Consider the following 72089-nt stretch of genomic DNA (forward strand, 5'->3'; position numbering starts at 1 on the left):
GCACTCCACGTCGCCTAAGCTCCGTCTTGGCCCATGATTGGAGACCATCCATGAAATTGAAGAGAGCATCCTTGTCGGATAGGTCGGGAATCTCAAGCACCAAGTTAGTGAATTCTCTAACATAGTCACAAATTGGCCCAGTGTGCTTGAGCCTTCGCAAGCGAGCTCTAGCCTCATCCTCGGCATTCTCGGGATAAAATTGCTTCTTGAGCTATTTAACAAAGTCATCAAAGGTAGAGATGGTGCACATACCTCTTTCGACATCTCCTCGCCTTCTCCTCCACCACAACATGGCGGTGTCGGTGAGATAAAGAGTCGCGGTCTTTATCTTGGCATCCTCCTCCATGATGCCTACGGCCCCAAAGTATTGATCTAGCCCCCATAAGAAGTTGTCTACTTCTCGAGCGTTGCGCATGCCTCCGAAGCTCTTTGGCTTTAGCACCTCGATCCGCTTGGCCTCTACGCTGCTGCTGGTGCTAGCCCCCGCGGCTAGTGCGCGCTTGCATAGGGCAAGGTCTGCCTGCATTGCCTCCATGCGTGCAGAATCTGCATGCATCTCCTCCATGCGTGCAAGCATGCTATTGTGCTCCCTTTCTTGCACTTCACGCATCCGGGCGAGTTCCCCCATGAACTCCTCGCGAACCTTGTCAATCTCGCCCCGCAAGGACTCCTCTAGCTTGAGCATCATGCCCTTAATCGCAGTGTGGATTGCGGCGTCCTCCGCCTCCAAGTCTTCCACCTGGGCTCCCATGCCACTCACGCTCTCTTCCACTTGAGCTAGTCGTGAGTCGATTGCAGCTAACATGTCCTTCACTCGTTCCTTCTTTGGAACCATCGGGTTGACAAGTTCTTCATGACCCTTCTCTTGCGTGTCGTCGGAAACACTACCAACAGGATTGCCATTCTTTGCCATGGTGTCGAGCTAGCCTCTTGATCGAACTTCGGCTCTGATACCAACTGTCACGAGCTTACTCTTTTGCTATCCAACTCGTGCGGCCTTAGCAACTCCCTTATGCTAAGTCAGCCTTAAACTCGCAAACGCCCTGCTAGAACAATTGAAAGGCAAAGAAGAATATCTTGAAAGAGAACTTATATTGAACAAGAAAGAACTTACAAGTATGCTTGATAGCTTGCTTCTTGCTTGATGGAACAAATGAGAGGGGTGCCTTGCTATTTATAGGCCTCCTCATCCTACTTTACAAGTTCTAGATATTTCTAGGACTAAGTACATTGTAGAGAATTCTAGAGAACTCTACATAAGTCTATACAACTCTACATGTTTCTAAGATGATCCTTGAGTGTTCTAGAGAACTCTAGAGTGGTCTAGTTCCACTAGCCTCTCCAAGGTTGTAGAGAAATCCGGAAATGTCTTAAGGCTTCTTGAGACTTCCACCATCTTGTAGGATCTTCTATGACCTTCCAAGGAGTTCCGCCATATTCCGGATCCGTCTAGAATGCTCAAGGTAAAATTTGGCTTAACTTTGGCGGGATGTGACATTATGCTAGGAAACAGATTTCATTCTCCATTTTCTATTTTTGTTTCAACAAGGTGGAAGTTGTACTTGAGGTTTCGATTTTTCTCACTTCTATTGTCTACTTGGATAACTTGCTTCTTTGAAATCAAGCTGGTAAATTATGCATTAGATATGTAAGTGATCTGATATATCTTTTCTGTTTTTTTTTTAAAGTTGCTTGTTACTGATTGGCTTTGGTATTGGATTTGGAATGGTAGGTTGGATTGATGCAAATGGTAAAAGCTTGATTACGAGAGTAAAAGTGCTTAATGATTTCTGGTATAAATCAATATTAAGTTGGACAATAGATCTAAATGGAATGCATGCCTGATTTTTGAGAAATGAATCGATTGTGGTGTTTTGGAAATCTAGATTTTGCATTGGTATAATTTGTTGCTGGTTATGGCATGTAAGACTAGTTGTTTTGCCTGATGTGGATCCTTTATTTTTTTGGTTCTCAGATGGATCAACTTGATGCATGAGTATGAGATTAAAAAGCTTGGGATAAATGAGTCGGTCGTAATGGTAATGACATAGACCAAATCATCATCCCCAAGTGCAGTAGCTTGATTAATATCTTTCCCAGCAATGAATATCATTTGAAAAGTGTGATAAGCTTGCACTTATGATCATTGTTGTGAAAAAACTTGAGTCTGCTGCTTGGTAAGATTTAGTAGAAGGGTATAAAATACTTAAAAGTGGGACAACAATAAGATTATGTTGAGTTGATGTTGAAATGGTTACAAGGTAGGGGTATTAATAAACTGGTCTCAACAGTGATTGCCACTAGAATCAAATAATAACCTTCAGATTAAAACATTCAAATATAATTTGAGTAAAGCGATATAAGTTTTAGGAAATAGAAAGTCTCAAAGTATGAGTGGAAGTGGGAAAATGTGGCTTCTTTAATTTTCAATGGCTAGATTTTTGGCTTATGAGGAGAAAAACAAAGCATCATTTCACATATATGCTTGTCTAGAGCGAATAAGTGGCTCACAAGAAAATAAAGAACATGAAATTGAATCTCAGTCTCAAAAGTGAAGAACACTAAGCATGTTTGCATCTTTTTGAGCTAGACTTGTTGTTGTTTTGCTTCACTGCATGCATTTATTAATTAATCTAATGAAAACAGAAGCATGGATGGTATAAGAAAATTCTTCCATGAAGCAAGAGCATGTTTTTTTTTCTAAAGCGCATATCAATGTTGTAAAATTGAATTGCATTATAATAAATCCCCCAAATATTGTTACATGTGTTTGAAATCACTTTTACAGAAGAGTGACGTTTTGAGATTTAGTATATGAGCTTATTTAGGCCTGTTATAAGCACAAATAAAAACTGATATTATGTGTTCCATATTGCTGGTAAGGTTAATGAAAAATGGCTGAAATGCCTGAAAAAAGGCTGAGCAAAACAAGATAATTTTGTGATGCTAATAGTTGTTGTGCTTGCAAGTGGGTTTAAGATGGTCCTAATAGTGATTGCAAAGATATGAGATCACCTTGATATATGTGCAAAGAAGAGGCTAGCTACTAGAATCATGGTTTAAATCAAAGTATGAGGTTCAAACCTTAACAAATTTGGAAAATATTGTTGGTGATGAGGCTATTCTTTGTGGCCTGATTGGTTCAGTTGAAGTCTCTTAGTGAGATAACTTTCATAGATAGAATGATAGAGTTCTTAATTTCTTCACTCAATATTGAAGCTTGAATATTGGATGAATAAATTTGATATTCATGGCTTTCTTAAATACTTTTTACAGGAACTTAAGGCTCGAAGTCTCATAAACAACATTATTGAGCAATAAGCTTGAGATGCAGTGAGTATTAGCATGTTTCTCAAGAGGAATTGCATCCGATGCCTGAATATAAGTGGCAAAGAATGAGTAGTGAAGCATGAGTAGTCTAAAGTTGAGTATGGAAATCTTTTGGAGAAAACAGTGTTGCTGGTACTATAGTTGCTAGTATTTTGCAGCAGTACTCATACTTCAGTATGAGATTCATTTAGCACAACTTATGCATGGGACACAATATTTAATTTTCCTGAACACATCGAATATAATAAATTTAAGAAGATCATCTCCTTAATCACATATAGCATGAGTGCTAGGCATGTCTATATCTTATTGAAAATTGTCTATTGTAGGACAATATTACTAGTAGGGTTAAATACTTGTGACATCCTATACTTTAGGTGTAAAAACAGTTTTGTCCTTTTACTTTCAAATTTAATCTGTATATCCTTTAACTTTTATTTTTAACAGTTTTGTCCATTCCGTTAGTTGACCGTTAAAAAATTCCGTTAAGCCGTTAAAATGTCTAAAATACCCCAAATTCAAATCATATAATTTTTCTTTTTTTCTTATGCCTTTTTATTTTCTCTTTTGGTCTTTCTTTTTGTTTTTATTGTTTTTAAATTTCATTCATCATATGTGCTATCAAATATATATAATTATAATCAACACAAATTATCAAATTAATTGTAAACATCTTATAATCAATTGGATAATGCCTAAAATGACATGTGAGTGCCAGTACTCAAATCCAATTATAAACTTCTTTTATATTATGATGCTCTACAAACATATTTTGATTAATTTCTATAATGCTAAGACAAAAAAGACTTCTACTATCATATCCATACTTTGATGCAAAAATAGTTTCAAATTATTTATTTCCAACTTGATGTTAAGCAATTGTCATTAATTCTCCTCTTGTTTACAATTAATTTGATAATTTGTGTTGATTACAATTATATATATTTGATAGCACATATGATGAATTAAATTTAAAACCAAGAAAACAAAAAGAGAAAATAAAAAAGGCATGAGAAAAGAAAAAAAAATCTTATTTGAATTGGGGGTATTCTAGGCATTTTAACGGCTTAACATAATTTTTTGATGGTCAACTAATGGAATTGACTAAACTGTTAAAAAAGAAGGACTAAACTGTTAAAAATAAGAGTTAAAGGATATACAAGTTTAATTTGAAAGTAAAAGGACAAAACTGTTAAAAAATAAGAGTTAAAAAATATACAGATTAAATTTGAAAATAGAAGGACAAAACTGTTTTTACACCTAAAATATAGGGTGTCAGAAGTATTTAATCCGACTTAGAAACATGTTTATACTGTAGTAGAAATTTGGCTAAGAGAAAGCATTAACCAAACTAAAAGTTCCAATTCTATAAAATGCTTGCAGCAGAGACATTTGGCATGCGCCAAATCTGACTACGGTAGTCACGAAGTTTGGTACTTCTATAAAGACATGCTTTTAAAGGGAAAGGTACGACTTGAAAAGGAAACATGCATCAGTAACTACTTTTGACATCAGGACATAACTTCATCTGTAAGGCCAGGTCTTAACTGCACTGAAGTATAGCAATTGCAATAGAAGTTTCAGAATTGCTTGTCGTGGACTTTTTTGTTAACAACCATATATAAAGGCTTGAATGAGTGTGCTTAGATGATTACTTTGGCTCTGACTATGATTGCAAATGCGTCTTAGAAGAGGGTCTGAATATAGTGACCATAACTAGAAGAAAAAATAGCTTGAACTTAACTTGATGGATGTGCTGATAAGAAATTGAAAGCTCTATCTGGTCTTTTTTTAAAATGTATTCATAGACCACAATAATTTTTGCTTGTCTAACATAGTAGTAAATTAACAAGAGGCCTTGTTATGATTGCATATAATATGATGTATGCATGGCGGCATCAATTTAACTCTAGCAACAAAAGTCATCTTGTTGCAAAGCTTTGCTGTCATTTATAGATTCTTGTCTCCAAATAGCATGGCTGAAACCTATACTCTCCATTTGAATATGAAACTGTATAAAATGAACAAAACGAACAAGGAAGCCGCAGCTAGTTACATCCAACATAACATAAGCTCCTCAAGTTGGATTGCATGACTACATATATGAACTGATTTGTAAATCACAACCTAGTCTCCCCAGTGAAATCACCAAATGTAGAGGGTGTTTTTGCGGTTCGACTAGGCTCAAAATCGACTAAGGAAAAGATCTAAGAATGATTTTGTTGTGATTGGTTTGACTATAACAACAGTGATTCACTTGTAACATCATCTATTTTCTATTTTTAACAAGAGTAACAAAACTTACAAAAGAAGTGTGGTGAGAGAGCTGGATGCCGGGGAGTTTAGTAGAGAGAGTATTGCATGGTTTTAGGTAACAACTAAAGCAAATTGGATAAAGTTGGGTTTGAAGAGATGTAGCATGATTTCTTCCTTGAGGTTTCTGGGTTTCTGTCCCTTCTGTCTGTTGGTCATGCAAAAAGAGTGAACATCCCTTTTTATATTGAAGCTGGGGGGGGGGGGAGAAGAGAACCCTTAAGGAATGATGGTTTTGGGGTGTACCTTTTCATTATTGAGGGAAGAGACTTCAAAAGGTGGAATCAGATTCGTTAAAGGCTATGAAGGTTAGGGGTGGTGACACAGGGATAGCTAGGATGGTGATATTGCAGGGCTTAGGCTGTTGTGTCTATGAAGGAATCTGATTCCTTAAACGTGCTCAGAGGAGGTCACAAAAGATTGGGAATTGAAGAGATTTTAGAAGATATGTGATAGTTTACCTTTTCATGAATTCAAGAATGTTTACTGGAATTGGCTGAACACCAATCCCAGCAGCAATCTGACCAAAAATGTGGTATCTGTTTAGGGGAAGGACTGGCTTGGTGGATTTTAGGCTGTTTCTAATGGGTATTGGGCCTTGGAATAGCTTAGTGGGATTTGAGCTTGATTTGTCTCGTTTCTCATTTCTCTACTAACCCATGTAGAGACTTAGGTTTCGTAAAGAGTGAATTTTGGCTCCCAAGCCCAAAATTATTGACGAACCTTGTCTAAATAATGGTCCTCATAGGCACCGTTACCTTTCACACTAAATCCCTTCGTGTAAGCCCCAAAACGTAACTTGGGTCTACAAGAATTGCATAACATGCTTAAACTACGCTTGTCGCTTGGCTTGATATTAAGCTTGGCGTGATTTTAACACCACGGACTCAGATCTTTGCATTTGGGGCCTTGTGAAAAAAAGAGGCATCAACAAACAATAAATTAATTTCTAATATTATAGAAAAACAATATGATATAAAATGAGCTCAATAAACATTGTTGAATGACATAGAATAAACAACACAAACACTTCAATAACTAACATGATAAACAATAACTAGTAGTATAGCTAACTACAAATGATGCGCATCAGCTTTCAGTTAATCCATCATACACTTGATGATCTCTCCAATCACACTCATCAAATATGTGGAATTAAAAACATATGTATCTACATTTTTCATTGAGCGGCGCATCCCAAAGTTGAAGGACTTTGCGCTCTCTCTCTAAGCTTCATCCTAGTCTAGCCCCAAAATCCACAACACTGATTTTTCACTTATCTAGTTTCAATCAGTATCTAGCTCCAAATCAAACTCATCTATAATATTATATGCCCTTGTTGTCTCACACAAAAATAAAAGCTCAAACAAATTCTCAAATCTCATTCAACCTACTTGAACGAGGCTTCAACTGTATGTTTTATAGGTTTTCATTCAATTATAGATTTTGATTTATCTTCATGAATTATCGAGTCCTTAGAATATGAAGATTTTAAGAGAGATTTATATTAGAGCTAGAAAAGAGAGAAGAAAACTATAAAAGCCCAACAACTCTCGCGCTTCCATGATGCTTCCACGACGCTTTCGATCCGGAAACTTGCACTTCCAAAACCATCTTTTTCGGGAGCGCGCTTTCGCCGCGCTAATGAGCGCTTCCACTTCCGATTCCGATTCCGATTCTTATTCCAAAGCGGGAATCAGACCTCCGGTGAAGCTTCCATGCATCGTAGCCTCCACTATATGCCCATATTCCCATCCAACATCACCCGACATTGCATTAGATGCAGATGAAGAATTAGTGTCAGTTATTATTGCCCTGCCATAATCAAAAGAAAAGAAAAATAGAAGCATGACCAAAACATAAATATTAAGAACTAGTCCAATATATATGCAATAATATTATGCATACCACATTAGACATATATTCATTCATTTCCAAAACAAGATGCAACAAAGTCACAAAACTAATTATAGAATTCCAAAACAAAATCAAAATTAAATTCATAAGAATACTGAATACATCAATTTGATAATTAAATAAGTACAAACAAAAGTGAAAAAATCAATTGAAGCTTGGCGGCTTGCCTACAAAGTACATAAAATTTGAAAACCCAATTGAAGATTTGGCGTCTTACCCAGAAACCTCAAGATGTTGGGCTGAGATTGGGAGAATTTGAGAGAGCAAAGACTGCTGCGGGGAAAGGGAGATGTTGGGAGATGCGAGAGAGAGAGAGAGAGAGAGAGAGAGAGAGAGAGAGAGAGAGAGAGAGAGAGAGAGAGAGAGAGAGAGAGAGAGAGAGAGAGAGAGAGAGAGAGAGAGAGAGCCAAATTGGAGTTGCGGGGAGCTGGATTTCCGGGTTTTGATACTTTCGAACGATAGAGAGTCATGGACTGAGGAGAAGGAACTTATAGCGAGGTCGTGAACTTCAACTTGGTAGAGGTTGGGTTCTGGGTTATGGGTTCGTGCTTTGCTGAATCTCCGATCGAGATTGAGGGAGGAGGCCGAGGCACTACAGTGAGTTTTTTTTGTTTTAGACTTTTAGTAAGGACTGAGGAGCAGATGAGGCGTAGAAAGAAGTGAGAGGCCAAGGGGATTTTTTAAAAAAATATAAGAGTAGTACCGAGGCATTGTTCCGCTTAGCCTTGACTAAACCGCCCAGGATCCGCCTAGGCGGCTGTTTTTTACTGCAACGCACATACCACCTGATTATGCTAAAGTCGTAACGGCAGGTTAGTGCACAGCGCCTAGGCGGCCGCCTAGAACTTTTTTTAGAACCTTGTATATGGGTCAGAAAGATACTCGGTGTCAACAAACTCGATCAAAACATCATTCGGGTTTCGTCGGAAGGATGACAAATGTTGGACAACATTTTTGACCGATACGGAAGTGCTAGAGCCACTTATAGGATATGATGAGTCCGACTTCATCAAATCATCATTTGTTTTTTCTTTATAGGGATAGAATACACATGTTGACACCCAAAATTCCACAAATTCATTTATTTCGTGTGACGTATGTTTATGGTGTCGTTAGGTTTTTGAGTAAGCTCATTATAGTCTAAGAGGGACCTTCGGAAAGTAAGGCAAGTCCAAATTCTTGAGTGACTACCATGTAAGCATATTATGTCGTATCACTACACATTAGACGTAGACCAAACTACGTTCTTATTGGGGCTTACAAATGGGGTTGTGATGTGGAAGGTAACGATTCCCGTGAGGCCTATCACTAAGATGAGGTTTGTCGATAATTTCGGGCTTCGGACCGAAATTCATGCATGATAGACCAAAGTCTTAACATCAGCTAGTGAGAGAAATACAAGCAAGCCCGACTAACCCTCATAGCCCACTATAGTCATTTCCTCTAAAGCCCATTAAAATTAGCCTTTTATTGAAAAAAACTAATATCTTCATCATCCTCATCCCAACCAACGCATGATATCTTTTGCTGCTGAGATTAATGTCGCTCCATTCTTTGTAAAAATCCAAAATCCTTACAAACCCTTCAAAGATACTCTTTGCTCATTGTTCAATGAATCCTAATCACATTTCCCCATACTAGATTTTAAGGAGCCAAACTTCCCAAATTCATAGCACCATAAATCAGGAAAAGCCACCGTCCTATATCTTTGCATCGCCGTTCTACAACCTATAGCCCAGACAATGGTTCATGGTATTTTCACCAATTTGGTATCATAGAAGAAATCAATCTTAAAAGTATAGTAACTATCTACCTCAAATTAAAGTCTTTACTAGTAATCTTCTTCCTCTATCTCGGCTATAAAAGCTGACTCCATTGTCGCTGGTGATCAATCAAGAAACCACCAGAAATCCTCAAGCAAGAGATCAAGTTTCATATATGAATAATATACTGCTGATACTCAATCAGTCCCAATTCATAACTTGTAATCATGCATTCTCTCACTAAACTCACTTGCTTCTAGCTCCCCACCACACTCATTTGCAAGTTTCATTGTTCTTATGGAAGAAAGATGGATGTTGTTATGATCAAGCAAATCAATGTGTTACTAATGAATTGATCACAATAATTTCGTTCTTGGGACTCACCCTCGATCGATTTTGGGCCTGGTTTCACTTAATCAAGAGAGGTTTGTTGCTTAAAATCCACAAGCACAAAATACCCCCAACAAAGCCCATATATATTGTATCCATTAGATAGCGAAAGATAGTTTTTACACTAATCCAATGACGTTGCGTTAGTGCAGAGCTATACCTATACCTAGCTAACAAGTTCACTGCAAATGAGATATTTGATCTTGTGCATTGTGCTTAGTAGAATAATGCCCCTATTGCACTTAGGTAGGGCACTTTTGCCCCTAACATGTCTTCGTCTTCATCCTTAGGACGAAACATATATTTTTTAGGGTCAAGACTCTAGGAGACCATAGGAGTGCTAACAGGTTTGACTTTATCTCTATTCAAGCTCTTGAGCATTTTTTTTGTATATAAGCCGATTGGTGAATTAATATTCCATCGGCATGGTGCTCAAGTTCTAAACCAAGACAAAACCATGTTTTCCCAAGATCTTTCATCTCGAATTCATATTTGAGTTGCTTTGTGGTTTCCTCTAATTCATTTAGAGTTCCAATCAGGTTCATATCATCAACATAAACCACCATAATAGCAAACCCTGAACTTGTCTTTTTACTAAAGACGCAAGGGCACAACTCGTTGTTCACATACGTCCAGATTGTTTCAATCCATATAGTGAGCAGCTCAGCCTAATTAAATACGCACTCCATTGTCTAAAGCTACTTGATTCAAGTATTTGAAGCCCAGCATGAACCTTCATATATTATTATGTATCTAGATCCCCATAAATATACACAGTGACCACATCCATTAGCTGCATATTTAGTTTTTTGGAAACACCAAACAAATGAAGTAGCGGAACGTTAACACGTCTATTACGGGAGAATAAGTCTCTTTATAATCAATTCCAGGGCGTTGTGAGAAGCCTTGTGCTACAAGGTAAGCTTTATACCTTACAATCTCATTTTTCTCATTACGCTTTCTAACGAAGACCCATTTATATCCAACAGGTTTTATGTTACGAGGTATTGGCGCAACGGGCCCAAAGACCTTCCTCTTCGCTAGTGAATCTAATTCAGCTTATATCACATCTTTCTATTTAGGCCAATTTGCTCTACGTTGTCATTCTTCAATAGAGTGAGGTTCGATATCATCTAAATTAATAATCTCACATGCAACAGAGTACGCGAATATATCATCAATTATGATGAAATTTCTATCCCACGTCCCATGTATACTAGTGTAGTTAAAAGAGATCTCTATATTCTCAGGAATTGGTTTTGGCGTTAAGGCGTCCTCCAATGATGTCTCTTGGACATAACCATAATCCGGAATATTTTCATGAGAGAGATTTTGCATGTAGATGATTAATGGATCATGTTGTGACAAACTCATTTTTTTCCTTGGGCGAGAATCTGTCGAACCTATAGGTCTCCCACACTTTCTAGCAGGACTTGTGGCCTATGTTGCCACATTGGTGCCTACTCCGGCGACCTCATATCCTTCGTTAGGAACATCAATCATTGTAGACACATTTGCAATAGGTATATATGATCTCGTCACTTTAGCAATGTCAACGAATGCATCAGACATAGAATCTACTACATTTTGTAGATTTATAATCCTTTGTACTTCAAGTTCGGATTGTGCGGTACGGGGATCAAGATGAGACAAAGTGAGAATAGACCATGACAATTCCTGTCATTTCTGTTGAACATTAACGTTCTTATGTTCCCCTAACGACGGAAAGACTGTCTCATTAAAGTGACAATCCACAAATCTAGCAATAAAGAGATCGCTTGTCAAGAGTTCTATATAGCAAATTATTGTCGTTGATTTATATCCAACATAAATACCAATTCATCGTAGAGGGCCCATTTGTGTGCGCTATCACACCCAAGTATGTGTAAGTGCAAGACATTAAGCTCATACCCAGTCACCAACTATAATGCAAAAAAAGATTGAGTAGCAGTAGGCCTCAAGCGAATGGGTACATATGCATGCAATATTGCATATCCCCAAGCAAAAATCGAAAGATTGGTGTGTATTACCAATATTCTAGCAACCATTTGAGGTCTCTTGATTGCAGTTTTCGCGAGACCATTTTAGGTGTGTACATGACGAACAGGGTGCTCAACGTCTATTTCAATGGACATGCAATAATCATCGAAAGTTTTTGATGTAAACTCTCCAAAATTGTTGAGGTGTATTGACTTAATAGGATAATCTAGATGGTGAGACCGTAAATGAATAATTTGGACCAGGATTTTAGCGTCAGCAACATTTCATGTAGATAATAGTGTGACATGTGACCAGTGTGTCGACGCGTTAACCAGCACCATAAAATATCTAAATGGTCTGCAAGTTCACAAATATCCCCTTGGATTTTGTGTAAAAATGGGATAGGTGCTTTTGTATCCTTTCCATAGGACGGTCTCGAGCCTAATTTCCCTAAGGACCAGGCCTTGCAGAATGAGCGAGGGCCCTTAGAAACAACCGAGGACGATTCTGGTTGGGCCAAACACCACAATAGGCTTTAGAAGCATAAGAATGGTTATGTATGACACTTTTGGGGTCTAAACATACTGAGACCATGTAGGAGCAGTGGCGCTACTTGCACTAGATGTATAATGATTGGCTTTTGTGCGTATTGGCATTACAGTAACCCCAGGGGCTCTTTTAATTACTTTCTGATTCATGCTTCTTTTAGCTCGAAAGAAAGGATGTATGTGTGAAGTTTTTAGTATTTGGATCATCATATCATGACCAGGATGACCTAACTGGTCGTGCCAAAGCAAATGTGTTTGAATCTCATAAGGCATCTCTTATGATATTATTAGATCCAATAGCTCGAATAGTGATCATATAGAGTCCATTAGATAGTCCCGGGAGTTTCTCTAAGATGCCCTTACGTCCGCAATCATAAGAGGTGATCAAAAGGAATTCAGTCTCATTTTCATAATGCGTTTGCGCATGATACTCATTGGCTCAAATGTCTCTAAAGCTCAAGAGGGTTCTACAAGCTCTAGGAGCATAAAGAGCATCTGGGATAGTAAACAAGGTGCCATTAGGAAAAAGGAATTGTGTTAATCCATGACCTTGAACCTTATTTGAAGGGCCATCAATTGTTTTTATAGTGGCATGTGTGGGAAAAATTTCTAAAAATAATTGCATGCTCGAAGTATAGTGTGTGTGGTTGCACAATTCGCGAGACAACCAAGTTCTCAAAGTCCATTCCTATAAATAGAAGCTTCGACATTAACATAATTCAATATAGAATAAAAAAACTGAAATTTTATTCATTATTAAAACCAACGAAATACATCAAAGTTTCTTGCCAAATAAAAATGAAAGAGTTCTACTCCAAAACTAACCAACAAAGGTAAGAGAAAGTTGTGGCAAATGTCATTACAATTGTTCTTGGAAAATAGTAAAATTAAGCAAACTTTGAAGCATCCATCTATCAAAGCGCCCATTGCTTATTTTGGCATATTTGTCTTTGTGTTCCACAATTTTTAAGCTAGAGGTTGGTCCCAAAAACTATCATGGAGCCAACACCAAATAGCATGAGCATCATTCTCGAATGCAAACTCATCCTGGAGATGTTTGTCTAGGTATCGCTTAATCATTATAGCCGCCCTTGCGTTGTTGACATCACTAAGCATACTTTATGGATATTATAGCTACATGGAATCGTATTGACAACTTATTTATTAACCGACACATTTCTAAGTTATAGAGTTCTAAAAAATTAGGCGAAATCGTAACTAACACTTGTCGTAACTAAACGTTACGTTAGATCGTCGCCAATTAGTTAAAATTGGGTTTTCACTAAATTACCTTAAGTAAATGTAAAACCATTAACATTATTTGATAAATAGTAAAAAAGTAACTTATGATAAAACCGTAAAACAATAAAGTCAAATGGTAAAACCATAAAAGTCAAATAGTGAAATTGTTATTTTCTGCTAGGGGCAAAAACATAATTTCTCATTGACTATAAAAAACTCTAAAAGGATAAATTTCTCATGGTAAAAATCAGGGAATTACTCCCACATCTCCGATCAACATTCAGGCCTAAAATCTAACATCTATAATCATCAAATTCGACATGCTATCACCCAACATTCCCAACAAGTTCCACAACAACACAAGACAACCGAAATTACAAACTCTGAAGAAAAAGAAGCCAATTTGTACCTCGTCGATCCTAGGGATATAATTGGGTAGGGTATTAGCGGGTATTCGACCCTAATGGGGTTGTGCAATGTGTAAAAACAGGAAAGGGTATGGAGATATCTTATATTCGAATTATAGAATCGGGTAACGGGTGTGAATGATATTTTGATCCACATCCCCATCCCCACCCAATAAAAATAAAATATATATTATATATATATATATTTAATATTAATAAATAAATAAATATTTATGTAAATAAAAACTTTTCTTATTGTTATTATTCTATTTTGAATTAGACTTATATTTGTTTAAGTTGGATTAATGTAAAAAACTAATTTTATCTTGATATTATGTTTTCATTTTAGATTTTACATTTTTCTATAATTCATATGAATTATCATATAATATAATAAAATTTCGTTAACGGATATTGGGACGGGTATCCCCAACGGGAATGGGCGCGGGGAATACCCATTAACTTTATAACAGAGATTGGGGCAGGTACGGGGACGTAATTGAAAATGAGTATGGGTATGATATTTTGATCCCCTTACCCTTACCTTTTAAAAAAATCTCAATTGGCAGGAATCTCATCAACGAACTCCTAACAACAAAGTCGTCTTCTAACTTTTTCTCTTAATCATCCCTCTCTGGAATTCAACCTCTAATTCACTTGAAGTTCAGCTACAATGAAAGCTCATGTAGCTCGAACAGTCGCTAGAAAAGGGGCTGCGAAGTTCACCCGAAAACCCATGGATGTCTGAGCTTTGTATCTTCCATTTCTTCTCTTTTGTCAACGATAACACACGCCACCACCACATAGAGGAGCACAACGACGAGAAGGCTTAGGCGACGAGCACCAAGTTCGGCGGCGGCGACGGGGTAGGTGGTTGCAGCAACGGGGGCTTATAGGTGGCGGCAGACTTTCTGGGATGAAAGACAGAGATGAGAGGAGGAGATAGAGCGGTCATTTTAATTGATAAGAAACAGAAGGTCGAAGAGTTTGGGCATGAGAGAGAGAGAGAGAGAGAGAGGAAACGTTCGGTCTGGTTATTGCTGCAGACTTCAAAACTCCGGACAACGGTTGACAAGGCATGAAATGCAAAGCGAGTGAGCACTGAAGATAAACTCTTTGGCTCTATCTACCTTCTTGGTCCTATGAAAAACCATTATACCTCTTTGCATATGGTTAGAGAGTGCAACAATTCGAATCTTACTTCAACAACGGTGCATGGATACACAAACAAGTCTATTCATATAAACGAACCAGAATCTAAAACAGAACATCTGATAGCATACATCAAAATTTATAGAGACATCAGGGTTGCATATGGTTGTACTTGCAGATGCCATTAAAGTTAGTTTGGTTCAGACTAAGCTCTGTGAAACCACAACCGCCTGAAACCAACACAATACTAGGATAAACAAATGTTCTGAGGATATATCAGTATATATTAATTAAAAGAATAAGGCTTATGGTACTGCTTTCTACCTTGATTACTAAATTACCCCTCCCTGATGTTAATCTTACAGAAAATAATTAAATAAAAGTATGTCAAAATGGTATTTAAGAAAAACTTCTCACGTTTGTTGAAAACCCAATCTCATAGTCATAGGCAGTTATTACATATCCTCCCACATTCTCCTATGTTTCAGGTTCCTTCTCTATCCCAAATTCCCACAACAAGAGTTTGAGAACAATCACTGAAACTTGACAATGAGAGGGCCAGACAATGAGTTTGATTCACTGATGCCCAGATTGTTTAATTTAATCAAGTTATGTACTTTCTATTTTCTTATTTCTTCCATTGAGAGTGGGGAGCAAGACATTTTTTTTCCAGTTCTTCTTACATTAAATTGGAGTTCATTTTCATACGCACAACTACTTTAAATTCTTTCATGTTGTTTAGTTTGATTGTTGTCTAAATTTGATTAATTTACACTCATGAGCTGGCAACAACTAAAACATATCATAAAAGAAGAGGGAAAACTATGCATATATATATATATATATACATATTTTCTCAAGTTCGGACCGTCTGGATTTGGCCATTTCGGCCACCGGCGACGCGCTACGACGGTTCGGATGGTGCCAACCATGCTCCCCCTCCCGGCGATTCCGTATATGCCAGCCGGAGTTCCATCGGCGACCGGAATGGCGAAATCACCGAAATCTGTCCATAAACTTGTTTTTTGCAGATTTTGTCCGCCGTGAGTCGCCGATGGAGCTTTGGCCGGCACAGAAGGGATCGGCGGGAGGTGAGTAATGTGGCTGTCGTGGTCCGCCCCGCAGTTGCGGCCTGCCATCGCCGGAAACGGTGAATCCGGACTATCCGGACCTCCGTAGCCAAGAACGTCAATATATAGTATATGTATATATTTCCTAAAAGAAAAGACAACCCAGGTGCAGGGTTATTTACTATCTCTAATTCACTTTATTTTTTTTTCAGTGTGGTGTTGAAGAGTTGATTTTATATGATTGCTTAACGATTTACCCAACGAGCGATGGATAAAATAAATTGAACGACGCACGTGTAGGCGTACACACACGCGCATAGAGCGTGTAGAAAGGCTAGTAGCCATTACTCCATTAGTAAAAAAAAATACTAATGTAACATTTTCTACTATATCATTAGTAAGTAATCTACCACAGAACATATAATACTTTGCGCAAATGTTAGCATTTTTAAATTAAATAATACATTTGAAAGATTTCAATGAATAAAATTGATCTTAAATGGTAGTAGGTATGGAAGCATTCTACACCAAGTTTCACGAGATGTCAAGAATAACAAAAGTTTCAAGCTTAACAAGTATCAGGACAATGGCTGACTGAAACTAGTAGTTTACAAATGCCTAATTGCTTGCTTACAAATTTTTTTTTTATTGAATCAAGGTCAAAATCTCAAACCTGAACAACAAGGGCCTGCAGAACAAGACCTCAAGCCGTCACTGTGGTATGTCCTTGCAATCTCATTGCCTTGTTACGCTGTGAATGCTGGATTTACTCTTAATCTCTCCTTGACATACGAAACTCCAGCATCCTCAGCCAGTTTGTTAGCTTTCTGAGATTCCTCAACGAGGGAAAGAAGAGTCCTAAGGCAACCCATTCTATTTTCCTCTTTCTGTTAAAAACCCTTCACCAGAGAAACGGAGATAACTTATTATCCTTTAACTATACGAAAGTTCCGTAAGGAAAAATAACAGTAATTGCATGAAATACAATAGATGTTATAATGGAAGAACATATGAGCAGTAAAACCATCTATAAATGCACTTGCATATGCTTTATTGCCATACAGAAGTAAGTAATCATTGTAATGACTAACCAGGTAATTCAAGCACTCTCAGACTATATATCCAGAAGAAGTAATATTTTAAGGATCAGGACAAAAGAATCTTGACATATATTCTGCAGGCACTAGAATCACTAGACAATAGTAATATTAATCATGCTTGCAATCTCACTAAAAGGACTAGGCGAGTAAAAGAGGAAGTAAAATTTCAGTACAAACTATATTTCCACGATATGAAAAGAGAAAGCACATGCTAATTCTGTCTCTGAGAAGTGCACATTCATCATGGCCAATTGGCCATGTTGACACCCGATAATAAAAGAAACACTGCATGGTGTTACTTGTTTACCTCTCACTAGTAATAGTGCGCTCATCTTTCCCTGGATTGTATCACTTGCAACCAATTATGTGAGCTGGTGGAATTGATGCTTTGAAAGCCCAAATAACTTTAGAGTTTAGACCGTAACGGACAGCTTCAATTTGCTATTCTTTGGTTGCCAAGCATCACCATCACAAGCAAAAACCACTCCTGTTTGCCACCTAGGGATTGGCCCCTTCACCTGGTGGCCATCTATGTCTGTTTTCATGTTTGAGCAGCTAGCTCATCAAAATTTTTTTAATCCTTTGAATCCGGTACCAACGGGTATCATCCCTCTTAGAACAACGTTCGCAGCTGGGGGGGGGGGGGCGTCCTGAGCTTCTACCTTCTCTGTATATTCCATGAAAATCTCATCTTCAAACTCCTTGAAGAACTTGTAGGCGCCTTCAGGTTCAAGCTCCCCTGTTTCGCACCTATCCCTATGTCATTGAACTTCTCTTCTACTTTCTTCTAAATGTGATAAAAAAAGACAAACTTCAGTGTGAAAATTTCAGAAAACACCAGTTTGAAGTTTGAACCAAAGGAACACGTGGATACTGAACCTGTTTATGATAGAAACTTTCAAACAAAGGATATTCGGAAACTAGAAACGCAAACGCCCTGCAATATTGCCTTCTAAGTATTGTCTAGTCTGGCCATGTAGTACTACTGACCATTTATCTTTCAAAAGGAACAAACTTGATTTGTTATAAGCTTATAACAGTGCAAAAGCGCAAAAACATGCAAAAATTTTTATACAGAAACATCCTACATTACATATCAATCCCATATGAACATCCACCAAATTATACATAAATATTGGCTACACCAGACTGAAGATGCAGAAATATAGAGCTTCATATAAAAACAGAGCAAAACACAAAATATGGCATACCTGGCAAAAGCTGGTCCTCATTCATCATCTGTCTCCTTCATGCTTCCCAGCTACCATCCTGAAGTATTCCCCCCATTCTTGTTTTCATTTCTATTCAACCCAACAAAAAAATTATAAAATAAAAAATGCAAGCAATATAAAATCACTGAGACTAATATGAACAATTTCCCCAATCATCTAAAATTTTCTTGACCTTAATTAGTGATGTCCGCTCATGGTTCTTCTCTCAACTTGAGTTTCTCCTACTCTGTTGCTCAGGGAGTCAGGGTTCATGAAGAACTGGAAGACTGGAACAGTCAAATTGAGAAGAGGGCGTGGTATTTATGTGGGCGCGTGAGCAACGCTACAATTCTGTTTTCTTTATTTTTCTTTGTTTTTCCGAAGGTACAAAACCAAACAACAACAAACTAAAGTCTCTGTAACTCCCCTCGGTCTTTACCAGAAATTTGCTTAAAACCCTGAAACCCAAATTCTCTAGTCTCTTGGAAGTATGCTCCTACCTGTTAGGAACCCGTGCCCTGAAAATCATCTGCAAATCCATTGCCTCAGGTTCATGCAGTTCATCACTTCATCATCGACATTGCCCAGGTTTTTCCTCTTTTGCCCAAGTCTCTAATTTTGTATTCATTTCTTGATTGGGTCTCTCTTTGCTTGAATTGGGTGTTTTACATGTTTGTGTTAGTTTATATGTTCAAGTGTGATCATTGAATAATGAATATGCTGCGAGTTTTATCAACATGATATACTGAAACTGGTGATTTTGGTTGTGAATTATGGTGCTTGATAGTTTAGTAGCATTGCTGACACCACAAATATTATATTTTACATTACATGCCTTTGTGTGTAATTTAGACGACATCAGCATCAGTAAGCTCCTAATGAAAACTATGCTGCATTTCATCATCGCCATTGAATTCACTGACTTTATTTTTCCCTCGGACGACACATGGCAATTCCCTCATGTTCAGTTCATGTCATTGTTTAGTACTTTAGTTGCTCTGAATCAATCTGCAGCAAGTGCCTAGTTTCATGTTTTATCCATGGATGTCTTAGCTTTGTTGTCTCCATGAGCATGAACTATCCTATGAATTATCCCAATGGTGTTCTGTTTCTTGATATGGTCGGTAAGGGGTCACCGTTTAGGGCTGGCATAATGCTTATATTTTGTTTTGCCATTTGGATATTTAATCAGGCGGGATAATCAATTTAAAATTAATGTGCAAAGACGGATTTAATCATTACTGATGTTGATATTTGTCCACTGAATAAAGGGGTAGCTCTTTGTTTTCTTAGTACTAAAAACCCCCAGCTTCATTTCTGGTTTAAAAATACTATGTGAATGTAAGTGGCATACAAGATTATAAGGGAATTGAGTATATTCTGTTGCAACTTGTTAGGTTAGATAATTGCTGTCAAAAGACAAACATGCATACCTTGGCACATAAAAGAGAGAAGGTTTTTATATTGGAAACTGTTAAAAGTAGGCATTTCTGCTTCATCAAGTCTACACCTCTTCCTCCTATCTAAATACACCACCACAAAGAAGAAACTTGTTTAGGGCATTATCTTGGTCTTCCTTGCATTACTCTGAAGAAAACCTTTTGATACTGTGAGGATGGCAACACCCAACATATGTCTAAAAGTCTAAGTGCAAAGCCAGGTGACTGGGAGGTTGCCAATCCTGCCGTCGCAACAACAAAAACCACAATGGAAGGTTCACAGATTCACCTATTGTTTTAACATGGCTAATCCTTTTAAGTGGCTAATGTTAGAATTTGATTCCTCTATCTTGTTATGTAACATGATATGATTGAGCAAATTGAACAATCAATCTTGCAGTAGATGATAACCATGCTCAATAAGATGACCTACACTTAACAGATTTGAGTCTAGGTCAGGAACCAGCATCACCTCTCTGATGAACATTTTCCCATTTTTAGTTTCAATAGCTATGCTCCCTTTTCCTCTTGTATCCACTAACATTCCATTTCCCATCTTCACTTTTGTAATGTTGTTGTAATCTACATCATACATGAGATTTGCATTTGCAGTCATATGGTTGCTACAAGCACTATCAACAAGCCACACATTTTTGTTTTCTGCAAGAGCTTCAGCTTGTGTCATACTGAACACATTTGTATCACACTCCTCTGTGCAGTTTGCTTGTTGATTTCCTTTGTTACAATCTTTTGCTGCATGTCCAAACCTATTACAATGTGGACATCTTGACTAACCTTTAAACCAGCATTCACCTAAGTGAGCTTTCTCACAGGTTGCCATTTGGTATAGTTTAGATTGATTGAACTGCTTCCTTTCTCATAAGTTGACTTTCCTCCTTGCTGGTTTGATTTTCCTCCCCACTTCTTGCCTTTTCCTTTCCACTTTTTCTGTTTGGTATTTGAACCAGATGGTTCACTAGTTTTAGGGGTAAGGCTAAGTGTTTGGAAGGCTTTTTCTGTTGGTTCATCATGACTAGCTAACCTCTGATCAAAGGCTTTCAAAGTCCCTACTAAATCCTGAACTCCTAGTTTTGAAATATCCCTAGTTTCTTCTATAATACTTACTATAGCATCATATTTTCTGCTCAAACTCATTAGGATTTTCTCAACTACTCTTTCATCAGTTAAGGGTGCATTGTAAGTTTTTAACATATTAACAATGCTAGTTATTTTAGTTCAATGAATATCTAGCAAGTCAGTATCACTCATTCTTGCATATTCAAACTCTCTCCTTAAGGACTGAATTTTAACAGCTCTAACCTTATCAGAACCTTTGTGCTCCAGCTTCAGAACCTCCCATGCTCCTTTAGCTGTCCTCTCATTTGAGATCAAAGGAAAGATGTCGTCTGAAACTGAATTTTGCAGAATACCAAGGGCTTTTGCATCTTTCTTGACTTGACTTTTCAGTTCAAGTCTTTGTGCTATTGTCATAGCTTCCAATTCTTCAGCTGTTGGAACTGTGTAACCTTCATGCACATAGCTCAACAGATCTCTACCAAGAAACATTGTTTCCATCTTGATCATCCAATAATCAAAGTTCACTCCTGTAAAGATAGGAACTTTGATTATTTCATCTGATTGACCCATCTCAGTAGCAGTAAGAATAAACTTGTGTTTGTTTGTTTTTAATCTCTTCTAACAGATGATACACCCCAGTTGATATTTGATCAAAGAGGCTCTGATTCCATGTTAGAATTTGATTCCTCTATCTTGTTATGTAACAGGATATGATTGAGCAAATTGAACAATCAATCTTGCAGTAGCAAGATGAGTATGAAGAACAAAATATAGATTTGAAAAACAAACTGAACTTTGCAACTGTTCTTGATATTTTCAGATCGTATAATTTTCCTTTGTCCTTACATATTGATCAAACATCTCTCACTTTATATAGTGAAGCAAAATGAAAGATTAACCTACAAAATATGCAAGGAGAAGAACTCAAACTGAAATTGAATTACACAAAATATCTATGATTTTTTTTTAGTAGAGAAAACAGTAAACTGCAGCTGGAAAATCTTATTAGATTTTTCTGCAGCAGTTTCCTAGTTGCAGCAGGAAGTCATTAACATCAACAGCTAATTAGTCTTGAGTCTTGACTGAGTGTGTTAAAATGGTCAGTATCTTCAGATAGCATATGTGTTGACAGTCAGTTGTTCTGAGCTCTTTCCAGTTTCATATGAATTACAACGTTATAATACATGGTATTTTTACGATTGTATCCCACTTGTATGACCCCTCTAGACACACTGTCATGGTGCTTTGAGCATTGGATACATGCTGAAGAGTCGGACAATGAGATGCTATTCCATGAGGGAATGTTAGGCAGAACAGATTGTAGCAAACCTGATAAATATCATTACAATACTAAATAGATGACCAACCTCAAAACCGTTGTGCACTGTAGTCCGACATGATGCAGAAGTTGTTATCAAGAATGTTGTGACATAACATACGTCGCCTTTCCCTGGAATTGATTTGGACCAATCTTGTAAGGATGAAGTATATCCCTGGAATGTTGTGGGATCAACACTTTGTCCTCAACTCAAAAGTGATGGAATGCGAAATGTCTCTATTAATGAAGCGTTTTTTTTTCCTTGCTTCTTAATTTATAAAAGATTTTTCATTTTATGTGGCTGATGCAGTATACCAGCCTGCAAAGTTGAAATATCGATCTTACTTGCATATTTAGTTATATATCCCACTTATGCTTTAAGTTGTCGTGTTTAGTAATATAGTTATAGCATTTACTGGGAATATTTTGATTATTGGAAGATGTTGACAAGTTATTTTATCAGCCTAGCAGTATTTGTCATTCGGAAGAAACTGTAAGTTCGAATCCTCTCTGTTTTAGAAAGCAGCATGTGATTTGATATTGTGTCAGAGTTTTATCCAAAGATGGGTGTAAGCTAGAACCGTAATATATATGTTGCTTTTGCTTGGTGGGTATACTATAATGGTAATACTGTTAAGAATTCCTCTAAATTGGGACACTAAGGAGTAACTTTGGTTGTTAGTAGCAACAATTCATTTCATCTGCAAGGGCATTGCATATCAGCCTTGAACACTACCAATTTTCAGAACATTTAAATGTGAGAACTGGGAAGTGGGAAGTAATTTTGCCTGACAGTGAAATGATATTATTAGTTTCACTGTACATTCTCAGTTCATTTTAGTAAAGTTGGATATTGGTAAATGCACCCAATTTTAGATGAAAGAATGTACAATTTTCGGTTTTCTCCGGGTTTGCTTTGTTCATTCACAGCCAAATAATTGAAATAAATCAAATAATTGAAAACTAAAGGGAACATACCAATAATGCAACTTTCAATCATGCAACATGTTCAAACTGTAATGTGCAGCGATATACTAGAAGTTGTTTTGTAGCTATAATATTATTAAAGTTTACTAATACAGATTTACAGCTTTTGAATTGAGATTACATTTTTACAGAATGTATGCAAATTTATTGTGTTTGAAATCAAAATGTTAGTTTGCAGGAGGCAATAGGGGGTCTGCTGAAGCAAGAGACTTGTTCTGTTTTCCTTTCGTAGATAACAGAAGCCAATAGAGAAAACCAGCAGAGAAAAAGCTAACAAACCAGGCATTGTTATAGATGATCACGAATATACTTGACACCGAAGAAAGAGCCCCAACTTTCTGCAAGAAACCTGGAACCACCGGCAGAATCCCAACCACAAGAGCTGCCATGGCTGCCAAATTGTAGCCTCCTGAATAGTAGTACGCGCCATAAGGACTTACTGTGTACAAGTCCTTCATGCTTAAGTTTGTGCGCCGGACAAGATAGTAATCTGCGAGAATTATGCCTCCAATAGGACCCAACAGAGCAGAATATCCAACAAGCCAAGTGTACACAAAGCTCTCACTTGATCTAAGAAGCCTCCATGGCTGAAACGCAATGCCAAGCAAAGCTGTAACAATAGCTCCACGTCTAAATGTGAACTTTGAAGGACTAAGATTCACTAGCGCATTTGCTGGTGCCACAACATTAGCTGCAATGTTGGTTGTAAGGGTAGCAAGGCTAACACCAAAAATGGCTAGGACTATTGTTGTTAGCCCTCCAATCTCACCTAAAAGTTGGATTGGATTAGAAATGACACGCCCGAATATCACCTCAGTGGAGCATGTTACAGCTAGGCCAACAAATGTGAATGCCCCCATGAAGATAGGGAGCCCCGCCTGGCCAATGACCTGATCGGTCTGGCTCTTGGCGTATCTGGTAAAATCAGGTATGTTGAGAGCAAGAGTAGCCCAGAAGCTTATGTTTGCAGTGAGGCTAGGAAAGAAGAGTGACCAAAATTGTTGAGAGGTGAGTTTGGAGGTTATGGAAAGCATGTGACTAAAACCACCAGCCTTGACATAAGCCCAAGTCACAAGGCAGGAAGTGAGAGTGATTAGAATTGGAGCAGAGTACTTCTCAAGCTCTCTGATTCCATCCATGCCTTTCCAAACAATAGCCAACTGAGCAACCCAAAAGACAATAAAACAAGCAAACTCTAGTGGGGATGTGCCTAGCCAAGGCAGGAAATGTGACAGAGAGGAACTTTTGATTGAACTTGGGAGTAGAAGAAAGATTGCTTCACCACCAATCCACGTCTCAATTCCATACCAACCACAACCCACCAAGGCTCTAAGAAGAGTTGGGATATGAGCACCATGAATCCCAAATGAGGATCTGGCCAAAACCGGGAAAGAGATGCCGTATTTAGTCCCCGGATGACCAGTGAGGACTAGTGGTACTAGTAGTACTATGTTGGCTGCTACAACTGTAGCAATGCCTTGCCACCAAGCCATTCCAAGGTCAACTAGACTACCAGCCAAGTAATAAGTTGGCACTCCCACAACTAGGCCAATCCAAAGACTAGCCAATTCCCACCGGGAAAAACTGCGCTGCTCCGGCGTTGTAGGCTTGAGATCGTCGTTGGTGAGAGTGGGATCGGATTCAAAGTCGTCGAATTTGGGACTAGGAGTGGACTGGATTGAAGCCATGGGGGTGAAAATGGGGCTTCTAAGAGTAGGATGGTGAGCTTGTACATGGGGGGCTTGCAACTTGGTTGTCAAGTTAGTTGGAAACAAGGGAGAGGTCAGAAAGGTGGAGCAGGGTCTTGGGTTTCTGGTTAATGCCGGAAAAGGGGGATGGAGATGGAAGCTGAGACATCTGGGCACCATGATTCACTGGGATTCCTAAAGAGAGTTGAATCAATGGTATCAAATTGAGATAGATGATGTGTGGCTGCTATATGCCAATGAGAATGCTTGTTTTTGTGTGAATGAATGGGGTACCATGGAAGTCCCACAAGTTGACCATTCTATATTCTGGAGTTTAGAATCTTGGATCATGGGTTAATTAGATGGCAGATCAAGTACGCAAATCATAAGAATATATTACTTTCACAATCAAACATTTGGAAATTTCCAGGTAAACCAACACAGCTTTCTTTGTTTATTATGTTAATTACATTCAAGTCTAAAAGTTGAGCTGTATGGTTGTAGACTTGTAGTCCCGCACCAATTTCTCTTGTTGATTGCGGTCTAATGAATTCTTTCAATGTAACAAGAATCCCTCAATCAAGAAAAAATGTAACAACAATCCCCTCTTACGTTGCTACTAGTTAAGAATTACTTGTTGGGGAATTATTCACTATGCCACGATTTTATTAAGGCGCCACTGAGCAAATTATATGAAGATGTATTATTGCTACGTGACACCGTCATATCTTTGGCTGTAACAACTAAATCTTTAGATTAGATTGAGTTGTTCCCCAAAGCTAATAATGCAGCAGTGTTGTCCAATTATTATGGGTCCATAAATTCTGTGTTTTGTCTAGCTAGTTTGATTACCTACTAAATAATTAGGGTTAAATATTGTTTACACCCACACACATATACATATTGAAGTAATTGAACCAACTTGGGTGTTTTAACCTTAAAACATTGAAGGAACATGTTCCTCTGAGGCAATTATGCATTTGTAGTAGTAGGCTATTAGCAACAGATTAAAAACCTTAAGATGGGTGTCCATATAGAATGATGCAATTACTCAAGTCGTGGGAATATTGAGGCCTACGTGCATCTCCTTACTCTATCGTTCCTTCCACCTTGGGACAGAAGCTTCACTTGACTTGTATCAGGGTTACAGACACAATCAGACAATGTTTCAAAGAGGACTCACCTGTTGAACGATAGTTCCATAGTGCTCCGGTTACAATGAGCATCTGCTTCGCCGTTTGACATGGATTTCAAACATGACCGGCAGCAACAGTAGAAACCATGAATCTTTATCCAAACGAATGAGGACACAGTCCACACCGACAGCCAAAGTTATACGTAACAATCTTGTGTGCTTAACGGTCAGCATCCACCATTTCCAACTCACAGACCACAAAAGGCCACAGAAGACATAACCATAAGAGGGCACCAAGTCAAAGATTATTGGATAATCTCAACGTAAAATACACCTACTTATCACCTGTGTATTTTTCACTATGCCCTTAAGCAATCCATCTGTCCAGAATAAATATATTCAAACCAAAATTTTGTGGGTGCTTGGATATCTCCAACGACCAAATCTATGGTTGTCTCCATCACCAACAATAATATTCATGTAAATTGTTATAGTTACACTTGTCCAAGCTGTAACCATAAAACTAGAGCATTCTCAGTGTCCACCCCAGCATTGGGTACGTGTAAGCCACTTGAAGCACTCAAATCGGATCAAAACCCAGAATTATTGGAACAATCTACGAAATCAAAGTGCTATCTTTGGAAAATTCTAGTATACATCAATGTATGTTATACATCCCACATTCAACGGTCGATATTGTTTTGTAAGTGGGGTCAGAAAAATAACATTCGTTGTCAATCATTGAATGAAGGATGTATAACATATATTGATGTATAATAGATTAACCCTACCCTTTACTCCTATCTATAATTTGAACCAAGTGTCATAGCGCATATATAGTACTCCACAACTCTCTCTCTCTCTCTCTCTCTCTCTCTCTCTCTCTCTCTCTCTCTATACTCAGTCGTTTTATCTAACACATCTAACACACTTCCAGCAACGAGCTCGGATTGGCGAAACTCAGAAGTGAAATGAGCGATGGAGGACATTGCATCAAACTTCCGACCTTCTTCAGGATCCTACTTCACTCCCCTGTTGATTTCCCTGGCCGGAATAGTCTCCACTACTCTAGCAGTAATAGCATATCATTTCATAGTGGTGAAGTTCTGCATGAGGCATAGGCAAAGGCAGAGACAGAGAATACTCGAAGTGTTTTCTAATCTCTCGCCGCAAGCAAACCTCAACATCAACAACCTAAATGGGGTGGATGAGAAAGTTTTGAGCTCTATCCCAATTCTCTCTTACTCCACCAAAGACGGACAAATCGGTCTGCATCAAAGTGAATGTGTGATTTGCTTGGGTGAACTGGAAGATGGTGACATGGTAAGGCTTCTTCCCAACTGCAAACATGTGTTTCACAATCCATGCATAGACAAATGGTTCCTGCAACATACAAACTGTCCCGTTTGTAGGGCACCTATAGCCGCGCCCGTTAAATATGTAGAACCTTTGCCTGCAGATCAAGAAACCCAAGATCAAGAAGTTCGAGATCCATTTAGCAGCATCGAGTGTCCTAATTCGACTTCGAATTTGATTTTGTCTCCTAACAGTCACGAGGAATTAAGAGGTCTACTTAGCGTCCAGTTGCCAAAACCAAATCATTTGCTAAGGAATTGTGTCTCGCTTGTGCTGTTACCTATAGAAGGGAGTAATAAGCAGCAGAGGTTTGTGAATGGGTTGGAGAGGTCTTTGTCTTTGGATCTCTCACACATCCTCATAAACGTACAAAGAGAATGTGATGATCAGAAGCCCTCTTCATCATCTTCTTCTCCTCCTCCTCCTCACAATTCTAAAGCGGTTCTTGTAGAGTGTGGATCATTCAGGGAACGATCTCTCAGACAGTTCGATCGGATGTCGACAGTGTTAATACGATCTCTCTCGCAGTTGCGGGTGGGGCAAAGTAGCAGCATGGCTAATGGTCGTGAAATTCTTCCTTGTTAGGATTTTCATTTTTCTTCTTTCTTATCCAAATAATATTCTACTGGGACATTTTTTTGTTTTTGTTTTCTTTGTGAAAGTAATAAGCTAGCTAGCTAGATTCACATTATGCATTCCTTCAATCAAAAACAAGAACGACATTAGGCATTTTCTTCTACTTCAACAAAAGCTAGAATGAGTGCCTGTTGTCAATCTTCTTTAACGAAGTCATAAATTAAAGCTGAAGTACGTCCAGAGACCAGAATATTACATTAACATGATAAACATAAAAAAACCCTAAAGTCAGACGGACTCATAACCTGCAAAAACTACTCATCATTATATCAAGGACACATTGAAGGAATCACTTCGCAATCGAGGCTATAGACCACGGAACACCTTGCTTCCTGAGGCAAAGACATTGTTCAATTACTAGCCTGCATTATCACTCACTTTATTATTGTTGATACTTTTTGACAAAACTAAACGAACCCAAGAAAGCATAAACCCGTAAAATATCTCAATTAGCTAGCTAGAAAGAGAAGCTCTTTGTGTGTGTGTGTGTGTGTGTGTGTGTGAATGTAATGAAATATATTCCATTGTTAAGTCGCCCACAAAATTTATTTACAATTTTACGGGTCAACATAGAAAGAGTTCCCAACGAAGCAAAAAACAAATAATAAAAAAAATAAAGGGTCCAACAAAAAAGTTTTTTTTTAACCCTAACTAACACCAAAGAGAAAACCAATGTTCCACGAACTGATTCAGCAACCAGAAAGCAATAACCTACAAATTAATTAATCTTCATGGAAAGAACATCAAAGTCAATATTTGAGGCCTAGAGACCCAACAGTGTACCTTTTCACGAAAGTAAAGGTTTTACCTTCCATTAGATTTTCCTACTCGCACTAGGAAAGCTATTATGTACCAGTCTCCGAGTTCAAACCTGTTGCCTCCATCGCAAGACCATCTGCTACCTTGCTTGGTGCCATGGATGTGGAGGCTTCTATCGTCGCTCCACCTCTGGAATTGCCGCCTGGATAACTAAATTATTTTTCCTCCTCCTCCTCCTCCTTAATGAGGTAGTCTTTTGTCCTTCGGGATTTAAGCTCTTCAATTTTTAATGCCATTAAGGACTCGGCTAGCATTGCTTTTTCCTTATGTTAGTCCCTCTTTCAGTAATCCTCCCATCTTTAGTATGCCTGGTAGCTCGCATGAGGGATGAGGCTCCTAAATTTGGTTTTGCTTCTTGGCTTGCTCCTGAGCCTCCTTGGTTGAAGATCGATGTATAATGTCCGGTCATTTTGTAGTCCATCCTAGGCCGATGCCGGTGGTATTTTTAGGATCACTCACCATTATAATTAGGGAATTTCTTTAAGAGGGTGGCGGCTTCTTGAGGCGGATATATAAATATATTCGCCTTTTTGAAAGCCTTGAAAATTACAAACCCATCCATTTTCTTAACAATCCTTGTCATGAATGTGGCGCCTTCGTTTAGTTTGAAACAGAGGTAACTGTAGCTGCATGTATCTGCATGTATCTCTTATTCTTCGTGAAGGTAACACAATGGATCCTCTTGCTAACCAAGATTGATGGCAATGCTTGGTGGGATGCGTTACCTTACTTCTTTAGGTGTTTTACGATTTTTTATGGTTCTTCCTGGTTTTGTTACAAAGAGACTTAATTGTTTTAACTTTTCTGATTTTGTTTCTTGTATGTTTTTAATTTTCTTCATATAATGTATTTCTCGATTATTCCAGCCTCAGTTTTTAGTATTTATTATTTCTTGGTTGGACTTGGCATAGTTTTACAGCCTGCTCATACCTTTTTCCAGTTATAAATTTTTTTCCAAGACTGCTACATATGAGAAAAATAAAAACAAATTAAAAAAAAAGTCTGAGAGAGAGCAGAAGTTGGGGAGTTGAAGTCATCTTTATGTGGTGTAACTGATCATGTGCAATAATAGGAAAGTAGTGAAGCAAATAAGAGAGACAGCACCATAATTTTGGAGAATGACATAGAAAAGCAGCACATTTGTAGACAAGTTCCTCAGTCTCTGCTCTCTTGCATCGAGACTTCACATTTCTTGCATCGACATTTTTAGCATGTCAGTAACATTTATTGTACCCAGAATTCATGGCATTCAATACTTGGAAAGAAGTATGTAGACATAACCTGAAAGATTGTGTGTACGGAATTGCAGAGCATTTAATCATAGCTCAGAGGATAAACAACCAATTCAAATTCAGTCTTTTAAGTTTAATGGAGCATATGCAAAATCTTTATAAATAAATATATATATATATATATAGAGCTATTCTTGGCTGCGGAGGTCCGCACTAATGTTTTGGTCTAGATTTTCATTTTTTTACTATTTTTCGATCGAATTTTCTCATCTTCACCGTCTAATATCTAGATAATATTATGTAGATCATATATGCAAAATTTCAGCAACTTTATAATCGTTAAGGCATCAAAATTGCATGTTTCTGTTAAAAATATGAACGGTTTATGTTTGACAGATTTCAGTTCATCCATTTAGTTTTCGATTTTGAAAGTCTTACCAATTACCAAATTGGTTGAAATTTTACAGATTATCTAGATACTATATGGTGAAGATGAGGAAATGCGATCGAAAAATGGTGAAAAAATAGAAATCTCCTCCAAAACTATTGATGAGGACCTCCTTGGCTGAGAAAAATCAGTATATATATATATATATATATATATATATATATATATATATATATATATACATACATACAACAGCTTAAGCTATAATTCCATCTCCCACATTGTTCAGAGAGATTGATCGAAGTTCGCCTAATTAGCGAATACAAACTAAATAAGCTTACAGATCACCCCGGACATGCATTGCATTATATATATATATATATATATATATATATATATATATATATATACACATACATACAACAGCTTAAGCTAGTAATTCCATCTCCCACATTGTTCAGAGAGATTGATCGAAGTTCGCCTAATTAGCGAATACAAACTAAATAAGCTTACAGATCACCCCGGACATGCATTGCATTACTAATAGATATTTCCTCGGTACAAATAGTTCAAGGAAGAAATGATGTAACTATGTAAGACTTGAAAAATATTATCATAAAGGTAAACTGGTACAAAAAGATAAGGACATTAAGCTGAGGTTAGAGCCCTGAAATGAGTGTGCAATCAGTGCAATGTGAATTATGCATCAAGGACAAGAAGAGTCATAGCAGTACAGTATAGAAGGACAGAGTACAAGAGTTAGTGTAAACACATAGGTACGGGTAGAATGTGTGACTTGATGAAGAAGAAGAAAAAACTTAATGTTCGAGCGGTTGAGCAAACTCCAATCATGGATATTTAGAAAAAAAATGTCACAAATCGGTCTAATTAAATCTTGAACAGCAATAGTATACCTACCTTCTTACTTGTTAAATCGTGGTAGAGGCACCATGTGATACCAAGTATCCATCAATCCCCATCCACCCCACCTACATGCTGCGCTTCCCTTCCTTGGCAAAATCTTAGAAGGTGTCATGGATTGAGAACTACAATGGTCACTCTTTTAATTTGTTCTTTAGCTATCAAAATGGGTCAATATAGTTTTAAATCTTGAGAAAATTACACGTTTTCGCTTTGGATCAATTTTCAAAATACACATATTCATTCATAAATACATAATAGTTTGCTCATAAGATGTCTCAACTTACAGATTGTCCATGATAAATTGTCTTTTTGTTATTTGTGCCACATAATTAGTGCAATTTATCCAATACCATTGTGTAAATTTTGGTGTATGCATAATCTAAATCATAAATGAAAAGACAACCAATTGCCTCATTTTTACCCTACTAAATTGATCTCATGCCACTCTAGTAGAATCCAAATTTTGAGGGGTAATCCACGTAATATCTTAAGAGAAAGTTTTGAATAATATTTGTGAAGCAATTGGAAAGTAAAACTCACAACCTGCATAGTACATCTTAAGACGAAATTTCTACACATGTATTCACTTGTAATGTGATAATCCAGAAATCCTGAATTTACGAGTTTTTTTTAAGACAAGACAACATCTTTCATAAGCTAACCGTGTCACATGTTAACGGCGCAACATCCTGACCACATTGTGACATTGTGCTACATTCAGATGGAGTCTATGTCATTGGTGAAAAAGCATCATCACTAATTTGGTGTTCTAGAGTTACTATTGAGTATTCAAATTTTTTTTACCGGAGCTCCACAAACTCGGCAAGGGATGATAGTAAAGTTAATTAGCCCCATTAGCTTAATATTAAACAAATGAAAAGGTGTTGCATCTTTATGTAAACGGCCCATGTGGTGCGTGGGCCCATGAAAATTATAAATCGGATTCTACAAAGACTTGCTTTAAATTTCTTAATTGACATATACACCTTGCAACTATCAATAACAACTATGCATTATTGGCATTCTTCTTCTTCTCACATTCGCAAATGGAGAGAAGTTTGTTGTTTTTGGGACCCCAAAACCTAAAAGGAACAACTTTTTTTTTCCTATACCCCAATTCCAATACACACCCATTTGTTTTCTTCTTGGTCTCCAAAGCCTCTCATGTAGACTTGTACCCTCTTCTCTTCTTTCTCTTCACATTCTTGACCAAGTACATGACCAAGAAAAATGAAAAAGAGAAAGAAAGAAAAACCCAGTGGGTTTTCTGCATAAACAAGAGTTGAAAATAAATTAATAAACTTTTTGTTTGAATTTTGAAAGAGGGTAAATTTGCTCCCTAATTTTGGTGTTTTTAGGTATTTAGGTCCCAAATGGTGCTCTATGAGGAATGCCTTTCCTTCTCCTTGTTGTTGAAGAAGGAGGTGGCGGAGGCGTGTCCGGGTACATGTCTTGTTGTGAGCCTTCACGCAACTCTGCTTCTCCCACTGTCACTCTCCTTGTTGTTGATGATGTTATCATTCCTTCTCTTCTTCCATTTCCATTTCCATTTCCCTCTTCATTCCTTGCCCCCAATGTAAAGTTGGCATCCCCATTCCTCTTTATTCCCACAAGCTTTTCCACCCCACAAACAGAAAATAAATAAATAAAAGAAAATAAGAAAATTTGCAAAAACTAACCAATTTTCAAAATGAGAACGCTTTGGATCTACAATGTCAGTGCCTCAGAGGCTCAAATGTTGGTTGCAGAATGAGGTGTTTTTAGAGAAATGTGTGGTATGGCCTTAAAGAACACAATGTGAAGCAAATTGGGTGTTTGAGATTAGAGAAATGCTCACCTTACAACCCAGAGAGCAGAATCGAAATGGGTCCAAGAGTCCTCTGCTACAGATTTCACAAATGTGGGGGACTCCTTTGATTCCAGCTTTGGGTTGTGGCCTCTCATTCAAGAACATAACTCTAGCACTGTTTATCACATAGGTCTGAACTCCACCGATGTCAAGAACCTTCTGTATCTCCGAAACCCTCACCACATCATGGTAAGAAGACCTCCTTATCTGTAATTACAAAAACCCCATGACAAAAAAACTTGGTTGAGAAAATGAACCACAATGCCGGAGAAAACAAGACTCAAAAAGCTTTGAAATTGGGGGAAATTTAGTTGACCAGAGGACCTGGATCACTTGGTGGTCTTTGTGCCGAGACGAGCGGCAGTAGAAGCAAAATGCATCTCCGCTGCAGTCCAAGCAGAACATGTTGCATTCACTCCTGGCTGCGTCGCCGTGGGTTCGGCAGATAGTGAAGAACGACGAGGTCAGCAGCTCCTCTAGCCATGGGGGTACCAACATTGTTGTGTCCTGCATAGAATTCTTGGTCAGAACCCAAAATTGCAAAATGGGGTTGGAAATGAACAAAGAGAAGAGAAGGAAAAAAAAAAGATGCAAACTTTACCATTGTGTTTCTCAAAGCTAAAAAAAATGTTGCAGAGGTGGGTTTGTCTGGAGAAATGTGGTAGAGGGTAATGTACAGCTATGGTAGGCACCCCAATGGGAGCCAGAAATTCACAGAAGGGAGGTACTTTTGTCTCGGATGAAATTGCAGAGAGAGAGAGAGAGAGAGAGAGAGAGAGAGAGGCAGAGGCAGAGGGCCTCAACGACCCTGCAAACTTAGACTTCAACAACACAACAACGCTTTCGACTAGGGGACAAAGGCTCATAAACTAATGTGGCGAGGCTTAGGGAATGGAGGGCTGAGATTGGGCGTAGTGGCTGAAGTGAGGGCTGGGCCGTCAGATGGGGGTTTAGACAGGGATGGGTAGGTTTGGCGCTTACGCCACTTTGGATCTTCTTTGCGTCTCTACGTAGGCTCGAGGTCGCCCACTTGGCTACGCTTAAGCCAATTAGTCGTTCATCAGGAAATTGTTATGGACTCTTTGCCCTACACGTGGTGGATTTTACACGTGGCTTACTGTTGACGGTCCAATTGGAGAAAAATCTGAAATTTAAATTCATCCAATCTCGAGAAAACTGAAAATTGCTTACTGAATTAGTACGTAAATATGAAGAAAAAAGAATTTTATTTATTGGTTTTTAGTAAAAAAATCCGATAAAAATTATAAAATTATTAAAACAACAGACATAATATTAAATTCTGTTAAACAACTCATAAATATACTATCAGACTCTGATGTAATTTATTAACGGAAAATGACATATTTCCAACTATATTATATGATACATTTCCTTATATCATGGAAGTGCAAGTAAAGCCTTGTTATAACTTATAAGTTTGTACTATTTTAAGAGTCAATTTGCGATGATTCAAAATACATGTGTAAAATTGAGTCAAAAGAGAGAAAAAAAACAGATTGTCTCAGAGTTATAGAGTTTAGAATCAGATTGTCACAGAGTTAGAGTTTAAAACTAGATTAATTCCATGTTGTTTGGGTGACAATGTTGCAAACAAGACATTGCCCGGCCGTGTGATTAAGGATTTCATGTGTATATGGAGCGTATATGATATTGAGACTCCAATGCAGTCTAGAGAAAGAGTACGTTCTCGTCTTCCACACATTTAAGTAGGAATAAGGTGAATCTAAGGCCAATTACTAGTCACTCCAAGTTCTTTACTTGTTATTATTACGCAAAAACTTGTTGCAAATATAACGATGTTCTATCGTTTTGTTCGCACCTAGCATGTTTTGAAAGATCGAATACTTTCTTGATGAAGTCAGCTAGTGTTGCTAAACAACAAAAGATGGCGATGATATTTTGGCTAATATGATTACAGATTACCAGCTGGGCGGTGGCGTTGGCTCGGTGATTCGAGCTAGGCTCTTTATGCACAACTTTAGGCACCATATCTTGTCTGAAGGGATTTAATATTCGATGAATTAAACTAAAGAATGTGCTTAATTAGCTTAACCAAAATGGTGTTTGTGTTTTTCTTTTAATTTAACGTACTATAACTCAAAAACAAAATACAATGACAGCATACTGTGCCGGCCTATGGTGGCATCCAGCATTGCTGAAAATTGCTAAGCATATATGTCACTTGTGGTCGCACCACATCTATCTATTAGGAGCCATCTGAGAGAGGCAAAAGATTAAACAATATGGTGCATGCACGTATCAAAATGAATAATGGTTGCTTGCTTCTAATTGTAATCTTCAACTCGTACCTAAATCAATCTTAGAATTCGGAAGATGATGATCATGATCGACATTCGACAAGGTTCATCATTACAGTTGATAATGATATTACTTGAGATGGTCTCAGAGAGAATTATGTGATGTTCACATAAGTAAATCAAACACACATATTGTTTTGGTGACCTATTAATTGATAGAGTTGATTTTGTTGAAACTTGGAGCAGCCTTTGTTGAAGGTAAGAAACAAAGTTACAACTTTAAGGAGGTGGTATGTGGCTGATTTGTTTGACAAAGAAAGAAGAATGCATTAATGAGTATACCAACATTGAGCATGAATCAAAGAAGAATATTGACTTTGCTTCCATGCATCTTACATGCAAATGCATTAATTGCACAAAGATGTTTGCCTATATAAAGACATAAGAAGTGATACAATAAACATAGAAGAACAATAAGGGAGAGATCATCTTGTGTGTGATCAAGAGTGAGAGATAGAGAGAAAACTCCAAGTAGAGAGTCTTATGTATGTAGCAAAATAAAGTGTGTGAGAGTGTATCCCTTAAAGTGTGAGTCTTGAAGTAGTGTTTCTCTCGGTGTAACCTTTCTTCGTATATGAGCGGTTCTTTATTGTTACTACCGTGGACGTAGGCAATTTGCCGAACCATGTTAAATCCTGGTGTTCTCTATCATTTTTTATTTTCTACTTGTGGTTGTGAGTTATTTCGATTTATATTCTACAGTTCATTCTTCTGTATTCCCCAACAGTGGTATCAGAGCTCCTACTTCTGATTGGGAGCTGCTAGAATGGAAGGATCACAGAGTACTATGATTAGACTCAACCACTCAAACTGGATTACCTGGAAGCCGAGAATGGAGGATATTCTCTATTGCAAAGATATGCATGTGCCGATCAAGGGAGATGATGCCAAGCCAAGTGAGATTTCACCAGCAATTTGGACCCAGATGAACCGCAAAGCCATCGGTCATATTCGTGAATGGGTGGACGATAATGTGTTTCACCATGTTGCCAATGAAACCAGCACGCATGAGCTTTGGTTGAAGCTGAAGTCCTTATTTGACAAAAAGACTACTGTCAAGAAAGCTTTTCTCATTAAAGAGCTCGTCAACATGAAGTATCGGGGAGGCGTTCGAGTGACCGAGTACCTCAGCAACTTCCAGAGTGTACTCAATGAAGAAACAAGAAGGAGTTCTTCATGAAGTTTAGAAAATGGTCAATTCTTCATTGTGGAGAGGAGAGGAAGGAGCAAGAGCAAAATACCCGGAGGTCACGAAAGGAGTATGAGTGGGAATTCCAGGTCACATGAAGAAAAATTGTAACAAATTGAAGCGGGAATTCAAAGAAGCGAGAGAAGATGCTACTCATCAACAAAAGGAGGACACAAACAATGTTGATGCTGCGGTGTCTCATGATAAGTGTGAGTTTCTGTCACTTAGAGGTGAATGTCTACTAGTAGATAATCCTGGAGTTCAATGGATCGTTGATTCTGGAGCCTCGTTTCATGCCATCTCTCACATAGAGTTCTTCACTACATATAAAGTAGGTGACTTTGATAAAGTGAAGATGGGTAATGATAGCTATTCCAATATTGCTGGGATTGGAGATATTTGCTTACAGACAAATGTGAGCTATCAGGTATTGTTGAAAGATGTGAGACATGTTCCTAGTCTACGTCTCAATCTTATGTAAACTAGTGTACTTGATCGACAAGTCTTTCATCATCATGGTGGGGATGGAAAATGGAAACTTACCAATGGATCTCTTGTAGTTTCCAGATGAAAAATGTGTTGCACACTCTACAAGACCTATGGAAAGATATGCAAGAGTGAGCTAAATGCAGTCGAGGAATCTTCTCCAGATTTGTGGCATAGACGTCTGGCCACATGAGTGAGAAATGACTGGAGTTGTTGGAAAATAAGTCTTTAATCTATGTTGCTAAATGTAACTCACTAGAATCTTGTGATTATTGTTTATTTGGTAAGAAAATTAGTTTTTCAAAGACTTTCACAAAGAAAGAAAATATTCTAGATCTTGTATATTCAGATGTGTGTGGCCCGATGGAAGAAGAATCATTAGGTATGCATAAGTATTATGTTACTTATATTGATGATGCTTCACGAAAGGTTTGATTTTATTTGTTGAAATCCAAAGACCAAGTGTTCCAGACGTTTACAATTTTCCACGCAATGGTGGAAAGGGAGACTGGAATAAAACTGAAGTGCATTCGCAGTGACAATGGCGGAGAGTACATATCGCACGAATTCAAAGATTATTGTGCAAATCATGGCATCAGACATGAAAAGACAGTTCTTGGCACCCCTCAACATAATGTCGTAGCAGGGCGGATGAACCGTACCATTATGGAGAAAGTCAGATGCATGTTAAAGATGACCAGATTGTCAAAAGAATTTTGAGGAGAAGTTGTGAAGACTACGTGCTAGCTGATCAACAGAGCACTGTGTGTACCTTTAGAATTTAAGACTCCAAATGAAGTCTGGACCGGAAAAGATGCATCATACTCACATTTGAGAGTATTTGGATGTGAAACATTCACACTTGTATCTAAGGAGCAGAGGAAAAAGTTGGATGACAAGGCAACACAATGCATATTTATCGGCTATGGTGAAGAAGAGTTTGGCTACCGGTTGTGGAAAAAACTTAGAAATTCATACGAAGCAGATATGTGGTGTTCCATGAAGACCAATCTATTGCAGATTTCGACAAAGAGGTACTACCAAATGCAACAAGTGATAGTCATATTTATGATTCACCGTTGCAGCAAGAATCCAACGTTGGGCTGCAAAGTGATAGAGTTGAAAATGTACCTGACATGGGAAATGCTAAAGTCGAAGATGAGGGGGAGCTTGATCAAGAGCAGCAGCATGTGAATAATCAAGCAGTTGTTCGTAGAAGCACCAGGAGGCAAATTCCATCCACTAAGTATCCATCATCGATCTCAATATATTTTGGTGACTAATGATGGAGATGATCCTTATGCAAATTACATCTTTTTGACCAATGACGGAAAGCCTGAAAATTATAGGGAAGCACAGATTCATCAAGACCACGAAAAATGGATACTAGCCATGGAGTCTGAGATGGAATCTTTACTGAAAAACGACACTTATGAGATGGTGAAGCTTCCTAAAGGCCGAAAAATACTCAAGAACAAAAGGGTGTTCAAGAGGGAGAGATTATCTTGTGTGTAATCAAGAGTAAGGGATAGAGAGAAAACTTCAAGTAGAGAGTTTTGTGTGTGTAGCAAAATAAAGTGTGTGAGAGTGTATCCCTTCAAGTGTGGGTCTTGAAGTAGTGTTTCTTTCAGTGTAATATTTTTTCGTATAGTGAAGGTTCTTTATTGTTGCTACCCGTAGACGTAGGCACTTTGCCGAACCACGTTAAATCCCGGTGTTTTCTATCATTTTTTATTTTCTGCTTGTGGTTGTGAATTATTTCGATTTACATTCTACAATTCATTCTTCCGCATTCCCCGACAGTATCTATACGTTGACATATTTATTGAAGAGACTCCCAATTGATAGTAATGTACGAGTATCCACACGAGTGATTTGTCAGTTGGCGAAGAAATGAAAGTTATGAAATCTTGACCTCATCTAGAAGACCAGAAGCTTTCATCTCTCTTCCTTCAACTTAGGGTTCTTGTAACATTGTTCTTAGTTCTCCCTATGGTTTCATTTTCTAAATTAAAGTATGCAATCCGTTATATGCAACTAGTTTTCTAAAGCTCGAAGGGTTGCTTCAAGAACCCAAGATAGCCATTCATTGCATGACCAGAAAGTCTAGGATGTTTCCCATCGTCTATGTGATCTAAATCATATATATCATCTTCATTAGTTTATCTATCCATTTCAATGGTTAACCATTGCATTCGCTTGTTGGACTACAAGCACCATATTTAGGTATTAAATACATTCGTACGTTGTTGATGGCTAGGGGTTTTTAATTTCTCTCCTTCACAATTTAGTCGATCTTGCTTATTCGATCTCAAAGTATATTTAGGCGACCCCGTTCTTTGATTAAATGTTTATTGGTTGAGGTTTTGTTATTTGCTAGGGGTTTTTATATCTATGGTTTTGCATATGTGGGTGTATACATACTAGATTGAGTTTTTGTTTATCCTCTTTGTTGGAGTTTATCAGACATATGAGGTCAGGTTTTTTTACCCCCCTTCTTTGTTAAATAAAAAAAAAAGGTTTCACAAAAAAAAACAACATATGAGTCAATGAATTTGGAAAGCTTACATGCTGCGGGAAACTTGGAATACCCAATTCTTTCTCAATTACATATATGTTGTGAAGAACTGATTTTTTTTTTGTACGATCACCATTCTTTTTATATTTTGAAATCTCGTTACCATTTCTTAGCTCTTAAGAGAATTTCCCATGTAGAATGAGGCTTGGATAAAAAGAGGCTAGCCCGGCCTCTTTTCTTATTGCAAATGTGTTAAAGGTCTAAGAAGGAAAAGACCAAAATTAGGGGTGGTTTTCCACATCGATGAAAAGCAATTTTCTTGTAAAACAAACAAAATAAAGAACGATAAAGATTGATAGATAGGAATGGACAACGATGTGAAACGGTTGGCATGCATATATTGTGGAAGGAATATGAGCCCTTAAAAAGCTACATACATAAGCAAAAGACTTCAAAAAGCTATAGCCTTGTATATATTATGTTCTAAACTTCTTAAGAGACTCCAACCCACATAATTTGAAAGTTCTCCATCTCATAAATTAACCTTTGATTCTTTCTTTCTTATCTCTAGCTAAGATGCTTTCGTTATAAAAACGAATGACGACCAAGACTTGCTATTCTAAAGTTTTAAACTTCTAATTTTCAAGTGATGCTATGATTTAAGCTATATTAATTATAATGGTGTTAACGAAACTGGTGACGAAAGGTACAAAAGATCATATATAGTAGTTCGATCCTTGCAATTGCTAGCTAGTGTAATCGAATTATCAGAGCATACATGACAAAAATTGAATATATGCAAACTATAAAGCGGTTAACTATAACATTAGTCGACTCTCATGTTTCTTCCCATTCCAACGTCAGCTAGGCTTCTTATTCGCATTCGATTTCTAGCTAGTCGATCTTCTTCCCCTTGCCGCTCCAAGCTTCTAGGTGTATATGTATTTCTTAAAATCACTATATCGATCAGTTGTTTCACAAGATGTCTGCTAATTGGCACAGCTAAATCAATGTTTGGCACACAAAGATCCATTAATTTGAAAAAAGCTTGATTAAGTTTAGCATTTCTCGACAACAAAACTGGGATTAGAGAATTATCCTTCCATGACCTGAAAATTTATCTTTATTTGAGTTATCTAGAGCATATGAGTTGATGTTACATTGCCCGTAAATTTAGCTGCAAATGCAGCAAGTTAAGCTTGCAAAATAGAATGAGGTTCTGTTCTTCGGAATGGCCGGGTACGTAAATGGACCTCCAACTAACCTCATTGATTGGCATCTTCTCTTCTGATCTCCCCAGCCCTGCTTAATTTATCTTTGTACCAGAGCTCATGCGCTCAATATCAGCTAACACTAGCGCTGCTCTTTTTATCTTGTTTTGGTTCTTTTCTTTTGCTGCTATATTTTCCCCCCTTTTCTTCAATGTATTGCTTTGCTCTTTTGAGCTTTAGTGAAATGTATCCGACTCAGACCATAAAAGATAGAAACAACACAACGATAACTTTGTACAAAACAATAACATTAGAAGAAAAAACGTGAATCATGCATATAGTTAATTTTCATTGATTTTTTTCACTAACCAAAAATAAATCTTATAATTAACAGTCTTCATCTCCAAATGAAGTGTTGCAAACCTAAAAAGAATGTGCAGGAACCGCAAGGTGATAGATTTCTCGATCTACAAGTTGGTAGCTAGTCAATACTTTCGTTTTCGTCGCTAACGAAGCCGAAGCTAGCTGTTCATGACAACAATCTTTCCCAAAATAAACCAAGGGGTATTTCACTATACACTCAATTTTTAAAAACTATTTTAAAAGAAATCCACATAATTTTTTCTTTATTATACACTGAATTATTAACATTTTCTTAAATCTAAATTACAAGATGTCATTATTAAAAGCTGATTAGTCAATCAATAAATTATACTCTCATTTACTACTTTAATTATAAATTTTCATAGTCCCTTAATAATTACAATTTTTCTTTTACTAATCATAATTTTAGAAATAACGGAATATTCCTTAATTACATATCTAGAGTTCAGAAGCTTTTCAAATTTAAATCAATTCAATATTGAAATTACTTAATGGTGACACAAACTTTCCATTTTTTTGAATAATTTAAACATTCTATTTCATTGGTAGATTTCATATAAACAACAATGCAACCTACGTTTAAGGTATATATATAAGTTTTTTCCCCTATCTAATAGGTTTTTTTATTTTTAATTATAACCTAATGATTAGGTATGTATGATGTATCTATATGGATGTTTACATATTTTTAAGAAATTTTTATATCAACCTGTTTGTTAGGTATCTATCATTCCAAAAATCTCTTTTCATAGGTTGAATTTGTAATTTATACTAATATGCATGCTTCTATCTATTAGGTATTAGAAGAGAGTGAAAAAAAAAAGTTGAAACCTAGAACAAAGATTTATTGCCATACAAAGTTGATGTACAATGATTCGAAAAGAAAAGATTTAAGAAAACATATATACGCACATATTGCATGGATAACGACAAACGTACATTATTGATAGAGTCAAAAAATTGAAACGAACAAATGATATAAATACACAACAAGCTAGTTTGAAATTCTCTTATAGAATCTATAAAAGTTAGACTAGTGTTTGTGTTCTGAAACTTTGATATTAGCTATATAAAAAAGTTTTTCTCAAGAAAAATTTGAAATCAAATCTGTCAGTAATTTAATGTAATAAAAAATTACTAGAGTATTTGAATTAGACATATAAAATGAAAATTTATAAATAGATGCTAAAATTAAGCAAACTAAAATGATTAAAAAGGCAAAATAAACTTATATAAAAAAAATTTGAGTATAGATTGAAAAAACATTTAGGTGTGGATTTAATTTCAAAAAAAAGCTCCAATATTAGGTTTATCTCTAATTTTCTGATAAACCAAACGTTCGAGCAACCTGTTGAACCCACATTAATCAAATGCATTAGATAACAAAGAGGATACGTCCGTACGTGCAACATCATAATATAACTGCTATTGCATGGATATATATACAATTAACCAATGAGAAACTCCATTGTGATGACCGATCAAACGAAAAAAAGCTAGGAATCATTTTTGTGTTATTTGTACGCTAATTAAACATGAAGATTATAACTTGATACATAATAATGTTACCTTTTGTGAGTTTGTATATGAACTAATAAAGGCTTGCAATCTGGCATCATGAGAACATAAAGTTCCTCTTTGATCTCATATATATTATATAGACTAGGATAAATATTGTATGTCATAATCTTCATGCATGTTATTACCTTTCTAGTGTTATTATCTTTTTTTTTCTTTCTATTTGGCAGATCTTTCTTACCTTAAGAAAACGTTTGACTTACTACCGAAGGAACTTGAGTAGACGATTAACTAGGCAAAAGTACGAAGTCTTTTACGTGGGTTGTTAATGTATTTTAGGGGCTAAAGGAGCGTCTTGACGGGCGGACGAAACGTTGCCGAAGGATATAGTTTGACAACAGATCGATGCAAGTTTCACTGAAAGAACAAATGAATAGAAATGAATTACAATGTATCAGTTTGTTGCATTACAGGGTTTCAATACGAAGTGCTTCAAAACCAGTTTGGGTAATGTCTTCATCCCATTTTTCCAAATCTTACAAATAAAAGCATAAATGAATGAAAAGAAATCAATAATTAAGCATACCGGCCAGACAGATTCTTAAGATGTTCGTTATAGCCTCATAGGCTTCAAGGCAAAGTCCGGTGCTATATGAATTTACATAACTTACAGCAGCTATATAGGAGATGACACAAGAAAAAGAAATATGGATAAAAGTTGCAATACAATAATGTAAGTACGATGCAAATAATGGGAAAGGAATCACTGAATTGTATGTGGCATTGAAGGAATTCAATGTTTATTCAACAAATAGAGGTATATACACTAATCATACACAAGAGACTAGTTCTCATGTGAGAATAATCAAACAAAATTTTCGTACTAGAATTTAGGGTCGACGTACATAATTAATGATTAACGAGGACATTTTTGCAAGGACACATCTAAGGGGATATTTTTCCTTGCAATATATCGATCCAATAGCTCAATGCTCGATGATCCCCTGCAATATCCAACACCTCAAATCCACTCAACCCATATAAATATAATTGAATCCCATATAATGCTAGTTTTGTATTAACCACCAACATGATAATGAAGCTAGCTTACTTTCCAATGTCGTTAAGTAGCCAAGCATTTTTGTTAATAATGCAGCTTACCTTCCAATCATATATCAAATCCCATTGATCTTCTGGATATTGCATTATTGGTCCTTTGCAAAGTTGCAAACCAATATGATATGATGATCGATCGATCCCCTTTGCTGCTGCGTATATTTTATTTAGCTTGATAGTGTTGGATATATGTCAATGAATTGAATATACACTTGTATGATATAAAAGTATTACAAAGATCACTACACAATTGATCAGATACAAATACAGCAGATGTAAAATAAAGGAATTGAAATTGCAAGTTTACTGACTTGTGTTTCGATAGAGGCTTGCAGATTGGCAATGTCCTTTAGACAGAATTTCACCCCTACTCAGTGCTTGTAGTTCGTTAGGCTTCTGACTACTAGGATACAACTATCGATAATCCAAGAGCCTAGCACCAGACCTTGGATTCTAGCGAACGTACTCAGTGTTTTTTCTCTCTGAATGGAAAGGGAAAGATAGAAGAAAATCTGTTCTTATTTTTTTTTTCTCTGTAGTTGAGAAGAAGACTGGGAGGGGTTATATAGATTCCTAGGCACCCTTTCAGTATGTAGGATGTTGACAACGTATCCTTTCAAAAATCTGTTTGTCCAAATCCAAAAGGTAAGTTGATCAGACTTGTCCTTTTGATTTCAAAAATTGCAGAAACCGTAAAATACTATTCAAACTCTAACAGTCCCCCACATTTGAATAGGGATTTGAAAATAGGAAGAGTTCGTGAGAAACTTGAAATTGATACGCATCAGGAGAGGTGTCTTTTGGACTTGAACCTACCTTAGTAAATACTTATCGGACATACTTGGTGACGCAGTGAATATGAAATCTTGAACTGTCCACCGTTGTAGTAGGCCAAGACAATAAGCATCACATGTATCTCTTTCGACACTTTTCAGTTCATACGTTTGTGTTCATTTTGGTCCTGAACAAATCCCGGATTCATGAGAGCTTTAGAGAACTTAGCCATGTAATTCTCATAAATGCGACCCACATTTACTCTCATATAGGTGACACCTAATTTGTGAATATCCTGTCATATTCCTCTTAAAAAGTAAGAGATTAGTGTCATTAAGAATATAGATCGAACTCAACCTTTCACTTCATCACAGGTAACACACTTCCCACCGTAGGAATGAGTTATGTTGTGTGTTCAATGTTTTGAATCTCACTCAACTAGTTTGCCTATTGAACCTAGACCATGGGATCTCCAATCAACTAGGTTAGGTTTCCGCCAAGCTTGACTCATTGAATTGGCTTTAACCCCATTCCCCTCGATGTATACTTGACTTGCTCTCTTGGTATACCCTTTGTAAGAGGATCTGCAATATTCTCTTTTGATTTAACATAGTCAATTGAAATAGTTCCATTTTTGAGCATATCCTTGATTGTATTATGCCTACGTCTTATGTGCCTTGATTTACCATTATATATATGGTTTTTTGCTCTAGCTATTGCTGACATACAGTCACAATGTATACAAATAGTTGTAAGAGGCTTAGGCCACAATGGAATGTCGTCTAAGAAATTGCGAAGCCATTCTGCTTCTTCTCCAGCTTTGTCTAAAGCTATAAATTCTGATTCCATTGTCGAGCGTGCTATGCACGTTTGCTTCGATGATTTCCAAGATATTGCTCCTCCTCCTAGTGTAAAGACATATCCACTTGTGGATTTGGATTCATTGCTGTCTGAAATCCAATTAGCATCTGTGTAGCCTTCTAATATAGGAGGGTATCTTGTGTAATGCAATCCATAATCAATGGTGTATTTTAAGTACCATAGTACTCTTATTAAAGCCTCCCAGTGATCTTTTCCTGGATTGCTGGTGTATCTACTTAACCTGCTTATGAAATAGGCTATATCAGGTCTTGTACTATTCATAATGTACATTAAACAACCAATTATTTGTGAATATTCCAACTGTGATACACTTTCACCAACATGTTTCTTTAACTTGCAGTTGGAATCAAAAGGAGTCACGGCATGATTGCTATCATAGTGACCAAATCTCTTTAGTATCTTTTCCGCATAGTGAGATTGAGTTAGAATATATCCATCTGCACTCCTTTGAATACGAATGCCTAGAATCACATCAGCTCGTCCCATATCTTTCATATCGAACTTAGAGTTCAGCATTTTCTTTGTAGAATTTATGACATCCAGATTGGATCCCAAGATGAGCATATCATCTACATATAAACATACAATGACACAAGAATTTTTACAATTCTTTATGTATACACATTTATCACATTCATTGATCTGAAATCCATTTGTTATCATTGTGTGATCGAACTTTTCATGCCATTGCTTAGGAGCTTGTTTAAGTCCATATAAAGATTTAACAAGTCTACAAACCTTCTTTTCTTGACCTTGTACCACAAACCCTTCTGGTTGTTCCATATATATTTCTTCGTCTAATTCACCATTTAAAAATGCCGTCTTAATATCCATTTGGTGAATTTCCAGATTATATACTGATGCAATTGCAATTAGCAATCTTATAGATGTAATTCTTGTAACCGGTGAGTAAGTGTCAAAGAAATCTAACCCTTCTTTTTGACGGTATCATTTTGCAACTAGACGAGCTTTATACTTGTCTATAGTACCATCTGGTCTCAATTTCTTTTTAAAAATCCATTTGTATCCAATTGGTTTATTACCAGGAGGTAGATCAACCAATTCCCAGGTGTTATTATGTAAAATGGATTCAACTTCACTATTAATTGCTTCTTTCCAAAAAGGAGCATCTGGAGAGGTCATTGCATCCTTATATGTTTGTGGTTCAGACTCAACTATATAAGTAAGAAACTCAGGTCCAAAGTCTTTTGCAACTTTGATTCTCTTACTCCTTCTTGGTTCCAGGTTTTTCTCCTGGTCATTATTATTATTATCATTTGGTTCCAAGTTATTACCTTGAACACCAGATGATGTAGAACCATTAGCATGATCTGTATCATGTTTCCTCTTGTTTGAAGATACTCTAGTTTTGTATGGAAATATATCTTCAAAAAATTCTGCATCTACAGATTCTATTATAGTATTTATATGTATATCAGCAACTTCTGATTTGAATACTAAGAACCTATATGCAGCACTATTATTGGCATAACCAATAAACACACAATCAATTGTCTTCGGTCCTAGTTTGGTTCTCTTTGGTAAAGGAATTTGAACCTTAGCAAGGCACCCCCACACTTTCAGTGTTTTATATGTAGGTACTCTTCCTTTCCATACTTCATATGGAGACTTATCAGTTGTCTTGTGAGGGATTTTATTCAAGATTGCATTAGCGGTAAGCAATGCTTCACCCCACAAACTATGAGGAAGACCAGAACTATTTAGCATAGAGTTTATCATATCTTTAAATGTTCTGTTTTTCCTTTCAGCAATTCCGTTTTGCTGCGGGGAATATGGTGCAGTTGTTTGATGTATAATGCCATGTAAAGAGCAAAATTCTGCAAATGCATTCGACTCATATTCACCACCTCTATCCGAACGTAGGATTTTAATTTTCTTATTGAGTTGATTCTCAACTTCAGCTTTATATGTCTTAAACATATTCAAAGCTTCATCTTTACTATGTATCAAGTAAACATAGCAGTACTTACTGCAATTGTCTGTGAAAGTAACATAATAGTTCTTTCCTGCACGACTTGGTGTGGATTTAAAATCACATAAGTCACTATGGATTAGTCCCAACACCTCATTTGATCTACCAAAAACTGATTTGAAAGTTTGCCTTGCAACTTTTGATTCTGTACATGTTTCACATTTCTGTGCAGCATCTATTGTGCATTTCGGCAGCAGACCAAGATTAAACATTCTATGTAAAGAACGGTAATTAACATGTCCTAATCTAGCATGCCATAAACTAGAAGACTCAAGCAAGTAGGTAGAATACTTATTTATATTATTAATAGCAGCATCATACATATTGAGTTTGAAGAGCCCTTCTGCAAGATAGCCATTTCCTACAAAAGTTCCTCCCTTAGTGAGAACGAACTTATCAGATTCAAATACAAGCTTAAAACCTTTGTTGCTCAACAAAGGACCAGACACAAGATTTTTCCTTATTTCAGGAACATGTAGCACATCAGTGAGGGTGAGTTTTTTCCCAGAAGTAAATGTCAGGACCACATTACCCTTTCCAGCAACACTTGATGCAGATGCATTTCCCATGAACAATTGCTCATCACCATTAAGTGGTTGATAGGTAATGAACAGATTTTTATCTCCACAAATGTGCCTTGTTGCACCAGTATCAATCCACCAGTCTTTGTTGTCATTCACCAAATTTACTTCAGAAACAACAGCCACAAAATCATCAGTTGCTACAACCACATTTGCTTGGTTGTTGTTGTTCCTATTGGTAGCATTTCCATCTTTCTTGTGACGACACTCTTGCGCCTTGTGTCCTGGCTTTCCACACACCCAGCAACTGCCTTTAATTTTCTTGAAGTTCTTAGGCTTTGGTGCTAGCTTGAAAGCTTGCTTATTATTTCTGACTTTCTGATTTTTGAACTTCGGCTTGGAAGATTCTCCCTCAACCATATTTGCTTTGGCTTCGAAGATAGATCTATTGCCTTGCTTCTCACTTTTCAGATGGTCTTCTTGAACTCGTAGTTTCAAAACCAGATCCTCCATTGTCATTTCACTCTTCTTATGCTTCAGGTGCACTTTGTAATCTTTCCAAGAAGGTGGTAATTTCTCTATAACAGAACCAACTTGAAAGCTTTCATTAATCATCATACCTTCAGCATGAAGTTCATGAATTATCAATTGGAGTTCATCCACTGGACTAACAACGGTCTTGCCGTCCACCATTTTGTAATTCAGAAATTTCCCAATGATGAACTTCTTTGAACCTGCATCATCCACTTTGTATTTTTTCTCCAAAGATTCTCAGAGTTCCTTTGCAGTATTGTATGACCTATACACATCATACAAAGTATCATCTAGCCCATTGAGAATATAGTTCCTGCATAGAAACTCACAGTGCTTCCATGCATCAATTGCATTCAATTGTTCTGCAGTCACATCATCTCCTTCTGCCTTTGGAACTTCCTCTTTCACAACATGAGCAAGGTTCAAAGTTGTCAGGTAAAACAACATTTTTTGTTGCCATCGCTTAAAGTCCACACCCTTGAACTTTTCTGGTTTCTCCACATGAGTTTTCACACCATTCATTGATACTTGATCCATAAAATTCTGTCTAAAGATTGTTGGATATATGTCAATGAATTGAATATACACTTGTATGATATAAAAGTATTACAAAGATCACTACACAATTGATCAGATACAAATACAGCAGATGTAAAATAAAGGAATTGAAATTGCAAGTTTACTTACTTGTGTTTCGATAGAGGCTTGCAGATTGGCAATGTCCTTTAGACAAAATTTCACCCCTACTCAGTGCTTGTAGTTCGTTAGGCTTCTGACTACTAGGATACAACTATCGATAATCCAAGAGCCTAGCACCAGACCTTGGATTCTAGCGAACGTACTCAGTGTTTTTTCTCTCTGAATGGAAAGGGAAAGATAGAAGAAAATCTGTTCTTATTTTTTTTTTCTCTGTAGTTGAGAAGAAGACTGGGAGGGGTTATATAGATTCCTAGGCACCCTTTCAGTATGTAGGATGTTGACAACGTATCCTTTCAAAAATCTGTTTGTCCAAATCCAAAAGGTAAGTTGATCAGACTTGTCCTTTTGATTTCAAAAATTGCAGAAACCGTAAAATACTATTCAAACTCTAACAGATAGAAGTACAAAGAAACTTCTAAGATGCAACCTGTACGTACAGGTAGACAGCAACAAATCAAAACCAGAAGTATATTTTTGTCACTAATACAACAGCAACGGCTTCAAATCCTTCGATGGAGCTTCAGACAGTGAGAATAAGGTATAGTCTGTCGGAAAAGTTCGAGAGAGAAGGGTTCTCGCCTTTAACTCAGATTCTCTAAGGCTTTGCATTAGACGCAATATGGATGACATGATGATATTTGAGGTTAAATGGTTTGTGAGACTTAAAGTATTTTTTTTTTTGAAAGAGGTCTGGAACCTAGACAATCTGGGAGGCTTATCCTCTCGGCCCGATGGTTTGTGGTTAGATCAAACAAGTTAACTATAGGATTATTGAATGCAATGGTACATGCTATTGTACTTCAACATGCTTTGTAATTCTATGGCAGAGTATATATAAGGGTAAATTATAAAAAGTTATAATCTCCTACCTTATATTAGATAAAAGTCATTATTTATGAATTAATTATAAAAAAGTCATCACATTTAATTAGAAATTATAAAAAGTTAACAAAATTAGAAAACAATCACTTTAAAAATATTTTCTGGAATGTTTTGCCATTTTCACTATTTTTTTCCCTAATTTCGGCCATAACTTTCCCGTCCGACGATAGATTTTGACAAAATTGATACCATTAGAAAGATCTTGCTCCCCTCTTTCATTTGATATACTACCTACTCCGAATCGACCAACCATACAAGGCGCAACAACCATCGCAAAGGGTTGCCGCCATCGATGGCGGTGCTCTAAGCAATTACGGCGAAACAGAAGCTCAATGTTCCCTAATTATAGCTATTCTCTTCATTCTGAGCATACTTATACCAATGTCATTTGAATTTTAACAAAATTTCGCATATTTTCACATTTCCTCTAGGCATGTCACACCTCCTGTCACAACCACTGTCACAGCACTGTCACACTATCTCTTAACTGTCACACCTGCTATCACACCACTATCACACCTGCCGTCACACTACCTATCACAGCCGCTATCACACTACCTGTCACAGATGCTGTCACACCCGCTGTCACACTACCTATCACAGATGCTGTCACAGATGTTGTCACAAATGTTGTCACACCCGCTGTCACACTACCTATCACATGCTGTCACAGAAGCTGTCACATATCCTGTTACAGATGCACACATATTCTATCACAGATGCTGTCACATATCCTGTTACAGATACAGTCACATATCCTGTCACATATGTTGTCACAACTACTGTCACACCCGCTGTCACACTACCTATCACAGCTGCTGTCACCAATCACACTACTTATCACAGCATCTGTCACAACACAAAATTTCGTTCACATAGGAGAAACTCGAAAATGTACGAAAAATATTTTTATGGGTCAGTCTACGATGACTGGTTCGTTCACATAGGAGAATCTACAGTTCCAGAGAAGGATCCTTGAGAAATCTGGCCTTGGTGATTCAACATATCCTCTAGAGGTTGTACTCAACATTCCTCCAAATCCCTCAATGAAAGAAGCCAGGAAAGAAGCTGAGGCACTGATGTATGGTGCCATTGACGAGTTTTTTTCCAGGACATCTGTAAAGCCGAAGGACATTGGAATCTTGATTGTGAACTATCATTCAAAGCTCGTTTCAAATTGTTTATTTCGAATGGGAGGAACTGCTATACTTCTTTCAAACAAGAGCTCAGACAGAAGAAGGTCCAAATATCTATTGGTTCATACTGTTCGCACGCACAAAGGTGCTTACGACAAGTGCTTTAGCTGTATTACCCAAGAAGAAGATGACGCCGGGCATATCTCATCCACCTCCCTGCTTTGGTCGCCGAGGCTCGGTCAGGATTTGAAGCTCATGTATGTTTTTTTTTTCGGGAAATAATAAAAGCCAGTGGCAGCGTGTAAATATCATGAAAATCAAGGGCAACGCTTTAAGCTTTTAGCAATTCGACTTTTTCTAATTTTGAAATCTTTCATGACTTTTTTTCTCATTTCATGTGTCAATATAGATTTTTTTATAAGAAGCCATATATATAAAAGGTTAGAATAAAGTTCAAGGTGGTTTTAGAAGTGTATATATTAAAAATAATTTACTCATAAAATGCGGTGAAAAGTAGTGTTAAATTGAGAACAATATCGGTGAAATTATGAGTGCCTTTTTTTTCCACTGCCTGTTATGATAGGCCTCATCATTTAGCCCGCGGACCCGAAAAGCCTGCGGAGGCCCGCAAGCCCGACGGGCTTTTACCCAGCCCGGCCCGCGAGAAAGCCCGCCAAAGCCCGCTTCCGTGGGTAGAGGGCCGGGTTTAAATTAGAGGTGTGAAACCCGGCCCGGCCCGTAAAAGCCCGCCAAATAATAAAATATTATACATACATATTTTATTAGGTTTAGAATAAAACTATTGCATTATGAAGCAACTATATTAAGGAAACTTCTTGGGATCGATCGACACCAGTAGATATGATCGGTAGTATATATATTTAGTGTCCCTGTAAAAATTTCATCCAATTCGGAACTCGTTTGACCGTCGGAATTTCCGGTAAACCGAAAACAACACTAATATGTCATAAGGGAAGACCTATTACCAAAATGCGAACACCAAAAGTCATTTGCATATCTGAAATCACCTAATTTTTGTCACCGATTGTGTGTGGTCGCACCAAGAAAACCAATTTGGCAAAGCCCCGGTCAAAGAGGATTTTAATATGTCAAAACGTATTTTTCTTTGTTAACCATAGGTACGGACGGTCAAACAATATCCAAAACGGACGAAATTTTTACGGGTTCCCTAAATATATATACTGATCACATCTACTGGTCTCGATCGACCACATTTTGAACGAGAGTTATTGATCGCCGAAGCGTCAACTAATGTATTATACCCTTTATATTAGGTTAATATTAAAACTAACGCATTATGAAGCGACTATATGAAAGAAACATGTCGGGATCGATCGACACCAGCCGATGTGATTGGTATATATATTTAGTGACCCTGTAAAAATTTCATCCAATTCGGACTTCGTTTGACCGTTGGAATTTTCGGTAAATCGAAAACACAACTATTATGCCCTAAGGGAGGATCTATTACAAATATGTGAATGCTGAAAGCCGTTTGCATATATGAAATCACCTAATTTTTGTTACATATCGTGCGCAGTCGAACTGAAGAAATCTATTTGGCAAAGCCCCAGTCAATGAGGTTTAGATATGTCAAAACGCCTCTTTTTTAGTTTACCGTTGGTACGAACGGTCAAACCATGTCCAAAACGAACGAAATTTTTGCGGATTCCCTAAATATATATACCGATCACATCTACTGGTGTCGATCGACCATATTTTGAATTTGAGTTGTCGATCGCCGAAGTGTCCACTAATGTATTATAAACTTATATTAGGTTTATAATAAAACTATCACATTATGAAGCGACTATATGAAGGAAACTTCTCGGAATCGATCGACACCATCCTATGTGATCAATATATATATATTTAATGATCATTTTAAAATTTCATGCAATCGACACCATCCTATGTGATCAATATATATATTTAATGATCATTTTAAAATTTCATGCAATTCGGACCTCGTTTAACCGTCGGAATTTACGGTAAACCAAAAACAACACTAATATGCCCTAAGGGGGGACCAATTACCAAGATGCGAATGTGGAAATTTGTATACATATTTGAAATCAACTAATTTTTGTTACCTATCGTGCGCAGTCGAACTGAAGAAATCTAGTTGGCAAAGCCCCGGTCAATGAGGTTTAAATATGTCAAAACGCCTCTTTTTTAGTTGACCGTTGGTACGAACGGTCAAACCATGTCCAAAACGGACGAAATTTTTACGGGTTCCCTAAATATATATACCGATCACATCTAATAGTGTCGATCGACCATATTTTGAATTTGAGTTGTCGATCGCCAAAGTGTCTACTAATGTATTATAACCTTATATTAGGTTTATAATAAAACTATCACATTATGAAGCGGCTATATGAAGGAAACTTCTCGGAATCGATCGACACCATCCGATGTGATCAATATATATATGTAATGATCATTTTAAAATTTCATGCAATTTGAACCTCGTTTAACCGTCGGAATTTCCAGTAAACCAAAAACAACACTAATATGCCCTAAGGGGGGACCAATTACCAAGATGCGAATGTGGAAATTTGTTTACATATTTGAAATCACCTAATTTTTGTTACCTATCGTGCGCGGTCGAACTGAAGAAATCTATTTGGCAAAGCCCCGGTCAATGAGATTTTATTATGTGAAAACGCCTCTTTTTTAGTTTACCGTTGGTACGAACGGTCAAACCATGTCCAAAACGGACGAAATTTTTACTGGTTCCCTAAATATATATACCGATCACATCTACTGGTGTCGATCGACCATATTTTGAATTTGAGTTGTCGATCGACGAAATGTCCACTAATGTATTATAACCTTATATTAGGTTTATAATAAAACTATCACATTATGAAGCGACTATATGAAGGAAACTTTTCGGAATCGATCGACACCATTCGATGTGATCAATATATATATTTAATGATCATTTTAAAATTTCATGCAATTCGGACCTCGTTTAACCGTTAGAATTTCCGGTAAACCAAAAACAACACTAATATGCCCTAAGGGGGGACCAATTACCAAGATGTGAATGTGGAAATTTGTTTATATATTTGAAATCACCTAATTTTTGTTACCTATCGTGCGCGGTCGAACTGAAGAAATCTATTTGGCAAAGCCCCGGTCAATGAGATTTTATTATGTGAAAACGCCTATTTTTTTTGTTGACCGAAAATTCCGACGGTTAAACGAGGTCTGAATTGGATGAAATTGTTACACGGTCCCTAAATATATATATCGATCACATCTATTGGTGTCGATCGATAATATTTCGAAACTAGAATTTATTTGTGACTTTTGTTTTAGAATGTTTTCTAACAATTCTTTTATTGTTTCAAACCCTTAAATTAGAGTATTATATTATTTTTCTAATACAAGCCCGTAAGGCCCGGCCCGCAAAAGCCCGCAAGGCCCATCTTAGGTAGGCGGGCTTGAATCTTCGTATTTTTAAAAATACCCAGCCCGGCCTGTCACTTATTTAAATTTATTAAGGCCCGTTGAGATAATAATTTGCAGTGAAGGCTTATGTCGCGTGAACGTAATAGAGCGAGCATACTCTTTGTCTGCTTTAACACAGCGGATTATTTGATCAAATTACTAACCCTAAATTTAAATAGAGGATGAATCTATGTCGATACGAAATACAATAATTGTCCACAAAAGAGAGAAATTACCAATCAAGCCTATACTTCCCCAGTGCTCCTTCTGCGTTTCTCATCTTCCACGCGTATTCCCATGTAACGATCTCCGAAGACGCAACCGTCCATATCCCTAACCGGAAAAAACAAACCCCCACTTCCAACTCTTCTTTCTCATCGTCTTCAACTCCGTCACCGTCGCCGTCTCCACTCGCTTCCGATTCGCCTCAGCTCCAATTTGATCGGACGATCCTCCGCCATGTTCAAATTCTGGTAACATCTCGCTTCTCCTTTAAACCCTAGGCCATTCTCAATCATAGCTTCTCTAATTCTAGCGGTGAATTCAGCTTAGGATATCTCCTTCATTTCACAATCTCATATGCCGATTTGTGTGGCTGATAATATTGATTGAATCAGATTCCGAAACTGTGATGAGCAATATGAACTGAATTTATGTGTTGCCGAAATCGATAGCGAAAATTTCATTGGATTTGTGATCTTAGTAGCTTTGATTTTGGATGATGGAGGTTTTGATTGTTGGTTATTATTACAGGGGATCACAGGAGCCACAAGCTCAGCCGCGTCCCGATGATGATGCTGCTTCATCACAGCAGTCTTGGTATCCTCCTTCAGTTAGCTCACCCACGCCACGGCCATTAACTCCGAGTAGAACCTCTTCTACTCCTAATTTGGGTTCCAGAGCTAACTCGCCGTCGCCTGTTTCTCCCACCGAGGCTGCTGGTGTTATTGCTTCTTTGAAGGACAAAAGGTAGGGATCCTGGTGCTGTTGATATCTTTTGATTCAATGATGGTTCTTTACATTTGAACTTTCTGTGGTGCTCATGGCACAGTTTTTAACTTTCACTGTCTATCAAGTTCATGATTCTCGTTTGGTAGGGATCCTGCTTTAGATTTGATACTCTACAAATGCCTGGTCAGTCCTTTTGTTGTCATTCCTTGTTGATTGTTTTGGGTAGTTGTATGTTTCGTATGAACTGGTTCACAACCTGATACTGAGAACAAAGTTTTGATGGGGTGAAAATTGTAGAAAAGTAGTTTTAAATTAGGTTTGTTTGGTCCAATTGTCAATTTTATTTCTCTTTTATAAATTAAATTGGTTTGCACACACAGTACATCTGTAAAGTGAAGGTAGTTTCAGAAATAGAAAACGTCACATGTGGAAGGGGTGAAAGTTGGATATGTTTGGTAATGTACACAACAGCAGCTGTTTTAACATGATATATTCAGATCTCTATTGAAGACTCAGTTTCCTATGGACTGGTTTGGTGAAACTTTCCCACTATATTGTTGATACTCTTTTCTCCGTATTATATAGTATAATTAACAAGGCAATAGTTAGCTTACAGTGAGTAATAACTTATAGGTATTAATTTTACAGTTATCATATTTAGGGAAAGGCTTTGGGCATAGTGAATCATTTTAAAAAGTGAACCTTGATATGTTTCTGAGCCGATAAGAACATTTTCTTTCTTATTATCATCTCATAAATAATATATTGGTGTCTAAGCGCATGCATTCTGTCTTACCAGTAGTTATCAGCATTTTCTATAATGTTCTCTGCTGTTTTGTTGATGGAGATTCTAAGTAGGAGAAGTCATTTAAAGGTTTATAGATGTGGTAAAGAGAGTTTAGGGTCCAGATTCCAATCTGGCATTCTCTAGACAATGATGGCCTACCCAGGATCTTACATGAGTAAATTGAAAACTATAATTAATCAACTTTATTAGGGTCATTTTTTAAGAAAATGATGTTCTACCTGGTTCTTACATCAATCATACTTTTCAATTCACTCAAGTAATTGAACAGCCATTACTAGGAGTTCTTCCTGATGAAGAAGATGGCGGATTTATATATAGGTTTTGCTTACAGAATTTGAGGAATAAACTTTAGGTTGCCTGAATTATCTGATACTAGTTATTCTAGATTTATCTTAGCATCTTCATACAATAGTCTGTACTTTTGAGATATGACCTTATTAGGGGCAGCATGTTCCTCTCGATATTAGGGTCATGCGGCCTGGCCCTAGCCCCTAGGTATGACCCATGGGGTCACTCTACTGGTGACATCCCAGTAGTCTTATTATAGTCTTGTTAAATATCAGTCTGTTTCTGTTAGAAAACCATACACATGATCAATTCAGATGTTATATCCGAGAATCTACAGATACAAGACAACTCTAGTGGTTCTTCTACCAGTTATGCATTATGATCGACGGTATTTTATTTATATACCCATGTGTATATTACATCACAAAAATATAAGTTGTCGACACAATGGATTCCTTCAGTTTCACTAGAGCACAGTTGCTTTTGGGGAATGCTAGGCATTTTTATTTGGGGCGTCCCTATAATTGAAAATCAAATTTATATTTCTTATATTGTGCATGGATACTTTGTGATCTTTCTATTGTTATCTTTGTTTCTGTTCTTTTAATGCCTTAAAAACATTGTATTGGACATTAATGTCGAATGTCTCCAGCAGTGCAGAGATAAACTCTCGTGTCATGTATAGTGATTTGTATGTTATAATGTTCTTACTTTCTGCTGTAACTAATCATGATATTTCTTTTGCTAATACGTGTAGTGTTGACGAACTACGGAAGCTTATGTCCGACAAGGAGGCATACCATCAATTTTTCCTATCGCTTGAGCAGGTCAAAGTTCAAAATAATGTAAGTTCTAATTGTTTGACTTTTTGATTGTACTTTAAGATGTACAATCACTCCTAAATGTTGTACAAGTAGCACCGCATGAAACTTGTTTATAGTGTTTACATTGTGGTTATGTGGTACATTAATCATATTTTCTGACTAAGTTATTAATTGGAGTATACTTCTATTGACTAAATCTGATTTTATTATGAGTAGTAATCAAGACCACTTGAGGCCTGGTTTGTATGAATTGAAATTATGCTCTTCTTAAGAAAGTTGTCGGCTGCATATCCACTCACATTGAACCTAATAAAATCTGTACTAGCTGCATGTGATGTAATGATGTATACTTGTACCATGAAGGAAGTTTTCTGCAATAACAGCAAATCTTGATTATAGTGGAAATAAGATCTGAGTGAGGAAAATTAGAATGCACCTGCTACAAACTAATTAATAGAAAGTGTGACGATTACTATAGTTGCCTTTTATTGTATAGAGGTGAATGAGGGTGTTTTTTTTTTAAATAGTAGAGGATGTGTGCTTGAGATTATAGCTATTCTGATTCTGAGAAGACCTTATAAGTAGATATGTATATAACATGATATGGACTTGCTTTATGTCTTGATACTATGGATTTTGTGACATGTGGTGACCCTTTTTCCTTTGCGTGACATCAGCTAAAGGAAGAGCTACGAAAGGAAACTCTGCAATTATCCAGTGAGTTTTTGCATCCTGTTCTGCTGTCATGTTCTAAATAATTATTTGATTTTCTTGGTTTACACAACAGAAAATAAGACTGAACTATAATTTGATCAAACAGGGGAAAACATGGAAAAGGAACCGCGGATGGTGGAACTTAGGAACCAGGTTGGGTTTTATAACTGTTGTCTTTCTCATACCTGTGGCAAACTGTTGCATTGATTGTAATACTCTTCTTTCCTGTGTTTATGGTCACAGTGCAGAATAATTAGAACAACTGAGTTGGCAGCCGCTCAAGAGAGGCTAAATGAGCTTGAACGACAGAAAGAAGATACATTGAAATCATGTGCACCTGCTTCTCTTCTCCAAAGGCTTCAAGGTATGGAATATCACTAATCTGAAGCTATAAAGTTATACAGCAGGCCTATATGTGTTTGTATTTATAAAGCCTGAGGCAATATCAGACTTCTTTATTGTTTGTTAACATGATTGAGAGTTTGTTGGTCATGAAATACTATTTGTCACTGCAGAAGCAATGAATAAGACGGAGGAGGAATCTGAAGACTTGCACAGGCAACTCCTCAATGGTGAAATCGATATCAGTACTTTCGTTCCAAAATATAAGAAGCTTCGCAACACGTACCACCGGCGGGCGCTTGTTCATCTTGCAGCCAAAACATCTTCAATTGGCTGAAACTGTAATAATCATTACCAAAAGGCAAAAAGAATGTATACCTTCTAGTAGAACATATTAGAACAATTTGCAAAAACAATGCTTTAGATCGTTGATTTCTGTTCAGTGTGTGATATTTGGTAAATTGCTTGTCATAGCATTCAATTTTAATAGAAATTCTTGTGTACAAACTCACTTGCAGTAGTGTAAACAGATAAAACTTCCAAAACAACTTCTACTATCTTCTCTAGTCTAGAAAAGCAATATCACTCTTTCATTTCCACTCGTCCCATCTCCTTCTCCCACTTGATTCCAAACATTTGGCGCCCGAAAGGAACTATCAGATTATACTCCAACACCTTGTTATTAATCTGCTTCATCTGCACCTTCAAGGCCTCAGAAGTCTCCCTCCATTTCTCCTGACCCCCATCACCATTTCTCTTCTCCCAAGCCTTCTTCAGAGCTCTCCTCCATTCCGCCGCCTGACTCCTGATCTCTTTGTTCAGCTCCACCCACCGCGGCGCACAACCATTCTTGGAGAGGATTCTGTACAATGTATCATCTGCTGGGTCTGCGTGAGGGTTGCTACTCAGGTCTAGAGGTTTCCCTTTCCCTGGTAGATTCTCAAATTGCCCTTCTTCCATTGAATGCCATATTCTTTGCTCCACCACGTTGATTATATCAGTCTCCGACCTGCCCACATCCCCAACTCAAATCAGTATAATCAACAACTGTGAACAAAAGTTACGAAGTTGGAGCTCCCTAAATTACAATCCACACTAAATGTTTACCGTGAAAATATTAGTAAAAAGGTAAAAGATTAAGTTACCTGACTGTGTTGCGCTGACCGCGAAGGTCAGGAGGGAGTTTGCGCTCGTTAACGGCGTCTATAACCGTCGACAAACGGTCCAGTGGCTTCTTCTTCTCCGGCTTCTCGGATTTGTTACTCGACGACGATTGCCGCCTGGATTCAGAGACGCCGCGGCCGACGGTGACCGCCGTTAGAGACGAATCATGGAGCCTTGATCGCCGGAAAAGAGAAGATGAAAAAATTGTTCTCCGCGCAAGTGGGGCCGCCATGGCTACGAAGGATCTCAGCTCCGACGATTCTTCAGCTCCGACGATTCTTCAGCTCCAAGCTTCTGGCGGACTGAGCTTTATTTTGTGACTGCCGGGGTTGGCGGCTAAGGTTCTGCCACGTGGCTTCAGAAGAATCGAAGCTGCCTCGTGTTTGGAAAGGTGGACCGGGTCGGGTTGAGGAATGTTGGGGATTCATTTTAGAACCAATAGCTATAAAAATAAGTAATTCGGATCATTGTTTTACATTACTGATGAAAACTCTCAGTTCGAACATATACCTATAACAACAGTTGACCTAAACATAGATAGATACACGGTAATATCAGTGTTAAACTACTAGCTGCAGCTAGCTAGTTCTACCTATGTTTGATCACAAAATTGGCTAAACTGAGTTAAGCTGCGTGATCACTACAGTAGTCCGGCAGCTCTTAGAGCCCCTTGAAAAGCCCGTTCACTGACTGTAACCTGCAAGCAATGGAACATGAAAGCAATTACTTGGAGCAAAGATCATCTTACACATGCATGTTATGTCCCTGTTTGGTGTCATTAGATTCGACATAGAAATCGATTACAACCCCGTTTAATGAATACCAACTTCAAACTCCAAGTACAAAGCAGGTAGGATTGGTGAGCAAAGTTGACGCCGCACCATTTTTGTTCAATTTGGAAAGACTAAAGTCCCTTGACCTATTTTCCTTCAACTTTCAAAAATTTATGTTGGAAGTTATCCTCCATTTCTTACTTCAATCTAATGAGTTGCGTGTTTGGATTGGACTTGCAGACCAAAAAAGGCCTAATCCCTAGCCAAGCAATTTACTAAAACATTTATCCCAATTTGAGACTCACATTATGATATCTAAGCTCTAAGCTAAAGAATATAGAACAAAATAATATTGGAACTTCTCAAAGTCCATCAAGTCTCAATTATTCGAATGTGACGTAAAATGGAGGTGCAAGTTATTACCTCTGGTACTTGGATGTTATAGCAGCGCTCAATTATCGCCATGGCCAGGCTATCCGAATCAAGGCAAAGCAAGTTAAACACCGCTCCTGCATGATTACATATACCATTCCACTTAATCAATCTTTCCATTACTCAATCTAAGGAATGTTAGAGTGTTTTGTTTTCTATGGTAGAGTAATCTTTTCATTCTATCATAACTGAATTATATGGAGAGAGCTAGAGTGCACATGAAAGAAAAAGCTATATTCCTGATCCCACACTTACCCTTGCTCCCAAAACGTCCTGCCCGGCCACATCTATGCAAGTACAGTTCATAATCAGGCTCCGGAGGATCCCGTGTGTTTGGAGAAGCTTCCCGCTTGATTGGAAGATCATAATTGACAACACAATTAACCTACATCAAGATATCATGTCAGCACATGAATCTTACAAGGCGCATGAGACAGAAAGGGGAACCAATGAAGGCCAACTGAACAGGGAAAGTCAGCACCTGTTTTGTTGATCAAAACCTCGAGCTAGGAGATCAGCTGATATCAGAACTTTGGTTAAACCCTCTTTAAACTCTGTGACTATTTTATCTGTCTTCAAGACTGAGAGCGCCATGTACGGTAGTAACCGAATGACCATCTCCAACAAGTACTTCATGCAACATTTTCGCACCATTTCTTGACCGCACAAAAATTATAGTTTGTCCAATGTAATCTCCTAGTTCAAATATTTTTTATTTGATCACCTCAATTTTATCCAGCTCATCTGAACAGTAAACCTTGTACTGCTTCACAGCTTCCAAAGACAGCTCTTCTTTCTTTATAGTTAGCTTATTATAATTTTTCATCACCCTAGGTATGAACTTTGTGATCATTTCATTAAAAGTAGCCGAAAACAAAAGCACCTGGAAAAGAACGATACAGGAGAAGGTAGAATTACCATACTTTGTAACTTAATATTGAACTGCATGCACAAGGCACTATTGAACTGCATTCATATAATAAAGACATTCACAGTATGCACAAGGCACTATTGAACTGCATGCCATAACCATTCCTGTTACCCTAGACACATCTGTAATTTTCATGGAAAAATATGCAACACATTCAGACCTACAATGGTTGGAGCTGGTCTCCAATTAACATGCCTGAGGGAAATTTTCATTACTAAGGAGGTCCAGTCATCATAGTTACATATCAATACCTTATTCCTTACTCCATTTGAGAGTATTGAAGTATTGATAGTCATCTTTAAGTTTATATGCTTCCTTGCTCTTAAGCCACTACCAGAAACATGTTTGAAGAACCATTCAAATGACTACACAAAACAATGAACATGCATATATATACACAACCTTAAGTTTGGACAGAGGATCGAGAACCATAATAGTTGAAAGATAGTTTGACAAACCTGGCAGTGAGGGCTAAATTTATCAATCTCCTTTATCCTTAAAGAATCATCTCTAAAGCCATCCTGCACAAACATGTTAAACCATTAACGATCTACTGTATGACAACAAAAGCATAAACCATTGGAAGACAAATACAAAATTCTTATGCCAAGCCACACAATTGCATTGCATTCTAACAGATCTAAGTCTCTAACTACTGCTCAATAGAACACAGAATCAGAGATGCTCCCATTTTAACAAGCAACACTAGCCAAGCAGTCGAGAACCACAATAAACATACAAATAGACTCAGTAAACGATAATTACCTCAGCAAGCATGTGATCAGCCTCATCAAAAACAAGAACTTTCAACTTGCTTATTCCCAACTTCTTGTACGACATAAGCTTATGCACCGTACCAGAAGTCCCAACCACAATATGCGCCATCACTGGCGCCCGGTCACGTACAGATGTAGAGCTCGGCGTCACACTTGGGACAGCACACTCGATTTTTATTCCCATGTACACCGACCTATGATGCACGAGTATGGGCACGGGACACGGACACAGACACGACATGACACGAGATACGTTATTTTCTAAAATGTAGTATTTTGGATACGTTTTGTAAAATAATATTATATACATATATATTAAATTCTAAAATTTGATCAAACAAACAATTAGAACACTTAAATCTCATCAATTTTACAATAAACATAAGTTCATGAATTAAATACTTAATAAGTTTAAGCAAAACAAAATAATACGGCTGAGAGAGTGAGGGTATTAGATTTAAGTTTTATTTACGTGACAATGACAATTATAACTCTAAAACGTATTCAAAACGTACTCTGACCGTATCTACAGAGTTAACATATACTACATAGTTTAGGTGCGTATTTTCAGCTTTCGGTATGTATATATAGTGTATCCAGCCCATACTCGTATCTGATACGGATACGATACGTGTACTCACTTTTCTGGATGTATCCGTGCATCATTGACACCGACATCCTCTCAAGCACCTCCATTATCTGCCACATTCACTTACCAACATCAAAAATCCAACTCATTCATCCAAATATTCAATGTCGACAATTTTCTATCATAAACAATACAAACAAAAATCGTAACTTTAAGCTATGCAATGCGACAAGTTTATACCTGAATGGCGAGCTCTCTGGTGGGCAAATGCAGAGTGCCTGAGGAGCTTTGACACCGGGATCGATCCAGCCCAGCATTCCAAGCCCAAAACAAGTAGTTTTGCCGGTGCCATTGTGAGCTTGAGCAACCAAATCCTTAAAAGGAGGCGTCAAAATCATCGGCAAAGTCTTTGCCTGAATATAACTGGGCCTCTTGAAGCCCATGTTCGCATACAAAGCCGTCAAAATCACCGGCGACAGATTCAGATCCTCAAAGCTCCTCACCGAGCTGTAAACTAGGGTTAAACGTGTCTTGTAATCAAGGACTAAAATATCTCCTATCGAGGATATATCAAAAGTTCAAAAAATGGAAATTTCGGTGTAAATATCGGAAAATATCGATATAACTAAAATTTTCGACAGAAACTTTAAGTATATTTATATTAATATGAAGGTAGTACACATTATTACTTGTGGCACATATGGTAAGGATGTTATGCTTTCACATGGCTAATCAAGGTCCGAGTCCCCTTGGAGCAAACATTGCCCCCTTTTTCTGGCATTTGAATCAAAGGGACCACTTGATTGGCTGAATTTAAATCAAGTGACCACTTAATTGGTGAATTGGCCTATGTCAAGCTATAAGACCACTTCAAACATATCGCCCATATATTGGGTATTTCTGAAATTATCGCGACATTTCGGATCTTTCCAACAAAAACAAGATGGTATGTTATAGGCTCGAAAAACCGAAAATGTCGCCGAATATCGGCAAAATTATCGATTTTTAGACCTTGCTTGTAATCGTCTGTTGTTGTTTTTTTCTTAGTTTCTTTATCATTTCATTCTTAATAAAAAATGAGCATTTTTAGTTTTTTTTTTAAGAACGACGAATTGTCATATATTAGAATAAGTAATGTACGAAATAACATAAAAAAACTTTCACTCCCTAATAGGAAGCAACAATAATCAAAAGTTTGTGAAATGATTAACTCCTAGCAAACTAGCAATATTATACTAGAAACTCACATCGCAATGCTGAATCTCTACAGTCTCGACCCATAAAGTAACTAGAAAATATCTTTTGTTAGCAAAGCCCACTTATTTGAGTGAAATTGTAGGAGTGCACCATGAAAATGCTGCAAATAATGTAACACCACTCGTAACTGAGAAGCAATGACTACCGAGTGATACCTCATGGGTCCTAGATTCGGAACAAAGAATGAGTAGGCCTCATAGACAAAGCCCAACACCCAATGTTGGGCACTTAGCTCTTCTTTGGACACCGAATGCTACCCAGATGATGAATTGCTCCGCCGTCCAGCCAACGATGAAGGTTGACGGCATCTTAGCACCCGCGACTGACGATGATGGGTACCATCTTCACCACAACCTACTCTCCTCTGAATCCATTCATCCAACCACAAGCCTAACCATTCCGCGCCACCACTAGATTGCTTCGATCTCCACCACAACCAGATGACCGCAATTTCTGACAAGAGCAGCCCCGGATCCCATATCCGACACCCAGATCTCATCCCTGACCTCTCTTCGAACCCATGTGATCTCTCAAATCCAAAAGATCTGCGCCAAGCAAACCGCTGGAGCTCCAATGACCTTCTGCCACATATATGCAACCAATGGACACCACAGATCGATCTGAGTTAACAGGCCAACCCCAAGTTCCTGTAAAACCATGAATTGACAGGAATCGAACTCGATGTACTCGACACAAGGGTCGAAAAAGATGTCCTCCGAGAAGAAGAGACGGTATTGGAGTGGATGGAAATCAAAGAGAAAAGCCACCACACCCCCAACCTTAGTGGAGAGGTGCCATTAGATTTCATCTCCTATGGACAAAATATGAGTTATTTTAGTTGCACCTCTCAATTTACTATATGTACCTCATGTAATTTTTGTAAAAATGTATTCTATGTTTTACCCTCTAAACATAATCAGCCAAAAATACATAATTTTCTGTTTTTCACTTTCCTATTGTTTTTATGTTCCATTTGAGGAACAAAAGACCTCTCTCTGTCTCTCCTTCAACACGATTGCCAAAAGATAGAGAGGTATAAGTGTAGAACTTTTGTTTTTTACAGATTTCATTGTGACTAGAGATTGCACTGATGGTAAGCTTCTCTTCCGATTTGAACACTCACTAAAAATGAATCTTTGTTCTTTGTTTTTTTTTTTCTAAATAAACAGACAATCTATATTCATTTGGTCTAGTTTTGTTAGAGGGTAAAATGGGAAAGAAGACTTTACAAAAATTAAAAGAGGTCTAGATAGCAAAATGAGAGGTGCAACTAGAATCCCTAAAAAAAATTGGTAATTTCTATCTCAAAAGAAAAAAAAATTGTAGGACCTAAGATTCTAAGAATGAGTGAATTTTAGGTGATCGCTTTGTTGAGTTAGAAAGAAGTTTAGGTGTGAAAATATATATATTCATTAAATCTCACTTCGTTCTCAAATAATGGTCAGAAAGGAAGACGCGCACATATTAGACTACAGTGGAATCTCGTTAAATTAATGCTCGATTAATTAATAACCTCGCTAAAATAATATTTTTTACTGGTCCCGACTCGAGGCTAACGTGCAAAATTAATAATTAACTAAATTTGTAAGATGATAGAAATTTGAGAATTTATATAGACTCCATCGAATATATAAATTATCAATTACATAATTTATATAATAAATTTTACATTTTTGAGAATTGCATTGAAGAATTTTGTTGATTTAATTATTATTAAATAAAAATAATACAATACATAGAACAACATAATATTCTAAATAACAGTTTCCATGATAAATCAAATAATATGGTGCATCAACGAAGTAAAAAAAATTTCTTTGAAAATGTGAAAGAAAATGTTTATTATACCTTCATAAATTAATAATTTATCACTTAATCGATAAATTAATATATTACTAATTTATCGATATATTAATATCTCGTTAAAATAATAATTTTGTCAATCCTAAACCTATTAATTTATAGAGATTTTACTGTAAAACAAACTTCTCACACCAACAATGTCATGAATCATGATCGTTGCTCGTACAAACTTTCAAGTCCTAGCTTAACTGGAAGAGCCATATATAGTGCATGTTAATGATGTTATGCTGCATATAGACACTATAGTCATGAGTAATGAGATAGTAATAATAATAATAATAATAATAATAATAATAATAATAATAATCAACAATTTTTAAGTCTTGTTACTAGGAGTCGAATCTGATAACTTCTCTATTGATTCTGAAAAGGGGCACATAAGAATCAGGGAAGTAATGACCAAGCAAAGTTGCTTGTAAATTGTAATTACAGAGGTTTTGGTTTGTACTTTGTAGTTTCTATGTAGACCCATTTTGCAAGTACAATACTACGTACTGTAATAACATTTGGCAATCAAGAAAGAATGCAGAATCAGAACAAAAGGGCTTAGCACTTCATTTCTGTACGCATTCCTTCACATCAATTTTGCCCAGACGGATTGACTTTGGCCATGCCGATCAGTCATTCCTTCAATCCCGCTAACTTGAGAGCATCTTCAAAAGCTTCTTCAGTTATGTTAACCTGCAACAAAAGAGACTAGATAATCATTAGAAGTACTAGCTTAAGTTGCTAAACAAGGCAGAAGTATAAGTTTGAAGAATACAAAGTTTTATGTGACTCCTTTCCATGTTCACCAATGTATAAAATGTGAGTCTCTCATATCCATTTTTATAGGCACATAATGAGGTGGAAGATCCCTTCAAAAAAACAAACGAGGTGGAAGATTACTCTTACCTCTGGTACTTGGATGTTATAATGCTGCTCAATTTTTCCCATGAGTTGCTGATCAGAATCATGGCAAACTAAGTTAAACACAGCTCCTGCAAAAACACACAGGTACCATGCAGCAACACCAGTTAGTACTCAATGATTCGTTCAAATGAGGAAGCTTAATAGAAATTATCTGCAGGGTTATGCTCTTGGGCTTCAGGCAATGCAGTATCTTTGTAGTACCAACGTTTGAAACCGTAAAAGGAACAGATAGGTCCTCATCAGAAAACTCACCCCTGTGACCAAACCGCCCTGCCCGACCACATCTGTGCAAGTACACCTCATAATCTGGCTCTGGAGCTGCTCGCGCACTAGAACAAGCTTGATACTTTATTAGAAGATCATAGTTGACCACACAGTTAACCTACAATAAGGGATCATTGCATCAAGTCAATGCAAGAAATGGGAATAATCGTCAAGAGGTGAATGGGAGCAACTGATGGTACCTGCTGGCTGTCAAAGCCTCGAGCAAGCATGTCTGTTGCAATGAGAACTTGAGTGTAACCCTCTCTGAAATCTGTAATTGTCTTATCTCTGTGTTCAGGAGTGAGAGCACCATGAACATTTGTAACTGCATAACCATCCTCCTGAAGTTGTTCATGCAACATTCTTGCATTAGCTTTTGACCCTACAAATATGATTCGCTGACCAATGTTCTCCCCTAGGTCAAATATCTTGGTTTTAATCACATTAATTTTGGTTAGTTCATCAGGGCAGCAAACTTTGAACTGCTTCACAGCCGCCAAAGACAGCTCTTCTTTCTGAACGTATAGTTCATTTTTGTCCTTCACCTTTGAAATGAAATTTCTGACTATTTCATCAAATGTAGCAGAAAACAGGAGCACCTGAAAGCAATTAATGTTCGGAAAGATTGTCAAACCCTTCATCCTTGTACATTATAAGTTTATAACAAATACTCGGCAACATAGTAAATTGTACACATTATATCAATTTTATAGAGGAATTCTAATCATGATATCAAGAGGAAATATTCAAGAAATAACAATACTTTTGTACACATCAATATGGTTGTCAATGAAACTGAACTTTTGTACCAAATAACCACAAATGACAAATAACGACTAACATAACAGAAATAAGCTACATATATAGGATAACAAACTGGAGGAACCCCAAAGCTATAAAGCTCTCAGAACCACATTTGGCCGGAGAGCTAAAAGGACATCAACAAGCTAGATTCACAATGATGGGCATGATGGGGCCAGTCAGTCAAACCCGAAGGCAGAACTTCTCTTTAGCTAAATTATGCTACAAAAATCCATCAAATGACCGAGGGCATGAAATCAAAGTATCAAACATGTCTTAGCTAGGCACAATGATCAATATCTTGCAAGACCTGTATCGAGTACAAGCACTTGACACCATTGTCTTTGGTCAGTATCAAAAGTCGAAACTTGTAGCATAGTCTTCGCCTCAGGTTGCAGAGAAAACACAGAAACAATACAGAGAAGCTGTAGTTGAGGCTCTCAAAATAATTAACTCCATATAATCAGGCATATATATCAATCAAAATTATCATCTTAGATAATCTTTTCCAGATTATCTGGCACAGGTAAGCCACATTAACAATGATTTTTTTTCCCAAAATCTACCAAATGGAAACTTTCTTTACTACCAGAGAGGCAGAGAGCCATATATCATTTATAGTAATTGCACCATGATATGGACATACACAAATATTTTTTGAAATTAATAGAATGTACATACAAGGAAAAACCTCACATATCCAGGGACAATTAATAAAGAGTACACTTTAGTTTGACAAACTTGGCGGTTAGTGTCAAATTTATCTACCTCCTCTTTTATTCTCAAAGAATCATCTTTGAATTCATCCTGCAAATGAATGTATAGACACATGTGGTCAACATGTGCACTTAAAAGCTTAAAACATTATGAACAAAATAATTCTTCAATCCTTATGCTAATAACAATGCTATAAATTCTGAAACTGCATGTAACGACCCCAAAATTTCAAGCTTAAAAACTCAAAATTTCAAAATCGTGAAACACCAAACAATCTCGATGAAATCGAAATCATTTAAAATGCCACAGCGGATCATCTCTGAGTTCAAAATACAACTCAGTCAAACCGATTATTACAAACCAAATTATAATTCAACATTATAACAAATGGAAATGTCTAATCCTCACAACAACCTCACAAGATAGTCACACAAAATCCTCACACAAGCTGGAGACAAATAACTTCAAGTCCTCTGAGCGGTCCGTCAATTCCCGCTAATCCACACCTGCAGAGTTATCCACTACACCATCGAATTGGTGCACCGGGATTGTAAACACAAACCCGGTAAGCTTATAGCTCGTATGAGTAAAATGAAAATATAATTCGCATATCAATATATACGAAAAATCACAAATCAACAAATATAAATGCCCTCATGAGTCAATGGACGGCCCATCTGGTTGTCCCAAAGAAATATGAAATGAAACGCTCATGAGAAATTAAGTAACCCTTCTGGTTACCCAAATGCATTAATAATACGGGTACCAAGAACGCTGGTACACATCTGTTACCCCTCTCGTAATACACCGCCGATATTGGATAGCCACCCGCTACCCAACATCTAAAAATATCTGAGTACCCATGAGCAGATAACCACCCGTTACCTCACATGCAGTACTACGGCAGACAGACTAGAGCTCTAACTGTATCGTAACTTTCGCCCGGCCAAAGGCTAGGTTCCGACTTGCCAAACACGTACAATAATCTCACATCATATTGTACCAAATCAAGTCCGAAGACAAATCAACATTTTAACAATCTCAATGTTAAAATTACGTACAATAATCTCACATCATATTGTACCAAAAATCAAGTCCGAAAACAAATCAACATTTTAACAATCTCCATGTTAGAATCACGTACAATAATCTCACATCATATTGTACAAATCAAAATCACATGCTCAATATATAAATCTCGTCATCAATATGACATAAATCACGATAAAATCATAACAGTATATTATATAGCAAACTATATATATATATGTACATATTTACCATTTATACAATATATATATATATATAATCCATTATATCATATACATGTCATATTTCATAAAAACACGTCCGAAGACAAAACATTTTAACAAACTCATGTTAAAACCACGTACGATAATCACACATCTTATTGTACAAAAATCAAATCACATGCTCAATATTTAATTCTCGTCATCGAAATGACCAATTCCAATGAATTCATAACAGTATATAATATAGCAAACTATATATATATGTACTTATTACCATTTATACAATATATATGTAATCCACTATATCGTATACATGTCGTAATTCAATATTAAAAACTCTTGTAAAATCTTGAATCTCCGCAAGGGTAGATTCGTAAATATGTGAGATTTTACTCACCTTATCGACTCGAGCGTAATTCCACAATTTCCGAAAATCATTCCTTTCCTTTCCTTCACTAGTCACTGTTCACTATTACTGTTCACTATTCACTGTTCCGTATTTACTATTTGTGTATTACTGTACAAATACACATCCAATACTTATCTCTGTACGAGTACATACTGCTTACGTATTTTATACGTACAAATACTATTTAAATGTACGTACTGTTTCAGTAAATAATAATTACCGAATTACCCTTCTAAAATTACTTTTTACCTTTACTAAAAGTAATTTACATTTACATTTACCGTACGTAAATAAAATTTACATTTACATTTACCGTACGTAAATAAATTACTAAATTACCCTTCCGGAAATACTGTTCAAGCCGCCGCACGTTGCGGCGCGTGGGGCCCACGCGCCGACACCCACCAAGGCGCGTATGACGCCACCGCCACCCCGAAACCATCCTCCTTTCTTCCTCTGCCATTCCCACGGCCAAGACCACCCCTACACTACCTCACTCTCTCACACGCGCCGCCTAAGGTAGCGGTGCTCAACCCTCACCACCTACATCTCCGATTCTCCTCCAACATTCTCCAATCGATCCAGAAATCTCCCAAATCAATCCCAAACATCCAACAAACACAAACAACAATTCAATTACATCAATTTTTTACCTAATTCGAACGACGGAAGCTCGATTTTTCGTCGGTGATGCGTGAGAAGCCGGCGACGTCGATTCGAGCAACGGCAAGCTTGAGGGTTGCTGCGGAGGTCACACGGTGCTCCAGGGACCGGCTGTGAGGAACGCGATGGCTTAGAGGCGGATCGCGACGTGATGCAGAGGAAGGCTCGGGGAGAGAGAGGAGACTCTCGGCGGCGAGACAGAGCGGCGCGAGCTCGGGGTTTGGTGCAGAGGGCCTCGTGATGCCGTAGAGAGCGGCGGTGCACGACACGACGGTCCAGGGAGGCAGATCGCACGGAGGCGATTTTCTGAGGAGAAGGAGAGAGTTTTCGGGGAGAGAGAAAGAGGGAGGGAGGCGGAGAGAAGAGAGAGAATGAGGGGTTTCCACTTTTGGAAACCCTAGCTGATTAAACATCCTTTTTAT

General features: G+C 37.4%; 5 protein-coding genes and 2 pseudogenes across 5 annotated transcripts; 2 read left to right on the forward strand and 5 right to left on the reverse strand.

Annotated features, from left to right (window-relative positions):
• Window positions 1–23306: 23306 nt before the first annotated feature.
• On the reverse strand, window positions 23307–25153 carry LOC126797722 (purine-uracil permease NCS1). The gene has a single exon (XM_050524425.1). It carries the CDS (start codon window positions 25110–25112, stop codon window positions 23412–23414), a length of 1701 nt encoding a protein of 566 aa, XP_050380382.1. The 5' UTR covers window positions 25113–25153; the 3' UTR covers window positions 23307–23411.
• A 1839-nt stretch (window positions 25154–26992) lies between these two features.
• On the forward strand, window positions 26993–28013 carry LOC126797756 (RING-H2 finger protein ATL5-like). Its single transcript, XM_050524471.1, has one exon. The coding sequence runs from the start codon at window positions 27046–27048 to the stop codon at window positions 28006–28008; it is 963 nt and encodes a 320-aa protein (XP_050380428.1). The 5' UTR covers window positions 26993–27045; the 3' UTR covers window positions 28009–28013.
• A 4352-nt stretch (window positions 28014–32365) lies between these two features.
• LOC126797767 (protein RGF1 INDUCIBLE TRANSCRIPTION FACTOR 1-like) lies at window positions 32366–34047 on the reverse strand. The gene is made up of 4 exons (XM_050524486.1): window positions 33873–34047; window positions 33596–33778; window positions 33260–33478; window positions 32366–33036 (listed from the first exon to the last, which is right to left on the reverse strand). The coding sequence occupies exons 1-4, from the start codon at window positions 33873–33875 to the stop codon at window positions 32785–32787; spliced, it is 657 nt and encodes a 218-aa protein (XP_050380443.1). The 5' UTR covers window positions 33876–34047; the 3' UTR covers window positions 32366–32784.
• A 21156-nt stretch (window positions 34048–55203) lies between these two features.
• Window positions 55204–59429, forward strand: LOC126797764 (vacuolar protein-sorting-associated protein 37 homolog 1). Its single transcript, XM_050524483.1, has 7 exons — window positions 55204–55409; window positions 55690–55905; window positions 57741–57828; window positions 58485–58524; window positions 58628–58674; window positions 58765–58885; window positions 59037–59429. The coding sequence occupies exons 1-7, from the start codon at window positions 55396–55398 to the stop codon at window positions 59198–59200; spliced, it is 690 nt and encodes a 229-aa protein (XP_050380440.1). The 5' UTR covers window positions 55204–55395; the 3' UTR covers window positions 59201–59429.
• LOC126797765 (uncharacterized) lies at window positions 59414–60284 on the reverse strand. The gene is made up of 2 exons (XM_050524484.1): window positions 60009–60284; window positions 59414–59872 (listed from the first exon to the last, which is right to left on the reverse strand). Exons 1-2 carry the CDS (start codon window positions 60257–60259, stop codon window positions 59446–59448), a joined length of 678 nt encoding a protein of 225 aa, XP_050380441.1. The 5' UTR covers window positions 60260–60284; the 3' UTR covers window positions 59414–59445.
• A 383-nt stretch (window positions 60285–60667) lies between these two features.
• LOC126796831 (DEAD-box ATP-dependent RNA helicase 38-like) lies at window positions 60668–65284 on the reverse strand (annotated as a pseudogene).
• Window positions 65285–67269: 1985 nt separating this feature from the next.
• Window positions 67270–72089, reverse strand: part of LOC126796832 (DEAD-box ATP-dependent RNA helicase 38-like) — a 6351-nt pseudogene continuing 1531 nt past the window's right edge.

The sequence above is a fragment of the Argentina anserina genome, chromosome 6 (assembly GCF_933775445.1).
Source record: "Argentina anserina chromosome 6, drPotAnse1.1, whole genome shotgun sequence".
Taxonomy (NCBI): domain Eukaryota; kingdom Viridiplantae; phylum Streptophyta; class Magnoliopsida; order Rosales; family Rosaceae; genus Argentina; species Argentina anserina.

Excerpts from the sequence above, each read along its gene's own strand:
- LOC126797767 (XM_050524486.1), bottom strand. Across the intron at positions 33,479-33,595 it reads AAGACCACCAAGTGATCCAG|ATAAGGAGGTCTTCTTACCA; the intron begins GTCCTCTGGTCA and ends TTGTAATTACAG. Across the intron at positions 33,037-33,259 it reads TCTGCTCTCTGGGTTGTAAG|CTTGTGGGAATAAAGAGGAA; the intron begins GTGAGCATTTCT and ends GGGGTGGAAAAG.
- LOC126797765 (XM_050524484.1), bottom strand. The coding sequence starts at position 60,259 with ATGGCGGCCCCACTTGCGCGGAGAACAATTTTTTCATCTTCTCTTTTC. Across the intron at positions 59,873-60,008 it reads GGTCAGCGCAACACAGTCAG|GTCGGAGACTGATATAATCA; the intron begins GTAACTTAATCT and ends GGATGTGGGCAG.
- LOC126797756 (XM_050524471.1), top strand. The coding sequence starts at position 27,046 with ATGGAGGACATTGCATCAAACTTCCGACCTTCTTCAGGATCCTACTTC.
- LOC126797722 (XM_050524425.1), bottom strand. The coding sequence starts at position 25,112 with ATGGTGCCCAGATGTCTCAGCTTCCATCTCCATCCCCCTTTTCCGGCA.
- LOC126797764 (XM_050524483.1), top strand. Across the intron at positions 55,906-57,740 it reads GCTTCTTTGAAGGACAAAAG|TGTTGACGAACTACGGAAGC; the intron begins GTAGGGATCCTG and ends TAATACGTGTAG. Across the intron at positions 58,525-58,627 it reads GGAAACTCTGCAATTATCCA|GGGAAAACATGGAAAAGGAA; the intron begins GTGAGTTTTTGC and ends TTGATCAAACAG.